The sequence below is a fragment of the Chlorocebus sabaeus genome, chromosome 18 (genome assembly GCF_047675955.1).
Source record: "Chlorocebus sabaeus isolate Y175 chromosome 18, mChlSab1.0.hap1, whole genome shotgun sequence".
In the NCBI taxonomy this organism is placed as follows: Eukaryota; Metazoa; Chordata; class Mammalia; order Primates; family Cercopithecidae; genus Chlorocebus; species Chlorocebus sabaeus.
Window position 1 is genome coordinate 16899792 of NC_132921.1, and position 68523 is coordinate 16968314.

Below are 68523 nucleotides of genomic sequence, written 5' to 3' on the forward strand. Positions count from 1 at the left end.
GAGGGGAGATAGAGATTTGTTAAAAAATACAAAATTACAGTGTTGTATAGCACTGTGGGATGACTTTAGTTAATAATAATATATCATATAGCTTCTAATAACTAGGTATATATTGAATGTTCCCAACACAAAGAAATGATAAATATTTGAGATGGTGGATATGCTAATTACCCTGATCTGATTACTATACGGAATATGTATCAAAACATCGCTCTATAACCCATAAATATATACAATTGCTGTATGTCAATGTAAAAAATTAAAGGAAAAACAATTTTTAAAATAAATAAATGTTTGTAAATTTTTACAACTGTAACTTCTGTTTTTGTAAAATAACAGTGTATTTGGACACAATTATGAATTTTATGAGCCCTACAACCAATTCCAAGTCTATTGCTGATTTATGGGATTTTTTTAATTTAGAAAAGAAAATGTCTTCATTATAACAGTGACATTATTTTCCTTTTGTAGAGAAACAAATGATGAAAAATAAATGCATGTTTTTTAAAAGTTGACAAAAACACTGATATTACCAAAATTTACATTATCACTACAGAAATAAGTATTATCTTCAATTATGAACCTTTAACTAAATTTACAATTAAATTCATAATATTATCAGATGTTTCTCATTTAATAGACAAATATTCCAAAAGTTTTGTGAATCCCACAAAAGAAAATTGGAACCATTATTTAAATTAACATAAATAATTTTCTATTGGCAACAGCTCATGACACTGACATAAAACTGACATCATTTAACTGTTGGGGGCATTCCTTTTCTGATGGACCTCACACATCTATAGCTATTGCTTCACCTGTCCGGTGTAAACTTGGAATTGGAATGAATTAATTAATTTGGACAATAGTCACATGATCTGAATGAACTATCACACTTCCCAGAGGGCTGCATGGAAGCAGCCCTTTGCAGCCAGATGTGCTAAATTGTAACATTTGGAAGAGACCCTGGTGCTTCTCCAGCAGGTTAGCATTTCTGGTTTTCATGTGGTCAGTGATGGCAGTGCAGCCTGTGGTTAACGGGAAATTTTAATCCAAGTTACATCATCAACAGGAAAAAAGCAAATTCAGCATCCCTGGTTTTTCATTAAATATGTTCGCTCTTTTTTTTTTAAGCTCAATGTTGTCAACAGGGTTTACTGCAAAATTAAAAGTTGTTACCAAATAAATAAGTTGCTGCAGATTTACCCCCATGCACTAACTGATAAAACTGCAAGTGCCTTCAGACTATTCTGTATATGCTCACAGAACCCCTCAACCTGCATTACCCAGTATTTCACAAACATGCAAGCTCTAATTTCAGACATTTCCTATTGACTTCACCACCTGGCAGCCCTGGAGCTTTGTGAACCTCAAAGACCAAGGCCTGGGTCTTTGAGGCAGCAGCCTCATGGAGCAACAACAGCCAATATTTCTCCCACACTCAGAGATCCTAAGTCAGTGTTTAGATGTACTTTATTTTACTATCTTACATAGTATCTTGAACGAATGGTATTAGTTTTATTGTATCTGGAAAGGCTCCAAGAAAATAAACAATGAATCAATTGATCAAACAACCAAACAGTGTTCTTTTTTTTTTTTTCAATCATAGGTCATCTTTTAGGTTTGACCCCATGTTTAAATGAAAATTCCGTTTCACACTGTTAGAGAAGACAATGGCAAAGCTAGAAGTACAAGTTGCGAGGGAGGGATTTAGTGAACTCACCCAGGATTGTCTTAAATATTAGGCAAATGTTAAATATACTTCACTTAAAATTATTTTAAATCTGGGATAAATGCTGATAAGACCTTCTGAAAACAGGTGTAACGTGAGTACTGTCTCTATGTTTGTAAAGAGCAATCTCCAATCCCTTCCCAAATTACCTCCACACCGCCATTTGCATGCCAAGAGCTCAAATGAGTCTCAGCTGCAGCAGGGAAGGGCCTGACTGAGCTTTGGACAAGGGGCTCTCCTCCCCTATGGAGGAAGGTTGAAGTGGCCTCGTTCCTCCCCTTCCTTTACAGAGAAGAGGGTTAAGCTATAGGCTACTCGCTAAAGGTTACTTACATAAACTTAAACTAGTAGGAAACTGAGGCGTACAAAGGTAAGAGAAAGCAAATCAAATTTGTCTTGAGTTTCAGAGTGGGCTTCCTTTATGTTGGCATTCTTTAATCTTTGGAGATGACTTTTCACCTCACAGGTGGGTGCCTTGGGTAACTGGTTTGCAGGATTTGTTCCCTTTTTTTGTTCCCTTGTCATAGCTTTACTCGTCAGGAATTTGCAATTGAAATGGGCTGAATTCCTTCTGTGGATAACATTAATATGCTAATAGAGCAAGAAAATCCTGCAGACCTGCCTCCGAAATCATTCTTGCTCAAGTCAGTGAAAATGCAATAGGAACTTTGCAGTCTGTAAGGGAGCTGGGTTTTCTGTAACACTGGGCTCTTGGCTCTCTAAATCACTCCCTTCTTAAACTCGTCCCATCTCTCTGTGGCTCCTCTTCCTTGGCAGGCCACCCATCCTGTCTTCCCTGGGTTCTGCTCTCAACCCCACTCTCTTCTCCTGATGCTCTCTCCCAGCCCTGGTTTTGGGCCCCACCATAAGCTGATTCATCTCTCACCTCTAGAAACATCTAGAAACGTCTAGAAATGCCTTTCCTGTCTCTTGCTGAATGTCCCATTGGCATCTCAAAATCAACATAGCTAAAACTAAAAACTAAAATCATGTTAAAAATGAAAACAAACAAAAAAAAACCCTACTCCCCATCCTGCACTTTTTCTTCTGTTAGAAAAAATCAACCCCACCTTTCTTGGGACAAAAATTTCATAGAAGACAAAAATGGCAACAGACCTCTAGATAAAAGCATTAGCTGAGTTCCAGTCAGAATACTGCATTCCCTTCATGCTCAATTTAAAATGAAACCTAAAGCAACAGAATACGTTGAGTACAATGTTTCTTACGAGAAGTCATTAGCAGATCTATACCATTAAAATATTAGCAAGAAGGTGTGTTTCCATTGAACTACTTAGTATGTTTCTATAGTACAGCCAAAAGAGATGCATATACATCGATGGCTATCATCAAAATGTTAATATGAACAAACCTGCATACTTCTCTCCCTTTATCCTTTCTTCTGCCCTTCTGCTGCCAACCTGGTAAACAAGTTGTAATATACACTGCTCAGAGGTAGTTTAACAATTCCATGTCCAAGATGCATCTTTTCTGTCAATTATAACAAAAAAAATTTACAAACCAGCTAATTCACTAACTCTTTTTATTCTACATTTTCAACTCAGGACACCTATGAAACTTAGATGTTGCAAAATAGTAAACTTTGTCCATAATAAACACAGGCACTTTTCTAAAAATGCTCATAGAGACCTATGGTTATCATCTGAAACCATCCTCTAGATATGGAGATGCCAGCAGAGAGCCCTGCCCTTCAAGACGGAGTCCTGTACATCTTATGCATTAAGCTGCATAAGCCTGGAAACTAAGAACCATCACAATCCCCCTATGGTCCTTCACCCACACATCCCTACCCAATAAATCACCATACCCATCTGCATCTACACTGGTAAATGGTTCTTCAGAGCGCATATCCTGATCTCCCCTCTCCGTCCCCACCACCACTGCTGAATCTGGGGCCTCACACACTCTCACCTGGGCTACTTCAACTCCCTGCTCACCTGTCTCCACTTTTTCAGGCTTCACCAGCCACTGGCCAGGTACACCTTTCAAAAATGCAAATCTGAGCTCTCCTCTGCCCTCCTTTCAACTACTGAGACTCTAAGGAGGCTCCACGTCTGTGTCAGTCTGTGGATTCTGAAACTTGGCTATCGTGAGATAAATATAGAAATGGAGATTATGAATACAGAAACTGTTAGGAAAATTTCACCAAGTAATTTTATGTACTTTGAAACTAATCATGAAAAGCTAGGGCTTCTGTTTTGGGTGTCTTCATTTTTTTATTTTACTTTCCTTGGAACTCATGTTTATTTTGTTTTACTTAACTATTGGTCTATGATAAATTGGTGATATAAAGGGGAGAAACTGTTCCTTCACCATAGGGAGTTTGAGAGGCACGTCTGTGAATTGTCTTCCTCCTCCTGATCCTCCTTGGGATGAATTTCAGCCTCCTAGGGTGTTGAGCGTCATGCACAGCCCTGCCTACACTCACCACCCACCGCAACCCCACAGCCACTTCCTTTCTCCTGAGTCCTTCCTGTGCGTGGGCCGCTACACCCCTGCTTTTCTTTTCCTAATTAATTCCTGCTGGTCCTTTCAGACTCAGCTCAGACTGAGCCGGGAGTCCTCCCTCTTGCTCCAGCGCCCCCCAGTGACCCATCACAGCTCTGCTCACGGCTCACTTTCTCTTACATGGCTATGACCTCTGTGTCTTATTCCTACCTCTTCCCCCACACTTCGGCCAATAAATTTTTATCCAAAGAATGAATGAAAAGATGAGTAATGAGATTGATGAAAATTTCCTGGTTAACCTTGTGGACAAGAGGGAGACAGCAAATGAGGGTCTAGTTAGGTCGTTTCAGACAGCTGTCTATTGGATGCTCAATACAATGTTATTAAATGAAAAAAATAAATTTATGACTGGGAATGATGTGCCTAAAATTATTGAATACAGAGTGCAAATCTTCCTTAATCCTTACTATACCTCCATCATGGGTGCCTGTGATGAATTTTGGTAACAAAGAGAACGACACCCAAATGGTCTCCTGTTTGCCAGCTCAGGCAGGCGACTCTCAGGCCAGCGACATTGCAATGACACCTGCCCAACGATGGGAAAACCTGTTCTCTATGTGGAAAGTCATTGACCTAATTACCCAATCCGCAGAGTTCCTGCTTTCCCCTAAGTCAGCGAGAAGAATTAAGGGCAAGAGAAAACAGCTCATCCTAACTTCCCAGGACCTCCCTCTAGCGGCTGACTAAATTTAGCAATCGACACCAGCTCTTGACAAAAGAAAGAAGACCTGTTTATCTGAGTGCTGTGCACAAGTTCCCATCTCCCCAGTACCCAGGCTTTGGTTCTTAGGCATCCAGCTCCCTTTTTCCAGGCGTCCTCCCTAAGGAAAGATGGAACTAGAGATGGCAATGACTCCTTTTGGACCTCAGGTTGACTCCAGTCAGATCTCAGCATGTCATCACGACTATCAGACTGCTCCTTGCAATAAATCACCTGATACCAGCGCCCCTCACTCGTGCTCTCCCCCAGGGTAGGTCCATCCTCCTAAGCTGGGCCTACTTCTCATCAGCTTATTTGCTCCTAAAATCTATATACTTCTAATTGCCCTAATTTTTACAGAGGATCATTATCTTAGCAAGGTAGTATATTGAATTGATGATGCTGATGTCAGTAATGGTCATGATAGCAGTACTGAAGATGTAATGATGCTCTTTTTCTTCTGCAAATTTTTCTGAGTACTGAACAGGGCCGCTGCTAGCCTATACCATATCTTTTTGTGAATGCAAAAGAGGTGACCCTTTCTCAGGCAGACGCAGCCCCACATCCCGGAGCCCTGCTATGCAAGTGTTCAACAAGCTTGACTTCGGGCCCCTCTCACCATCTCCGTAGGATGTCCTTGTGCAGGGATCAACCTACACACCTGTATGCAATGGTGCTCATATGGAGAACAGCCTGAATAAATAGTAAAAGACTAAGCAGCCTGCAAGAACAAGACAGATCTAGGTCTGTGTTTATATTTGGGCAGGGAAAAAACAGCTATATGGTGTGGAAGAGAAGTTGGTTGTATTGCCTTGACATTTCCTACCTCCCTCAGTAACTTCCTGGGATTGCTGGAAAGAAAAAGTCATTTCGCCACTAATGTGTGGTCCTAGAATTGGTATAACAAATGAGTCTTTGACTCACTTGTTCTCATTTTCCTGCCAAAGTTGGGGGGCCCCATAGCAATCATGCCTCTTCACCTTTGGGAGGCCAATCTTTGTTCCTAGTGTCAGAGAGGAGCATCAGACCCTTGACCATGCTTTTAGGGACGGAAATGGTAGCTGTCTTCACATAGATGGATGAGTGAGGGCTGGCTCAGGAGGGACTATTTGTTTGGGCCCTGTGAACTACTAGCTTCAAGAGGAATCTCAGAAATCACTGAGATAAAGACCCTCCCTCCCCCATATACAGGGAAAACCTGGGACACTGATAGGAGTGGCTTGGTTGCTGGAATCCAGGGCTTCCTCCTACACCAGGGTTCTTTCCACAGCACCCACATGGCAAACGGAAAAATCTTGATTTTTTTTACTAAGTCTATTTCCCAGGTAAGTTGACTTTTCCCAAAACTCACTCTACTAAACAATTGTCCTCCGAGATACAGGGTGACTACCAGGTTTAGAGGTTTAGAGGTCATATAAATTTAAGAAACCAGACACTGCACCCTCCTCCAGAGATTCAGAAAACACGTCAACTTCTTCTTTTTTTTTTTTTTTTTGAGACAGAGTCTTGCTCTGTTGCCCAGGCTGCAGTGCAATGGTGCTATCTCCGCTCACTGCAACCTCTGCCTCCTTGGTTCAATTGATTCTCCTGCCTCAGCCTCCCAGCTAATTTTTTTTTTTATTTTTAGTAGAGAAGGGGTTTCACCATATTGGCCAGGCTGGACTCGAACTCCTGACCTCAGGTGACCCACTTGCCTTGGCTTCCCAAAGTGCTGGGATTACAGGCATGAGCCACTGCACCCAGCCACATCAACTTCTTGAAAGCTTGAAGAGTACTGCAGAACCTGTTTAATTTTGTTCTAAACAGCTTTTTCGAGATTTTTCAACCATGGACTCCAATTTCATAGCAGCTTCTCATACCCTACACAACTACTGTTCCTCCAGACACACTTTCAGAAACATAAGACGATCTTGTTTTACGTCATCAGAGAAGCCCTCATTAGATGCAAGAGGCAACCAACACAAACACATAGATCACCTGCCCATTCAAACTCTATTTTCCATCCGTTGAAAATATGCCTTGGTATTTATTTTACTATGTGATAGACCCTGTCCCAGGAGATGTGAGAAGTGCAAAGCAGCCTGTGATAGAGACAGGGAGGGATGTCATTTCAGGCCACATGGAACTGGCAAAACTCAAATGCGGTCAGAAGTTCCAGGGACACGTCTGTATCTATCTCATCTCTAATGGAGAATAATGCCATTTCCTTTGTCTGTTTCAGGACTTGGGAAAGGAATAGTCATTTGCTGTTAGTGAAACAGTTTGATCTATTTTCTCAAAAAGCTTTCACAAACTCAAGCAGCTGTTATTGTCTGGGCAGAGGATGGTGACAAGGACAAAAGAACAGGGAAACGCCCACCGCCTAAATCTTCCATGACTGTAGGGTGGGGTTGAGGGTAAGAATGTTGTGCTAGTGGTTTCTAGTCCAACAGCTAAAACTTAGAAGGGAAGTCTTTTTTATCTGGTATAAATCACAAATGCCGTACAGTTGACCGAATAGGACTCCTGAGAAAGAAACAGAATTTTCCAAAAATTACATTTAACCAGACATATTTGAAAAGTAAATATTTATGGAATGTTTATTTATTATGTAAACATTTAACTTTTATTTTTATTTACATTCATTTGTCTTCTATTCAACGTAACATTTCATTTTTAACATAGAAGAAAATCTGCCCTTGAAGCTTTTTGTTTTGTTTTTTCCTGAGTCATTAATTTATTGATGCAAAGCAGCCCACAATAAAGAGGCTAAAGGGACTTCAGGTCCCTTTGGTTTTTTTATTTGTAAAAATGTGTGGCCACACATGAAATTTTATTCCATGTGTATAATGTGTAGTGATCAAGTCAGGGTATGTGGATGTCCACCACCCAAGTGCAATATATTTTTGTTAAGTACAGTCACCCTACTCCAAAATCAAACATTGAATCTATTCCTCCTATCTCAGTATATATTTGTACTCTTTAAGCCACTTTTCTTCATCTTCCTTCCTGCCCCCAGCTCATCCCTGCCACTCTCTGTTCTCTATCTTTCCACACTCTACCTCCATGTGATCAAATTTTGTAGCTCTCACATATAAGCGAGAACGTTTGATATTTGTATTTTTATGTGGGTTATTTCACCTAAGATAATTAATCTGTCTTATTTTACTTTAGATAATGACCTTCAGTTCCACCCATGTTGCTGCAAATGACATGATTTAATTCTTTTTTATGGTCAAATACAAGTAAATGTTGTAATATCATCAGATCATAGTGATTGAAAGTATAGACTGTGGAGTCAGAGAGCTGGGGTTTAAGTCCTAACCATACAACTCAGTAGCCATCTGTGCTCAGCAAGTTTTTTTGTGTCACATGTCTGAACTTTAGCACCTTTCACCTCAAATGGTGCCCCCACAGGGTTGCTGTGGAAGCTGAATTATAACGTATGTCATGCCTAGCAAAGTGCCCGGCTCATAATAATTACTCCAAGAATGGCAGTGGTGATGGTGGGAGTTGTAGTTGGAAAAAGTAATCACTCATAATTATTATACAATCATAATGAAAGAGAGAGGCACTGGGAAAACCACTTTGAAAAACTGTTTGACATTCTCTACTAAAGCTAACTATTTGCAAATAAATGTCACCAATCCCATTCCTAGGTAAGTGTGTACATGTACGTACGTATGCTACATATGTAACATCAGGAATGCACACACTTCACCAAAAAACATGTACTAGAATATTCATAATAGTACTATTTGTAACAGCCCAAACCTGGAAATACCTAAATGTCCATCAACAGTAGAATGAATAAATTGTGATATATTCACAACATATCAATCACAAAGATTTTAGAAATCTTAAAGAGATAGTGGCTCATACCTGTAATCCCAGCACTTTGGGAAGCCAAGGCAGGCAGATCACTTGAGGTCAGGAGTTCTAGACCAGCCTGGCCAACATGGTGAAACCCCATCTCTACTAAAAATACAAAAATTAGCCACGCGAGGTGGCACATGCCTGTAGTCCCAGCTACTCTGGAGGCTGAGGCATGAGAATCACTTGAACCCAAGAGGGAGGGAAGTTGTAGTGAGCCAAGGTTGCACCACTGCACTCCAGCCTGGGCAACAGAGAGAGACTTTGCCTCAAAAAAAATAATAATAATAATAATAACAGATGATTAAGTATAGAAATGTCCATGGTAATATTATTTATAACAGAAAAACTAGAAACTAACTGAATATTCATCAGTAAGGAAATAACTAAATATATGGTTTCATAGTAATAATGTTCACAAATCCAAGGCCTGCTATTTACCCATTCGGATGCATTATCCAATTCTTCTGAGCCCATATTTCCTCATAAAATAGACTGGCATAGCCCTTAACTCCAGGGTCACTGTGAGAATAAGCAAAGGCAGTAATTGGGCCCCTTACTGGTGGACTGTCTCTGACTCTAGGGATGTTTTAGTTGACAAGGAAAGGACTGCCAGGATAAGACAAATAAATAGAGAAGGTCTGGAAGAGAGGAATTCTTTCAGGTGCATTCAGTGACCGCCTGTCAGGTATTGCTGTCAGTTGGAAGAGGGCATGGAGCACAGAGGTTAGGAAGTCCAGCTCTGGAGTCAGTCTTCATGAGTTCAAATATAGCCAGCAACATGCATTAGCTCTGTGACCTTGAGTTGGTTGTCTATCCATTCTCTGTCTCAGCGTCCTCATTGATAAGATGGGATCATGGTTTCCTCCTGAAAGGTTTGTGGAAAGGACAAAATGAGATAATATACCTGTGACCAGTTTGCTAGTGAGCTGGGCTGGGCAGGGTGCTTGCAGAATGCACTGAATTCTTCCTTTCCAAACTGACCCTCTTGCATCTTCCTCCTCATCCTGGACAAAAACCCCTAGACTATCCACTAGATGACAGTCCCGCAGTTGTGACAATGAAAATGTCCCCTGGGGGCAGAGTTTCCCCTGGTTGAAAAATCACTGAATTAGACTGTCCCAGGTAAGATGACCAAAATTTTCAGTGTCTTCCAAATTCCAAGAGACGCTTTAAGCTCCCTGCATTCTTGGTTAATCTCTCCCCTCCTCTAAAAACTCACTAACGTTTTTCACAGTCATCTCACATTTTCTCTTTCATAGCCTGGATAAGAGGGATGATGAACTAAGAGGGCAAAATCTGGCTTTGACCACCCCCAGCAATCCTGCACAAATAATCTTTTAAGGATGTCGGGGCATTTGTCAGCTTTTGTACTCATCATTTGTTGGAAGAGGAGACACGTGTAGTTTAAGCACACCACAGGGACAGAAAAGAGGCTATGTCGAATATTAGGTTCAGGGACACCAGAACTTATTCAAATCAAATGTGCATGGCATGGAGAAACACATTCTTCATAAGAAGAAACAATGTTTTAAGCACATACAGCGTACCCAATAAAATGACTTTTGAGGGGGGGTTTAGAGTGAAAAGGGTTGGGAAGATCTCTATGTCCTGCTGCAAGGTCTCTGATTCCATTATAGACATTATGCAGTTGAGAGTCATTCTAGCACTGCCCTGGTCTTTTACTCCCTAGGATGAAAGGAGTGTGGGAGGAAGAAGTGAGAGCTGGTGGCTAGGAAGAAAGGAAAACAAGGGAAAAGAGGAAGTAATTATTCTTATTTCTTTTTAGTCTGCGTCAATCTTCAAAAGAGCGTTTTACATACAGGGATGCTTTTGGGGTTTTGGGGGGTTTGTTTTTTTGTTTTGTTTTTTTGGTTTTTTGTTTGTTTGTTTGTTTTTATGTTTTGGGTTTTTTGATTGCACTGCAACCTCCACGTCCCAGGTTCAAGCGACTCTCCTCCCTCAGCCTCCCGAGTAGCTGGGACTACAGGTGTGTGCCACCATGCCCAGCTAATGTTTGTATTTTTAGTAGAGACAGAGTTTCACCATGTTGGCCAAGATGGTCTCAATCTCTTGACCTTGTGATCTGCCTGCCTCAGGGATGCTTTTGTAAACGGATGGCTTGGTTCTATTTCAAAATAGTCTAACTTAATGGGAAAAAAAAAAAGACATGTAGTTCAATAATATTTTATTGTCAATAGCATAGGAGAAATTCAATATTGAACCTCAGAACAAGAAGAACCTATTTACAATGCATGGCAAGGAAGAGATGGGAGAAGGAATGTCACAAAATCTTTGGTAAATATATATTTTTCATAGAGAAGTAATCCATGAACCTGCAACATAGACAGCTTATCCAACCAACTTTACAAATTACTATTAATATAAGTTACATGCTTGCCATCTAAAGTAACTAAACCCATAGACTGAAAAACTATGTGTCAAGGTAAGGTGAGCATTTTAATCGCTTTACTTATATTTTCTAATGGCAGTAGTTTCCTCTCCTTTTCCCACTATCACATTAGACGAAGAGACAAGTTCCTTCAACACAAATTCTGATATTGGCTATTGTGAGAATCCCTGTGCAAGTCAGTTAGAAGCCCCTGCCACCAGTCTAGTGCCAACCAAATGACCAGGTGGGACAGCTATCAAAAATGAAAGTGAATTTATATTAAAATCTGAACTTCCTCTTGGGGTCTTGCATTTCAGCTACTAGTTGTCTATAATTCCTTATCCAACATTCCACAATCTGAAGAGTTCTGCAAACAAAGTGTTTTTGTAAGTTGGCATATGCATTTGGCAGCAACATTTGACCCCTTATGAGCTAGTCTTTAGGTATCCATTTTGTCTGAATAGTCTACATTTTGTCGCAGCATATTAAGGTGTTGATTCATAGGGTACTGCCCCAGATCTGATCCATGAAGTTCTATATAACATACAGTGTGTGTAAAATATTATCTTTTGAAAATCCCCAAAAATCAGAATTTGAATAAACACCTGCCTGCCGGGGTTTAACATAAGGGCTTCTGGACCTATAGTAACCTGAGCACGAGCCCACGTTTCACTGGAGCCAGGGCAGTTTCGTGGGTCCCATGCACCACACTTTCCTCAGTCTTTCAGGAAAGCGAGAATGTCTGGAACATTCTCTATCCCAAAGAAGGAAGGCATAGTGCTGGGAAGAAGAGCTTTCAAATCTTCCTTAAAGGAATTTTCTTTGTGGAGACTGTATTTCTGCCAACTACCCCAGACAATTTGACAAATAATGAATAAATGTTTTTCCTCTAAGGTGATTCCTTTTCATTAAAAGCATATGTCATTGTCTTGTGGGAAAAAAGGAAACAAAAGATAGAATTGGGATAAAAAGGTCTATCTGTGTGAAGGCTACATGTGACAAGTACTGGTGGCTTCCTGATCCAGCAGTTATATTATATTATATCTAGAAAATGAATCTCTGGATGCAAAGTTTACAGAAATCGGCATCCACAGAAGAGTCAGGGGGGGCTTAACGTGGGCTGTGCCACTTAAGGAGAACAGAATTTGCCAAAGAAAATGATGTTTCGAGTTTTGTTGTGCCTGATGATGTAAATAAAGGGATGGTCGGCATTCAATTCATCCTTGTGCTGCAGGATCCGTGCTCCTGGCACCTCTATGGAATCTCCACCATCTTCAGTTATTTCTAAGCACACTTTGTGGATAACATTTGATAGGGCCACTCCCTTGGTCTCTGACATTCCAGAGAAATCAGATGTGTCTTCACTGAAGATATGTTTCAGCCCTAGATTTTCCAGACTAGCCTTGGGATCAATCATCTTTTCCACCTTAAATTTTGGGATGGAGAGTTTGACCTTGGCATTGGCCATGGTGCTGGGATTAGTCCACTGCAACAGCGACTCTGAGTTGAGTTGTTTTTCAATCTGAAGGACAAAAATGAAAAGAAATTATTTTTACTTATTTCCAATTGTAAAAGACCTGGCTTGATTGAAAACATAAGGTGTTATTATAAGCCCAGTTTCAAAGCAGTCTGGGTGGAACATCAAAGATGGCCCAGAAGTTTTTGGTATGTGACTCAGAAGACCCAGCAGCCACCCAGCTGTGTCCTCCTCCTCCCCAGCCTATAACGGTGTTCCCTGCGCACTGAAATATATGAGGGCAGGGTTCTGTCTTTTCATTTTAAGTTAGAGAGTAGTTTGTTTGTTTGTTTGTTTTTTGTTTGGGATTTTTTAGACAATCTTGCACTGTCACCGAGGCTGGAGTGTAATGGTGTGATCTTGGCTCATTGCAACCTCCACCTGCTGGGTTCAAGCAATTCTCATGCCTCAGCCTCTCAAGTAGCTGGGAGTACAGGCACACTCTACCACGCCCAGCTAAAATTTTTTTTTTATATTTTTAGTAGAGACAGGGTTTCATCATGTTGGCCAAGCTGGTCTCAAACTCCTGGCCTCAAGTGATGTGCCAGCCTCAGCCTCCCAAAGTGCTGGGATTAAAGGTGTGAGCCACCGCACCCAACCTTAAGTTAGAGAATAGATTTATAGAAACAAATGCCTGGATTATGATGTTACATACACAATAGTGAAATGAATATAAAATTAGAAAGCTTTTTATACATATTTCTTGAATGCTTATTGTAATTTCTCTATGAGGAAATCCAGAATATTCATGTACTAAGAATGGCATCAGATTTAATAAATTAAATTAAAGCTGAAGTTACTTTTTTTTAATGGGAACTTGAACTAACTCTGAGCCATTCCCTAAGTCATAGGTAGTGAATGCATCCAGTTTAGCTGGTTTAAAAAATGAGAGAGATGCGGCTGGGTGCGGTGGCTCACGCCTGTAATCCTAGCACTTTGGGAGGCCGAGGCGGGTTGGATGCACTCCAGACTGGGCAACAGAGCAAGACCCTGTCTCTAAAACAATAATAATAATAATAATATATCAGTATTGGCTCATCAATTGTAACAAACCACACTAATGCAAGGTGCTAATAACAGGTGAAACTGTAGGCCTGAGACAGGAAGGGGAGTATATGAGAATTTCTTGTACTTTCCGCTCATTTTTCTGTAAGCATAGAGCTCTAAAAAAAATCTTTTTTTTTTAACATCTACTAAGTTAAAAAAAAGAAAGAGCAGGAGACAGTATGCTTGATATCAGGTCACATGATAGTGGACCTGGCAGTGCATAGCAACGTAGTGCCTTACTGCCTAGGAGATGAGGGAGGCACTCTAGCCTTCAGTTAAGAACCTGGCTCCAAGTACCTGGGCTCAAATCCTGATCTTGCACACACCCTTGGCTAATTATATGACCACAGACCCGTTACCTACCCCTCTGTGCCTCAGTTCCCTCACTGGTAAACAAGAGTGTGGTAACCGTCTCTAATTCATCAGCCTGCTGTAAGAATTAAATGAGATAATGCATGTAGGCAACTTAGCACAGTCCCTAGAACACTGTAAGTGCCAAATAAATGTTGGCTGTTGTTAATATTAAGGAGGAAAGGCCCCAGAAAGAAGCATGGGACCTTGGAGGTGACTGAACCAGTGGCAATAAGGAGGGCTGCCAGCCCAGCTCTCACGGCCCACACAGCCCTGTCTGCACGACTCTTTGCCAAGACAGGGGGTGCCTTTGTGGAGAGCACCTGCCTCCTCCTTACCTTCTCCAAGCCTGTGGACTCGTCCTCCACATCCTTGGGTAGCAGGATGAACATGCTGAGATGCTTATTTTGAAAAGGAAGCTCTATGATCTTACAGTTGATACTGTCAATGTTTCCCATACAGAACGTGGCCTCCATGTTCATCATCTGCACTGGTTTGGTGTCTGTCTGTAAAAGGGAAAATCTGGACTGCTTACTTTTCAACTTACACATGCATAAATATATATATACACACACACATATACCCACATGTATATATACCCACATGTATATATACAGACACAACACATATATACATACACCTATATATACACATTTACACACATATGTATATATGCATACACGCATACATACACACACATATATACACACACATATACTTATACACACACCTGTATATACACACTATATATAACCCCATACATATATACACACATGCACATATATACACACATATATATGCAAACCATAAATATACGTACATATATACATATATATACACACAAATTTGCTCTTGACATAGTGTCAGCTTATTATGGCCTATAATTCATCATCCACCGAGATCCAAACTGTATGGCACCCAAACCAGAGACTGTCCTGTGAAGAGTTTGTGTTCCTTTGAAAAGTTATTCATATACTTTGTAATCTACATGTTACACATTACAGGAACTATATATAATACTGTATTTGCATAGATCAAACCTTAAAAATAAGACTGTATGGCTGAAAATACAGGCAATGTTTGTTATTCATTACAGATGCCTATGAGATCTTTAAACTATTCCTGGTGGAGCTGACTTGAAAGTAAATTCTACTGCAAACCCACATAACCATTCATATGGCCTTTCCTAATAAAATACCTAATTTCAAAAACTGACTGGGCGCGGTGCCTCATGCCTGTAATCCTGCACTTTGGGAGACCACTTGAGGTCAGGAGTTCAAGACCAGCCTGGCCAACATAGTGAAACCTTAACTCTACTAAAAAATACAAAAATCAGCCAGGCATGGTGGCATAAGCCTGTAATCCCAGCTACTTGGGAAACTGAGGGAGGAGAATTGCTTGAACCTGGGAGCCAGAAGTTGGTATGAGCCAAGATCGCACCACTGCACTCACTCCAGCCTGGGCAACAGAGCAAGACTCTGTCTCAAAACAAAACGGAACAATAACAACAAACTTAGCATATAGCAGAACAAAACAGTATTTGTTGTGAACTCTCTGTTTGTCTTTGGTTTGAATTGCCCACTCCCCGCTGTACTGCCACCTACTCAGATCCGAGCTAATGAACAAAGTCTGGATTGAAGATAAGAACCTTGGTTTTCAGTCCCAAATGTGACATAAACAGATTCTGTGGCCTTGAGCAAATCCCTCAATCTCTCTAGGCCTCAGTATTCTTGTCAGCAGAATGAAGAAATTGTAAATTCAGAATAATGGTTACCACTGGGGAGGAAGAAAGAGGAACAGGACAGTGGAGTGAGCAGTGAAGGGATACATACAAAGCAATGCAACTGTTCTTATATTTTTTCTTTAAAATTCTGAAATAATTAAGGCAAAATATTAAGTTCAAAAAGATGATTGATCGGTATATGGGTGTTTGTTTTATTATTCTCTATCATTTTCTGAATGCTTGGAGTATTGCATAATTTTTAAAAAGGAAAACATTCTTTAAAATTATCTCTAAGTCTTTTTAAAATTATATCTAAGTCCCTTTGAGCTCCACTGTATGCACTGCTCTTTTTTTTTTTTTTTTTTCCAGAAACATTGTGTTCAGTGATAAAGCTTAGCAAACCCCAGCACCAGGAATGGTGTGGAGTTGCAGCAGCAGGGACAGGCAGGTGACTCCCACAGAGCCTCACATGGTAAAGAGCATATGGAAGGCGACCACTAAACAGGATAGCCCCACGGCCTTAGACAGGGCAAAGCCCAGAATGGCATAGGAGAAGAGCTGCTGCTTGAGAGATGGGTTCCTGGCATAGCCAATGACCAAGCTGCCAAACACCATTCCAATGCCAGTCCCTGAACCAGCCACACCAACTGTGTCTGCCCCAGCACCAATCAACTTGGCTGCTGTGCCAATGTTCCGGGAGACAACACTGGTCTAGAACTCCTGTTTGGCCACCTAAAGTGGGGAGCTGCTGTAGGAAGGCTGTTTAGATGAATTCTCTGGGCTATTCAAGGAGGAGGCAGATACAGGCCTAATTAGACCTCTAGTAAAACAGCAGATCAGAGCTGGAGAAATAAGTAATGCCCCCATGGTCTGCACTCTCCCAACTTTAGCCCTTGGTCTCGCCCTGTTCTTCTTAAAGGGAGCCCGTGGAAGGGTCTGATCACTCAAGTCTTTATCTCCAAGCACTGTCCAGGCCTTCTCTTCTCTTTGCCCCTATTAACACCTGGCCTCCTGTCTCTGCTCCAGAGATGACTGATTTCCTGAAGGAAAATTAATTCACACTAAGATGTAAAAGACTGACAGTAAGGTAGTATAACCTATTGACGTATACCTCCCATGGGATATTTGCCTGTTAACTAAATCTCTCTGGGGAGTAATTTCAAGCCTCATACCAAGCCTGCAAGGATAATACTCCAGTAAACTTGCATCTGGTATCTTTAAATACTAAGCTGAACCTTCCCCAATCCCTCTCTCAAGCACAGTTAAACCTTATTTATTTTACTTTTGTATATACTTCTATTTTAACACTTGCCACAGTGTTAGAAATATTATCTAGTGATTGTCTTTCCACTTCCAACCCCAACTAGAATACGGTCAAGGCAGAAACTAAGTCTTATTTTCTATCCCAGCTTGTAGTGCGCATGGAATATCTGGCTGATAAATAATGGAAGACTTCAACTCTATGTGTAATCAGAAACAGAATTATAGGAAAACATACTACTTTGGAGGTTAACAGATAATTCTTCCCTTTATTTCTCCTAAAGAGGATATTGTCTTAAAATATATTACTCCTAAAGAAATTTGTCTAAAAATCTCCAACAGGGCCGGGTGTGGTGGCTCATGCTTGTAATCCCAGCCCTTTGGGAGGCTGAGGCAGGTGGATCATGAGGTCAGGAGATCGAGACCACAGTGAAACCCCATCTCTACTAAAAATACAAAAAATTAGCCAGGCGTGGTGGTGGACACCTGTAGTCCCAGCTACTTGGGAGGCTGAGGCAGGAGAATGGCGTGAACCCGGGAGGTGGAGCTTGCAGTGAGCAGAGATTGCACCACTGTGCTCCAGCCTGGGCAACAGAGCGAGACTCCATCTCAAAAAAAAAAAAAAAAATCTCCAAAAAGTTAGACTGCTAATAGTTTCTGAATGTGCACATAGTTGTAGCCTCCAAAAACTGTCAATTTCACTTATCAGCACTGACTATGGGTACTTTATTTTCTGAAACACATGTTGAGACATATCTTCTGAAAAGAGGACCAAATAAAGACTATCTATCCCAGAAAATATAATACAATATGTATATTAATATAGATATATATGGATAGATACATTTATCGGAATAAGTACTAAACTTTTAATAATATAGCTTCACCAATTTAACCCTTACCAAAGACACCACAGGACATGAGAAAAGGTTTAGTAATGTCACTCAAAAAGTTCAAGGGCTAACAAAGCAATTCGAAGAAAACAAAGGAGAAGTAATAGCATCGGCATTCAAAAGAAGGGTGTATGGTTTTCTGTTCTTGTGATAGTTTGCTAAGAATGATGGTTTCCAGCTGCATCCATGTCCCTACAAAGGACACAAACTCATCCTTTTTTATGGCTGCATAGTATTCCATGGTGTATATATGCCATATTTTCTTAATCCAGTCTGTCACTGATGGACATTTGGGTTGATTCCAAGTCTTTGCTATTGTGAATAGTGCCACAATAAACATACAGAGGCGGGAGGGAGGAAGGATTGCATTGGGAGTTATACCTGATGTAAATGACAAGTTGATGGGTGCTGACGAGTTAATGGGTGCAGCACACCAACATGGCACAAGTATACATATGTAACAAACCTGCACGTTATGCACATGTACCCTAGAACTCAAAGTATAATAATAAAAATAAATAAATAAATATAAAAAAATAATAATAAAAATAAATAAAAAAACAAAAACAAAAAAACAAAAGAAGGGTGTAGCCTCATGCAGTCGTGAATAGCATTGTATTGCTTTATCAAGTGAAACACTGAGAGATCAATGAGACATTTCAAACTCTTATTAATTCTGTTCATAAAGGCTGAGTTTCCAGGATCTTATATAACCTAGCTTTATGATTTAACAGCAAGAATAAAGGAATAGCACACATTCTTTCTCCCTTCTCAAAAAACACATATTAATACTTTCTTAATGAAAAAAATTCAACCCTTAGTGTGGTTGACACAAAAGTCCACATTCTACTCATTGACCATTGCAACATTTTCATGGTATTCCTTCCAGGCTGGCTCGGGGTCTTGGTGAGAGGCACCATTGGCAACCTGTTTCAGATTTCACTTAAACAGAGTTAGGAACCCTTTGCCAGTCCTTGCCAGGGAGGAGAGCCAATCACTGATCAAAGGAGTCAGAGGGGTCACTCCATGACAACAAAGGGTGTGTGGATGCCGTCAGGGCCAGTGGGGCCAACACCCCTCCCTAACTCACAGTAGAGGCTGGGTAAAGTCACGTTGCACTTCCACTCCAGATAAAAGACAACACTGAGAAGGTCAAAAAGCCATGTTTAAAACTCAAGGACCTGTGTGTGCAAAACACAAGAGTGTGAAGAGCCCAGAGTGTGTCTCTAGAATCTCAGACAGACCTCTTGTGTGCAGGGTCAATCCTGTCCCTGCAGTCAGTTTTGAGAAGGCCACTGCAGTTGGGAAGCCAAGCTCAGGAAGGTCAGGTTTTGTCTGCTACTGATTGTTTAAACAAACTGACCCTTAGGGACTGATCATTCAACAAATTTGCTGAGCACCTACTGATGTGTTAGGAACTTGGCCAGAAATTGTAGACACTGAGATGAATAAGGCATTGTCCCTACCTTAAAAATCCCATGCACTAGTAGGGGATCTATATAAGCAAACAGATTTCACTGTGCAAAGCATATTCTGGGAGGGGACAGAGGGGAGTATGAATAAAAATTCCATGGGAACAAAGAAAGAAAGAGTAATGGAAGCCATCCAGCTAACCCAGGTGTAGATTGTATCTTGCAGGACTCTTCCTCATGGATGCTAGCATTAAGAAGGTGCTACTATATTTGGCAAAAACAAGATATTGATGCTAGGTACTCTAAGTACTGGAAGAAGCATGAAAACTAGAACTGATGCATAGGAGCTACAAGGTAACTAAGCTACCCTTAAGTATTGTACTAACTGAAGTGCTGCTTCCAGTCTAACACAAGCCAGATCCCACCCAAGGAGACCACATCACATCATCATATAGATCTCTGGGTTTTTCAATAAAATGGGTCAAATTTCCAGTCTCAGTTCCTTGGTCTTGGTCTCATTTACAAAAGAGGTACTTGACCTATTTCTATTTTTTTTTTTTTTTTTTTGAGATGAAATCTTACTCTGTCACCCAGGTTGGAGTGCAGTGGCATGATCTCAGCTCACTGCAACCTCTGCCTCCTAGGTTCAAGCCATTCTCCTGTCTCAGCCCCCTAAGTAGCTGGGATTATAGGCACATGCCACCATGCCCAGCTAATCTTTGTATTTTTAGTAGAGATGGGGTTTCACCATGTTGGTCAGGCTAGTCTCAAACTTCTGACCTTGTGATCTGCCCGCCTCAGCTTCCCAAAGTGCTGGGATTACAGGCATGAGCCACTGTGCCCACCGTCTACTAATTATTTTAACATATTTACTTCAACAGTATCAATGAGACTGGCCTGCAAAACAGGCTCTTAATTCTTCCCATAATGACTTCCAGTGATGCCGATGAGTAAGCTATACTTTGTTTTTTCACAGCCAACAAGTGCCTCAAAGCATCTGGGTTTTTTTGTTTGCTTGTTTGTTTTTCTTGAGATGGAGTTTCACTCTTGTTGCCCAGGCTGGAGTGCAGTGGTGCAGTCTCGGCTGACTGCAACCTCTGCCTCCCAGGGTCAAGTGATTATCCTGCCTCAGCCTCCCATGTAGCTGGGATTACAGGCACCCACGACCATGCCCAGCTAATTTTTGTATTTTTAGTAGAGACAGGGTTTCACCATGTTGGCCAGGCTGGTCTCCAACTCCTGACCTCAGGTGGTCTGCCCGCTTCGGCCTCCCAAAGTCATGGGATTACAGGTGTGAGCCACCACGCCCAGCCATCAAAGCATCTTATAAATTATAAATTAAAATCCCAGAACAATATACTTCACTATCAACAGATAAGAAAATGAGATGTTAGAGAAGTTAATCAGGAACAAGATTCCTAGATGTCAAGGTTTAATGATAATCCAAAGTCCTCTGATAACAGAGTTTGGTCTTTTCCTTTTCTGCTAAAGTTCTCAGATGTTTGTAGCTATTTTTCAGCCAGTGACTTAGCTTTCCTCGCTGGATTATAAATTCTATAAAGTTTCACTCAGCTCAGATCCTTGAAGACATTCTGGAAAAGAGGAGGGAGGGCCTCTGGATTCTGGCTCTTCTTGTACCACTTACCTTCCAGCTGTTCATCTCAGGAAAGGCACTTTGCCGATCGTGCCTTCAGGTTCCTCATTGGAATGGATTTATGCCCCCCTCTGTCCCTATCATTTTTCACATCTATAATTGGGCTCCTTTTACTGCTACACGCTGCCCCACATACCTTGTTGACTCTGAAAGGACATTCTTTTGTTTCTGATTCAGGAAATTTCTTCATCCACTTGCCAACAAAGTAGGCGGCATTAACCACAAGGATTTTGGTCTGGTCGTTCACACTGTTGTCAGCTAAAATGTTCTCAAAGTGGCCTGTAACAATTTTAGGAAAACACAAGTAGCAGAATTATTCTTCCAAACTACATCTGAAATTCATATGCATATTCGCTGAGTATTTACCACTTCATGAAGTCACACCATGTAAGACCTGGTAGTTCCAACCATCACATTTCAGAAGGACTCTTCTCTCCTTCTACCTTGACACAACCAGATCTACCAAAGAGGTTTAGGAGAGGAGAATGAAGGAGGGGGAAGAAATGAAGAAAAATAAGAAGGAAAACACAGCTACCACTCTGAATGCCTACTCTGTGTCGGGCAGTATACAAGCTATTTGATACACATGATATATATTTCTTCCTGCTTTACGAATGAGGAAGCTGAGACTCAGTGATGATAACTCACTTTCCAAGGACAATATATAAACGAGGGTGGATTCAGGATTCAAAGCCAGCTCTTTCTGACTCCAAAGCCTGTGCTCTTTAATGAAAATACGTAATCACTTTCTTAATGCCAGAATTTCACATATATTATCTCACTCTTTTCACAATCATCCTATAAGGCAAAGATCATTATCTCCATTTTACAGTGCAGTAAACAGAGGCTCAGAGAGGCCAAGGAACTGTTCTAGTTTCCTCAGCTGGAAAGCATGTCTGAAGGTTCTCCCCTTCACCCCACAGCTCTCCATCCACTCCCTCAATTGCACTCCTTGCAGACAGGCTGATTGCCTCAAGGTCAACTGTAATCACCATGGGGCTCAATCACAATTGCAATTATTAACAAAGCTAAATCTCAACAGCCAAAACAATTCAAGGGAAGTGATCCCTTAATAAAAAGAACACCTCACATTTGAATAGCCCACAGGTGTTTTTGTTTGTTTGTTTGTTTGTTTGTTTTGAGACAGAGTCTTGCTCTGTCGCCCAGGCTGGAGTGCAGTGGCCAGATCTCAGCTCACTGCAAGCTCTGCCTCCCGGGTTTATGCCATTCTCCTGCCTCAGTCTCCCAAGTAGCTGGGACTACAGGCGCCCGCCACCTCGCCCGGCTAGTTTTTTTGTATTTTTTAGTAGAGATGGGGCTTCACCGCGTTAGCCAGGATGGTCTCGATCTCCTGACCTCATGATCTGCCTGCCTTGGCCTCCCAAAGTGCTGGGGTTACAGGCTTGAGCCACTGCACCCGGCCTCGCCCACAAGTTTTTTATAAAGGGTTTTCATTTACCTAATCTCCAATTTTCAGACCAATGTTCAGGGCCCACTTCACAGGCCTGTGACCCCTGTGTGAAGGGCTCTGCTCTTGGTTTGTTCAGCTGTCACCATCTCAAAATTCTTAATAAATGTTTAAACAAGCGGCCCAGCAATTTTACTTTTGCCCTGGACCACGCAAATTATGTAACTTGTCCTGCCAACGCCATATAATATGTTGAATATATATTGTGTTACTGAAGAAACCTGAAGAACAAAGAAGCATGGGAGCCAGTAAACGACAGAGCTTCAACTTCAGTCCTGAGCCTCCTATTTCAAATTCAGAAGTCTTTTCATGGCTGGATGCGGTGGCTTACACCTGTAATCTCAGCACTTTGGGAGGCTGAGGCAGGCGGATCACCTGAGGTCAGGAGTTTGAGACCAGCCTGGCCAACAGGGTGAAACCCCGTCTCTACTAAAAATACAAAAATTAGCTGGGCATGGTAGCACGCACCTGTAGTCCCAGCTATTCGGGAGGCTGAGACAGGAGAACCCCTTGAACCTGGGAGGTGGAGTTTACAGTAAGCCAAGATCGTGCCACTGCACTTCAGCCTGGGCGACAGAGCAACATTCTATCTCAAAAAAAAAAAAAAAGAAAAAGAAAAGAAAGAAAAAAGAAAGGCCGGGCCCAGTGGCTCACACCTGTAATCCCAGCACTTTGGGAGGCCAAGGTGGGCAGATCACGACGTCAGGAGATCGAGACCATCCTGGCTAACACAGTGAAACCCCGTCTCTACTAAAAATACAAAAAATTAGCCGGGCATGGTGGCAGGCACCTGTAGTCCCAGCTACTCGGGAGACTGAGGCAGGAGAATGGTGTGAACCCAGGAGACAGAGCTTCCAGTGAGCCAAGATGGTGCTACTGCACTCCAATCTGGGCGACAGAGCGAGACAAGGAAGGAAGGGAGGGAGGGAGGGAGGGAAGGAGGAAGGAAAGAAGGAAGGGCATTCACAGCAACCTGGATGGAGTTGAAGACCATTATTCTCTTTGTTTTTTTGTTGTTGTTGCTGTTGCTTTCTGGGAGATGCAGTTTCTCTCTTCTCACCCAGGCTGGAGTGCAATGGCACGATCTCAGCTCATTGCAACCTCTGTCTCCCAGGTGCAAGTGATTACCCTGCCTCAGCCTCCCGAGTAGCTGAGACTACAGGTGCATGCCACCATGCCCAGCTAATTTTTGTATTTTTAGTAGAGATGGGGTTTCACCATGTTGGCCAGACTGGTCCTGAGCTCCTGACCTCAGGTGGATCCACTTGCCTCGGCCTCCCAAAGTGCTGGGATTATGGCATGAGCCACCATGCCTGGCCTGAAGGCCATTATTCTAAGTGAAGTAACTTAGGAATGGAAAACCAAACATTGTATGTTCTCATTTATAAGTGGGAGCTAAGCTATGAGGATGCAAAGGCACAATAATGATATAATGGACTTTGTGGGGTGGGGGAAGAGTGGAAGGAGGTGAGGGATAGAAGACTACACATTGCATACAGTGTACACTGCTTGGGTGATGGGTACACCAAAATCTCAGAAGTAACCACTAAAGAGTTTATCCATGTAACCAAAAATCACCTGTTCCCCAAAACCTATTGAAATAAATTACAATATAATACAATTTTAAAAATTAAATCAGGTAACATGTGCCCCATTTTACAGTTCTGTAAATTGAAGCTTTGTGTCCAAATATCAGTTAGGAAGTACCAGTGTCTGGATTTGAACCTAGGTGCTGAATGACTCCAGAAACCTTGTTCTTTCCACGTTCTCATACTGCAGTTACTGTCCCGTTAGAACTTCCTCAGTCAGTACAGAGAGAGCGCAGCTGGGAGCGCTAGTCATTCTCACAGGAAGTGGGTCTCCCTTACTCCGGAAGTGCATCCCTCCCCAGACAGCAGCGACTGCCTAGGCTTCATTTTTTCATGACTAGATTCGGCCTACCAACGGGTCTCTCCTGATGGAATTATAAATATATTCACTGGAAAGGGGGACAAAGTCACTGACTTGCCCTCAAAATCATCATGACCCTAATTCTTTTCCAGCAGGGAAGACAACTCACCGGGAATTTTAAGGGAGGAACAAGGAGTCCGACGAGGGAGATGCCTAGAAGCAGCACTGAGCCGGAGAAAGAACCGGTTAGGAGCTTCTTGGACCCTGGGGCTATCAGAGGAGCGACCAGCATGGGGAGCTGCGGCACTGCGGACAGGCTGACGCTGCAGTTTGGTTTGGTTTGGTTTTCTTTTTTTTTTTTCTTTTTTTTTTTTTTTTTAAGACGGAGTCTCGCTCTGTCGCCCCTGCGCGATCTCGGCTCACTGCAAGCTCCGCCTCCCGGGTTCACGCCGTTCTCCTGCCTCAGCTTCCCGAATAGCTGGGACTACAGGCGCCCGCCACCACGCCCCGCTAATGTTTTGTATTTTTAGTAGAAACGGGGTTTCACGGATGGTCTCGATCTCCTGACGTCGTGATCCGCCCACCTTGGCCTCCCAGAGGGCTGGGATTACAGGCGTGAGCCACTGCGCCCAGCCGATTGGTTTTTCTTATACATGTTGCCTATGTCCCTTTTCCCTTAACAAATTTGTAAAATTTGTCAGCTGAAAGGGGCCTCGGGGATCATGAAGTTATAATCCAATTCCTCTATTTCCAGACTGAAAAATTGCCTCATGATTGACCCAAAGTCATACTTTGTTAGAGGCACAGCTAGGATTCCACTAGGGCCTGTGACAGCTCGTCAGAGAGCAAGACAAAGTAGACTAACACTGAAGCACCAACAGTTTCTACCAAGTGATGAGATGATACAAGAAATGCCCAGAAATCCAAGTTGTTTACATGTCTGGAAGGGAAAGAATTTAGCTTGTGTAGTAAAAATATCCAGAGAATCCTCCAGATGTTTTTTTATGCCTGGAGCAAGCATTTATGAGATGGAAGGCCCTGTTTACTTGGTGATTGATAGCAGAACAATTAAAGGGTACTTGCCGTCTGTGAGATCCTTAATTGAGTTGTTGATCTGACCTTTCGTTTCTTCCAATTTATCTTTGAAGTCAACAGTTTCCAATTCCTTTGCATAGGGTCTCTTCGTAGAGCTGATGAACTCCTGAAAAACATGCAGTTCATAAAATCAGAGTCTGTAGTCAAGCTATTGCATTGTTATTCTCTTCTAACGAAAGGATTATTAAATATCAACTGCTGTATGTACGCTTTCAAAATTGGTAACACTATATGAATTGAAACCTCATGTAGAAGTCAGTGAAATTCTTTGTATTGAATGTTTCTTTTTTTTCAGTTATAAGACAATTTCAATTATTAAATGCATCTATCAGTTTAATATCAGCTTTGAGGAAAACAAAAGAAACACTATGTTAAATATACGCAATTATCTTACGGGTTCTAATTTCAGAAACATGAAAATGTATGTCTACAGATACATATATATCAGAATATAGGAAATGTATAGAAAAGAGAATTATGAACAGAAAACTCTTGTCCTTGCTGAACTAAATAAATATCCTGTAGACCCTTGCTAGTCAAACTGTGGTCCAAGGTGGTGTACAGCATCACCTGAGACCTGGTTAGAAGTGAAGAATCTCAGACCCCACCCCAGACATACTGAAACAGAATGCATTTTAACAGAACTTCCAGGTATGCCATCTGCAAATTAAGGTTGGAAACACAGTGCTGTAGAGAACATAGCAGGAGTTATTACTCTAATGCTTATTTAAAATGTGCAACCCTAAACCCCATTCCCACTGTGACAATCAGAACTACCTGGGTGTTAAAAGGGCCTTGAGAACTTGCCCTTTTAACACCCGGATAGTTCTGATGCGAGAGATCCTCCACAGACCACACTTGTTTGGACCTTTAGTAAATTTGCAGATGCTGTGCACCTAGCAGGAGCAATGGAAAGCAGTCTTTAAAAATCTTTTGTAATGAGCCAAGATCATGCCACTGCACCCCAGCCTGGGCAACAGAGCAAGACTCCATCTCAAAGGAAAAAAAAAAAAACTTTACAACTCTAAGTCTGGTTAAGATCATTCCAGATGTTGCATGGAAGTTCAACCAAACTAAATATAACTTGATTCAATGTTATGTCAGTTCACTTCCAAGCACAGGGCTTCTTGAATTTCTTCAGAGCAGCTTCAGCCTTAGCCAATTAACTTAGCTTCAGTTAATTGCAAATCAACCTTGGGATTGACTGTCACCATTGACAGAGAGAACCAATCTCACCTGAAAACATTAGAAAGCCTCAGCCAGATGAAGGAGGGCCTCCAGAGTCCTCACTCCCAGCAATAAAAATGTGTTGTCTCCTTAATGATCATTTAGGGAGCTTCTAGAAATGCTGTATGCTCAGGTTTCAACTCACATCTCAGTGTTTTTTTTAATGCTTCTGATTATTGTTGGAATAAAAATGGTTGTGTATATGTATCTTTAAGCACAAAAAATATACTCAAAATATCTAGTAACCCATGTCCTCAGAAGATCTTAACCACAAAAATACCTACTGCAGAAAGTTGCAAAATCATGGTAAAATATTTAAAAGCTGGTAGTCTAGCTTTTAGATTTGGAAAGCTTGAAATTCTGACCATCCGAACAGGAACTAAATCAACTCTATGTTACTGAAGTACAGAGGGAACCTCCATGTAGTCTGGAATACTGTCTGTGTGTTTCAAATACAGATTTTTAAAATATTACAACATTGGGTACCATAGTGTTCTTTGTACGATTCCTTAGAGCAATGGCTAAATTTAAATAACCAGAACTGCCTGTGGAGATCCCCATCTGACCAGCCCAGCACAACAAAACTAATTTGTGACTGATGAAAATTGTGAATTCATAGTTATTATTTTTCTTACTGATTTTGAGAAACATCAGAACTTTGTGCGCATAACAAATGAGGTGGAGAGCTTAAAACATTGTTCCAGGCCATATGCCCTGCTCTTTAAGGAGAAAGAAGTTTAAATCATGAGCTGTCTTACACTCCCTGTCTATGGAACTACATTTATTAGAGAGTTAATTACTCTGTTCTCCATTCTCTCAAAGGAAGCTAAAAGGAGGGTAAGATTTATTTGAAAGGGAAAAGGAAAGCCCATAAGCTTCTCTATATTTTGAGTTAGAAGATGTGACTGCAATTGACTCCCACTGTACTCCTAACCTCTCCACTAGGATTTATTTATTTTAAGCCTCAAATCACAAGTGAACCTCCTAGAAATGAATTTCACTGAAAAAAAGTTATAGGTCTAACAGCATGAAAATACCACTCCTTGTAAAAAGTTAAGTCTTGCTACTTGCTTTAAACAACTTACTGTAGAAAGATTCAGAGATTTGTCTATGTAGAGCCGCTTGATTAGTTTCAGTGAGTAAAAGGAACTAAGTTTGTTGACATCCGATGTTACTGTTTGAAATCCAAAGGGCACGTCTTTGACATTTTCAAAATGAAGAACCTGTTAACAGAAAAATCCATTACCTGAAAAGCATTACCTCTGAATGGTGCTTCACTGAAGTGGACACGTGATAATGACCAACGTCCTTGGGCATACAGAATCCTCCTGCCCAGTTCCCATAAAGCAAGACTCCTCAACCTCAGTGGTACTGACATTCAGGCTGAATGAGTCTTTGTGGGACTATCCTGGGTACTGCAGGAAGCTTAGCAGCATCTCTGACCTACTAGATGCCAGAGGCATCCTTCCCCTATTTGTGACAACCCAAAATGTCTCCAGACATTGCCAGATGTCCCCAGAGTGGGAAGGGAAGGACAAGTTGTCCCCACTGAGAAACAGTACATAAAGGTACTCTTCCAAATCCACTATCGAGAACATTTGTCCTTTCTTCAAAGTGATGCCCTTCATACTCACACAGAAAGATTTCCAAACTTGGAGAATGGTGAAGCTGGGTTATAATTTCTGTCCAATTTAGAGACCAGAAGAGAGAGATTAATACCGAGAGAGACCATCATCAGGCAGGAATCAGATTTCAGGACAAGTGCCTCTAGCCAGAGTCTGTCTAGTGCCTCTGGGTGGTTTAGCAAATGCCAGGTTAAAGGTGTGTCATTTCTTATGGGCAGCTACAATAAATGGTGGGCTGCCCTGGGTAGGCTAGAGTCAGACGGCCCTGCCTGTGAATCCCAGCCTTCAACTCTTCTCCAACTCTTCAGAGAATCTTCTCCAACTCTTCAGAGCCTCCTTTCCTCTCTGTAAAATGGGCTGAGAATACCTGCTTTCTTCAGTTCTTATGAGGATTACTTACATGTAAAACACCTAAAGTATTATATGGATTCAAGCTGTTAATTATTATTCTTGTAATAATATTGTAAGCCATTTAAAACCAGGATACTATCATTTGCAGGGCTTAAATCATTGTATTTTGTTCCTTTGTTGTTGTTGTTGTTGTTCCAACCAATAGTCCAGCATCTTTTCTGCCTTGCAGCACCACAACATGTAATGTCAGCATAAGATGATACCCTCCTCACTCCATAACTCATAATGGTCATGGCCTGATTCCACAACCCAGATAACGAACGCCACCAAACCAGCACATTGCGCCAGTGAATTACATAGCCTCAGCATTGCAGGTTCAAACGGGCTGGTCCCAGACAGTGCGTAACTCTCCTGCCCAAAGACGGATGGAGGAGGCCAGAAAATTAAAGAGCCCAGGTAACTACTGCTGGGGAACCAGTTGCATGTACTGAGAAGATCTTGAGGAACTATTGAGGAACAGACCCACTACCAGGAAGTTCTCTTTCTCTGGCCTTTCTCTAATGCTAGGTGAGAAATGAGGAATGGGAGATTGGGTAGGGATAGTGGAGTTGTGCAGCTCAGAGATGAGGCTCGATGAGAAGATACATCTCCTCTTCATAGTAGTGAAGCTGCTTCAAGTCCCAAGTGTAAATTCTTCATCCTGACCTAAATAACTCTTATGGGCCATACTTTCTGGGCACATATGAATACAATAAGGTGTTCCCTTTTTAAATGCTTATGAGCTAATAGGAAAGAAATTCTGTTGAACCTAGAATGATTAGTATAAGAGTAATAATGAAATATAATTAGGAGAATATTCACTTATTATCTAAAAGTACATGAGGACTTAAAATGGAACAATCAGGAAAATCATCTCATTTGAAGGTCTAAGAACTTTACAAAGCTAGATAATCAACCATAGCCAGAAAGAAACCCTATAATGATACAGATGCTCCTTGATTTATGATGAGGTTACATCTCAACCTATTGTAAATTAAAAATATCATAAGTCAAAATGAAAAAAACTGTGATTACCCAGCAGATCTCCAGGTTCTCCATCACAGCCTGGTGCCTGTCCCAAATGTGAGTTGCATTACCTACAAGTGAGCTTTCACATTTAAAAACAGATTAAGAAGGCTGCAATCCCAGCACTTTGGGAGGCCGAGGCAGGCGGATCACCTGAGGTCAGGAGTTCGAGACCAGCCTGGCCACATGGTGAAACCCCATCTCTACTAAAAATAAAAAAAATTAGCTGGGCATTGTGGCAGGCGCCTGTTGTCCCACCTACTTGGAAGGCTGAGGCACAACAATCACTTGAACCTGGAGGCTGCAGTGAGCCGAGATCGCACCACTGCACTCCAGCCTGGGTGACAGAGTAGTGGGACCCTGTCTCAAAAAAAAAAAAAAAAAAAAAGATTAAGAGAGTCCTGGAATGGCACAACTCTGAATCTTGACCAATTCTGAACACAAAGTCTCCATTCCTTTTTTCCCTAGGCACTGCCTATGGGTTCTAATAACTCTATTCCCACTTAAAGTAGAAACAAGGTTTGGGGCTTACCTGTCCAATTTCATTTGCAGTGTCACCTTTAGCACCCACTTGAGCAAGTGACAGAGAGGTGGAGAGACAGATTGGAGAGAAGAGGACATTGCCTAGTGGCTCCTTTTCACATAGTTGTTTGAACAGATCAACAGCAAAAGCCGAATTTGCTAGTTGCAGGGCATCCATTGTGGGCCTGGAAGCAAGGACAAGGGAGAGGTTAATTTCTAAAGCATCTTTAACGTCTTCTCACCTGCATTCTGCCAACACTAAAAGAATTCTGTTTAAACAAAGTAATGATCTCAGAAGAAACAAGGAACTTTCTGTAAATTCAAAAGTAAGATCAGTTGTGAAGAAACTTCCAGGCAAATGTCCAAAGGCATATGAGGTCCTCTGTGGCAGCTCTGCCTAGACTCTGCAGTCTTGGGTCTGCTTAGCCACTGTGGCCGTTGTCAGGAGCCCAGTGGTCACACTTCTTCTCCAGCATAAGTCAGAAAAGTTGGCAGCACTAATCAACATCAGTTGGTTTTATTTGTCACATGTTGTTTCCATTAGGATTTCAGTTAAACTACAAAGTTAAAATTTTTATAAAACAAAAACAGTCGAATTGCAGCAGTTTTGCATGGTTCAGTTTCATATTTAGTAAGTGTTATGGGTTGACGTGTGTCCCCAAAAAAGATATGTTAAGTCCTAATCCCCATTACCTGTGAATGTGACCTTATGTGGAAACAGGGTATTTCCTATATCTTAATTAATACATCATTAGTTAAGATGAAGTCACACTGGAGTTAGGTGAGCCCTCATCCAATATGACTGGTGTCCTTAAAGGAACAAGAGAAGAGACACAGAGGGCAGATGTGAAGACACAAATGTCTTCACCTGTGTGAAGGACATGCCATATGGCAAAGGAGGCAGAGATTGGAGGGATGCTTCCACAAGCCAAAGAATGCTAAGAAGTGCTGGCAATACCAGAAACCAAGAGAAAGTCATGGAACGTTCTCCCCTGGAGCCTTCAGAGACAGCATGACCCTGCCGACATCTTCATTTCAAACTACTGGCCTCCTAGCCTGGGGGTGAATAAAACTTATGTTGCTTTAAGCTGCCTAGTTTGTGGTGCTTTGTGATAGAAGTGCTAGAAAACCCTCAGAGTAAGTAATGCCTTTGCAGGACCCCCAGCACATGACAATACTTACTAAACAGCAGCAGTTATTGTTTGTGTTCATAATACGCATCTGTGTATAAGACACCACCCAGAGTGTAACAAGGATCAGTGGACCTCCTCCTCCTCTAAGCTCACAGTCTCTTTGGGCAGATATGTAGACCAATAACTAGAATACAGAGCTGCCCAAGACATGTGAGTGGTATAATCAGTAATATGGGAGTTAAAGAAAAGAGACAACAACTTCAAAATATGTAGCCTGGTAAAGTGGATACAGCAGCAACTAGGCATCTTGTCACATCTCAGAGCTCTTTAATTCTAACACAGCAATTTCCAAAGTGTTGTGTCTTGACTCCTGGCACCCTAACACCCTTGACTCCTAACTCCTTGACTCCTAACACCCTTTCAGCAGGTCCATGAGATTAAAACTATTCTCATAATAATACTAAGACATTATCATTCTCAATCTCTAATAGACAGGGGAGTTTTCCAGAGGCTATATGACATCCCTTCTATTAAGCCAAATATTAAGGAGATTTGCAAAAATGAAAAACAATATCACTCTTCTCATATGTCACTCTTCTCATATTTTTTCACTGGACATGGATGCAGCTGGAAACCATCATTCTCAGCAAACTATCACAAGAACAGAAAACCAAACACCGCATGTTCTCACTCATAGGTGGGAACTGAACAATGAGATCACTTGGACACAGAAAGGGGATCGTCACACACCGGGTCCTATTGTGGGGAGGGGGCGGGGAGGGATAGCATTAGGAGATATACCTAATGTAAATGACGAGTTAATGGGTGCAGCACACCAACATGGCACATGTATACGTATGTAACAAACCTGCACATTGTGCACATGTACCCTAGAACTTAAAGTATTAAAAAAAATTGTTGGGTGCCATGTACACTACCTGGGTGATGGATACATTAAAATCCTATACTTCACCACTGTACAATCCATCAGTGTAACCAAAAACCACTTGTACCCCTAAAGCAATTGAAATTTTAAAAATTTAAATAAAAACAAATATATATATATTAAAACATATATATTATTCATATTAGCATTTAATGGTTATTTTAATAGATTAGTAAGTGAACATTTCAAAATGTGTCTGGTTTTTATTTCTAGTTGGTAAATAATAATACATATAATCTACACATTTTTAAAGAAACAGTTATTTGGGGTCCTCGATAATTTTTAAGAGTGTAACGGGGTCCTCAGATTTAAAAAGCTTCACTGTTCTAATAAAGGTCTACCTACCTACTTAGTCTAGTAGTTACTGATAGACCCCAAAGAGAATTAGGTAAATTCAAGCAGTCAGGGCTTCCCTTTCTGGGAGCAGAGCTGAACTACATGGACTCCTGAGGCTCTGCCTAAGCCGTGCACTCAGGCCAGTGTTCCCATTGCAAATATACCATGAGACGCCCTGAAGTCAGGTGGGCCTCTCACTTTTCTTTAAAGCCCACAACCTTACTCCTTCTCCCCTCAGGGCAGGGGCGAGGGCCGACAGGTGACATCACACCCCAGGGAAAGGTGACTGGCATTAGGTGTATACTGAGTCAGCAGAGTATACTGAGGCAAAAATGAAAGCCTGTGGAGTGTTTCACCCAGTGTGCCCACCACTGGGAAAATATAAAGAAACTTCACAAAAGGTTTGGGAAATCTGTGGACAGACTTTCTGAATAGGAAACCTGGCTTCCTTCCGCAGCAGATTTAATATTAATAACGCCAAGTTCATCTACAAGTAAAACTCAACATGTACAAGTAATGAGTTATTTCTTCAGCAAATAGAGAAGCCTAAACCCATATCCCTGCAAGCTTCTTAACACTTCCACAAGTTGAGAGCTAATCACACTGATAATAATATGAAAACACACAAAGTGCTTTAACAGACACAAGTAGTTCCTCCCAGCATGTATTTATTATCCTCCAAGAGAAGCTAGAATAATTTTGCATAGTCAATAACAAACTATATTCTAGTGATTTCCTTTGTATAGAAAAATGGTGTTTAAGATCTTAGATTAATCTGCTGAGGGAGTTTGACTGCAAACACCTACAAACGGATCTTAGAAGTGGATCAAAGGGTGAGGAGATGTTCATTTTACCACTTTATTCAACTAAAGCATTATTCATTCATTCGTCATAACATTCTGAGATATACTTAGTCTAAATAATTGTGGATACAAGATCATTGTGGTTTTTAGCGTAGCTAATTACACAATACAATTAATGCTCTGTTGCAATCCAGGTCCCTGTTGGAGATGTGAATCGATGCACACCTGACATCCTAACATCTCCGGGGCTATCTCTCATCACCGGCAGACCTTCCCCTTGAGTGAGTCCCTTCCTTTGCATGCTAATCCTCAGTGCGTTGAAGATATCAACATATTCGCATGGTTTGTTTAATCGACACAAAACTTCTTCCCTATGGTTTTCCTACTTGAAGAAGCCCTTGGTCCCTTTCTGCTGCTTATGTTGTAAACTCTTGGTATGATGTTGCTTTCATCAGTGCATGAACACAAAGAGATCTGCCTTCCTGTTCCTATGCTGACTGGTTCCTTTTTCAGAAAATTCTCCTTCATTTCTGGGAAGGTCATACAGCCCTTAGTATCTGCGGTCCCAACCACCACAGCGTTGTTTGATGCTGGCCAGAGGCAACAGAAAAGGTCTGAACATGGAAATGGTTGTAGTGGCAAAAAATCACCCACTAAGTAATCAATCAAATATTTCCTGGTAAATCTGATCAGTGGCTCTGTGATTAGTCCCAAGTGACCTAAAAACACTATAAAGTTGTTCTAGTCTGAGGTAGCTCAAAAGATGACTTTGGCCACAATCGCCACACGACTTTTGTTGCAAGACAATCAAAGCATTTAAACAAACCTCAGCAATGTTAGCAATACATGCCCTGGAAAAAATACAAACTTCTACACAGACCATTTTGCATGATCGAATGCTATAAAAATTGTAAGTACCAGAGTAGAGATTAGCAATTCCTGTATGGTAAATTTATGTGCCTAATGACTTTTGTTGAAAGTGCTAAAATTGCTACAAATTTTGCTCCATTTTATTGCCTTGTCACAAGGGTCTTCTTCCATTTCTGTGAAAACCCTGTAACCATTTTAACAAGGAGAACTTTGTTTATAGTTGCAATGTAGAAAACGCTACATCTTTCAGGCACTTAAAAGTTTAAAAAGGAACTTTATTTTAACCACAGAACAGTGAGACGGAAGTTTAAGTAGTAATACAAATGCAGTTTTAAGAACTTATTTCCAAGTAGCTTGCTTTCACAATCTGTGCTAAATTATAAACCTTGAAAGTGGGACAAGATCTTGGAGAGGATCTAGGCTGGCCACACCTCTTCGTTTTACAGATGAGAAAAGTGAGGCAGACAAAGATGAAGTGAGTCTCCCAGGCCACCCACACAGGGAGTGAGAGTGGCAAAACCAGACCTAGAATTCATTGCTTCTAGCTCCCAGCCTGGCACTTCCCCACCACACCTTACCACCTGCTTTCTTGGTAATTGCATCTTTGCTGGCCTTTGTTCTCTCAGAAGTCTCTCAAGTTCCAAAAATCCAACATGTCCTGAAGTCTCTCTTGAAGATATCAACATATCCTGCATGGTTTGTTTAATCATCGCAAAACTTCTTCCCTATGATTTTTCTACTTGAAGAAGCCCTTGTTCCCTTTCTGCCACTTACGTTGTAAACCCTTGGTATGATGTTGCTTTCATCTCGTAAGTATTAACTGAGTACCTAACGTGTGTCAGGGTAGGCATTAAGAAAACAAAGGTGAACACGACATGGCCCCTGCCTCCAAGGAGTTGTCAGTTAGTGCCCTGATGAATGTTGTAAGTGTTTTGATGAGTACACAAGTCACTATGGGATCCTCAGCAGTGACAGCCTCCCCCATACTAGAAATCTCAGTGACACCTTCTCAGAGACAGTGACAACTGAGTAAGTCACACTAAAGTTGAATCCTACAGGATAAGTAGAAGTTAGCCTTGCAAAAATGCACGACAGGGAGAACTGACTCAATTCAGAGACTGCAAGTGGCCCCAATGAATAGAGACATATGTACTGGGCTGGGGGTAGGGGCTGTGCTCACTTCTCTAGACTTATAGCTTGTCACTGGTCTTTGTATCAAGATTTACTAAGATTTTTATGCATCTGAGCTAATGGCCCTCAAATTTTTTATCTTTAGACCATTTGGGTGAAAAAAAAAAAAGTCCTGTGGTTAGGTTTGCTATATATCTCACTTTGCCTGGGACAATCCTGGTTTATGTTTGTTGTCTTGACATTAATAACAGTGCCCCATTTACTCTCAAACATATCCTGATTTGAACAATATATGTTCATTTTACTTATAGACCATCAACAACACTCTTCAACCACACATCACGGGTGTGCATATTTAAATGGAGCTATGAACATAGTTTTTTCATCCCTTAAAAACTAACTTTTGGCTGGGCACAGTGGTTCATGCCTGTAATCCCAGCCCTTTGGGAGGCCAAGGTGGGCGGATCACTTGAGGTCAGCAGTTCGAGGCCAGCCTGGCCAACACAGTGAAACCCTGTGTCTACTAAAAATACAGAAATTAGCCGGGAGTGGCGTGGCAGCAAGTGCCTGTCATCCCAACTACCTGGGAGGCTGAGGCAGAAAAATCACTTGAACATGGAGGCTGAGGTTGCAGTGAGCCAAGATCGTGCCACTGCACTCCAGCCTGGGTGACAGAGCAAGACTCCGTCTCAAAAAAAAAAGAAAAAAAAAAACTACCTTTTTACTGTGTGAGAGTATTGTAGATATCACTTAGCCTAGCCTGCCTCATTTTAAAGATGGAGAGACATGGTGAAAAGCATCACTCGAGTATTTGGTATAACTAGTCCTTAGGGAATGCCATGAGAAACCTTGCCTATTATAATATCAGTCATGGAATGCCAAAAAAACACAACCTCCGTTGTCCACATTCTAAGTCTTTGAGGAGCAGAGGATGTGCAGGATTAAGAAAACAGGATATTTTGTAGTGTCTGCAATGTGAAAGAATATGAGGACTAAACGAAGTGATTAAGTGAATCAATGTATATGAAAAGTGCTTTGTGGGCAAGAAAGTACAACACAGCTATTAGTAATGAGATTAATTGCTTTAATTTCCCATGGCAGGGGGGCGTCTGCTTTGCTCTGAAGCATCATAGCTGCTCCTGTCTCTTTAGAAGCCTGACCTTGACCACTGACCCAGCCCACTGTTGCCAAGCAGTAAACTTACAGCCAGACTCAGCCACACCAGAATGCCCCAAATTGCTGAGACTGCATAGCCCCAAAGTCAGCCCGCAACCTAGAGGGATTGAAGTGGCACAATTCAAGGCGTTAGGAAGCAAAGATATAAACCTGCTGACTCATTTCCTTTGGAGACTCCTTTCCTCAGACAGGCTTCATCCCCACCCCTGAAGGAACTCATCAAACACTTACACTCACTGGCGGGGACTGAGGTTTGGAACCCATTATTGAAAACTTCTCAGGAGATGCAGGGGGTGAAAAAGATGGTAACAGAACTCATGGTGTTGTGGAAACATCCGGAGCTGCAAGCCTGAAGGCCTGATTCGATCTCAGCAGTGCCGCTTACAGGCGGTGTGACTTTGGACACCACGTCACCCCTGTGAGTTCTGCTCCTCATCTACAGAATGAGGGGGCTGGGCTGAAACATGTCTAAGAGCCCCCAGCTCCGAGGATCTGATTATGAGCCTCTGGAATAGCCTGGCATGTTGGTTTTTAGTATGATATGCTTAAATGAAGCCATAAAAAAAAAGCATACAGCGTATGAGTAAGAAACTACAAGCAGCCCAATTTAAGCCCAATTTATAAGTCCAAGCTATGCTGAAACCCAGAAAACTGGAGGGAGAATAATTTCCGCTTAGACGAATATAGTTGCAAGTAGATAAACAGTGATCTGATGTTTTAAAATGCCAAAAAGAAGGGCAGTCCATATGCCTAAATCTCAGCCTTACAATGTCAGCCAGGGAGAAGAGCCAACCAGACACACCAATCCTTCTCAACTTTCCCCAGTTTGCGGGTACCATCCCCTTTCTGAAACTAGCATTGCAAAATTCATTCTGAGTTCCAAGGTAGGCCTGAAAATGTCCTCAGAGGTATTTTCTCCTCCGTGAATCACGGTTGCACCCCTCTACCACCAAAACCTCCGAGCCATGTGACTTCTTCATATTCTTACCTTGTACGGTTAAGTGATTTGACTCCCTATATGGTGTTCCTGGTGCCCAAAGGGTTGGGAGCTGGAACTATTGCCAGTATGGGGGATGAGAGGCGACAGTACTCAACCCGACAGCCCACCTTTGAAAACAGCCCCTTTATGTCCATTTTGTTCACCGTCTCAAATCAGCTCAAATAATGATTTTTATGAATTTTCCTGAAAAAGGAAGTCACCAGCCCTGCTACCCCACCTTGCTTACCTGGAGTCACAGTTATCCTGGAAAATGCGTGGAAAAGTAACAGGCCAGTGAGGAGCACAAAGACCTGGATGTGGAGGCGACCGTGTCTGGGCAGAAGCAGTGGTGGCTCACCTGGGCAGCACCGCCACGCCCACTGTGCCAGCCCAGCGCCACGCCCCGCCCCGCCTCAGCAGCACTCCGCTCTTACTCAAGCCTTTTGGCAGCTTGTCCACAATTGAAAGAAATGATTCAGGCTGAAGTTGCTGTTGTCTGCACAGCTTCCAAAAGGCCTCCAACATGTTCGGGCAGGAAGGGGCTGTGAGCTCTATGCGTACGTACAGACATGCGTACAGCAATCCCCTCAGCCCACGCAGGACCGGAAGGTGAAACATTAAATGAAATAAAAGGAATATGTGATGATAGTGATACTACAAATTTCTCAAACACGTTGGTGGCACAGAAAGTACTCTGATCTCCATTCTTTTTGTGTAAACTGCAGCAGCTCATTCTGCTAGATGCCAAAAGAGGTAGCTGCCCATTAAACCAAAAGGCAATTTAAAAAAGAAGGAATGGATATATGTATAAACACAGTGCCTACTTAAAAATTAGGTACTATTAGCAAAATATTTACTACCAAAGTGATAGGAGATATGGTTAATGGGTGGCGCAGGAAGTTTCTTTTTAAAATCCTGTGATTAGGATTACTCAGGCCTGGTGTGGTGGCTCACACCTGTAATCCCAGCATTCTGGGAGGTTGAGGTGAGCAGATCGCTTGAGCCCAGGAGTTTGAGACCAACCTGGGCAACATGGTGAGATCCCATCTCTACAAAAATTGCAAAACAATAGCCTAGTGTGGTGGCGCATGCCTGTGGTCCCCATTACCTGGGAAGCTGAGATGGGAGGATCGCTTGAGCCTGGGAGGGCAAAGCTGCAGTGAGCCGTGAGCTAACCACTGTACTTCAGCCTGGGTAACAGAGCAAAAGAAACAAAATAAAAAAGGAGTACACAGCTCTGCTCAGAAATCTCTTTGCGGAGCCTGCTTTTGTCCTCCTGTCTTCCCACAGCTCCTTCATTTGGTGGGACCTACTCCCTTCCAGCCGAATCAGTCTCAGGAAAGGACCTGAAACTGATCTGGTTGCTTTTCTGCTGTGCTTATCTAGAATTCCCTGTTGTGTGTTTACTACATTGTTTCATAATAATCTCTTACATTATCCTATATGTGACTACAACAATTTTAAAGGTAAGGGCCAAGCTTCGTTCATTTTTATAACACCAACGCTTGGTACAGTCTTGATGTACAGTCTGCAGTCAATAAGTGCTTGTTGACTAATGAATAAGAGCAACTCGCTATACTAAACGTACTAAACTAAGATTGATCAACAGCTTCCCCTCCCCCATGTCCTGGGTATTTTCATGTTAACCGGCATCAAAGTCATAAACTAAGTGAACTCCAAAAACAGAATTTTAGGCATCAGTGGAGCAAGTGGAGGGAAGGTCATAGGTGAGGAGGTGTGGAAAGATGCTTCTTAAAAATTCTAGTATCCAGCTGTAGGAGGGAAAATGAGAATTTAGGAGCAGAGTCATAAATTTGCAAACTAAATCTAACCACTCATTGCTTGAGAAATCCTGAGCAAATTGCTTAATCTCTTTAGCTTCAGATTCCTCATCTGTAAAATTTGTCTATATATAGTCCTCATTTGTCGTAAAATCTGTAAAATGAGATACAGACAGAGATGGATGAAGAGACAATTCTTACATAGTTTCTGGCACATAGCATGTGCTTCCTAATGATGGCAATTAATACCACTTTGCCCATTCGTTAGGCAGGCCTGGGGAATAGTGGACAAAAGGCTGGAGCATGTTATTGACATTGAATTCACCACATTTATTGAACACCTGCTTCGTGCTTGCTACTGTGGTCTACAGATTTCAAGGGACTTGCACTTAAATGGTAGAGCTTCTCTATTCTCCTTTTTGATGTTTTAATTCCCTCTAAAACACTCCTGTTCAGTGCTTGCTCAGCCTGAGCAGAAACATTTCCAATGACAGGAATTCAACGACACCCAAGGAAGTCCAAACGAAATGCCTTTGGGTGATTCTAACTGTCTGAAAGGTAGAGGCACCATTTGACTGGGGCTATAAGACATGTTCCCTTTCCCCAAAGGGTACAGTAGGATAAGAAACAAAAGAAAATATCTGGAGGCATGTAATAGGGGACATAAGAGAGGTGCAAAAGACAAAAGGAGTTCAGAGATGAGTGTAACCTTTTCAGTCTGGCTATGACTGGGGAAGGATCACGGAGGCAACGTCATTGGACATCGGGAGACCATTTAAGCCTGAGAATGGAGGTCCAGAGCTGGGATGACACAAGGTATATTGGACAGGTATGTTAACAAAAGATTAAACAGAACATTCCCTGTCAAAAGTTTTCACTTGTTGAAGTATCTCTGGAGGTCAGACCCTGTACCCAAATGTTCTCACTCTCTCACTGAACCCAAGTAAGGCAAGGACTCACAAGTCTCAGGTATAACATCATTGACAAAACACATTGCTGATTTAGGCAGAACAGTAGGAAAAAAAAAGTGGTTCCCATTCAGTGGTAAGAGTATTAAAAGTGTGATTCTATTTGACTGAGAAGACCCGTTCCCAGTAATGTTCTTTTCCACGGCAGCCATAATTTTAAGTTCTTTAGAATTCTATCTAAAAAGACACTAGAAAACAGAAAAGTGGGAGAAGATGGAGTTACACAGTAGTTCACGTTTTTTAAATTACACAATTTCAAATTACTTTCTGGAGAACATGCCTGCTGATTAATTTTAGGAAAGAGTGGCCTCAAGAATGCCTTCTGCATTCAACAGGTTTCTACTCTGCTTCCCTATTTTAACTAGACATTTTGATTAGAGTCTGTGATTGACTGAATAAGCATTTGTTGAGTTTGTCAGACCCTGGGCAAGACCCAGAATAAGACCTAACTATGGATCTCAAGCCAACTACAGTTTAGCTTTGCATTTCTGTAAGTCAGATACCTACACTAATTGTTATACTGTCAAAAAAAAAAAAAAAAAATACATCCTGAAGGAAATGCCTGGAAAGAGCAAAGTTGTCATGTCAATCATGTTAACATGTGGACTTAGAAGCATCAGACTTAGAAGAAAAAAGATTCTACTCATAGTAATAACTCAGACAGCAACAATATCAAAATAACAAAGCTATTTTACAGGTGTTATTATCCTGTTACAATCTCCAGTCTCTTGCCTCATGAAAAGCTTTTTATGTGGGCCCATGAATAGTCAACCCTCGAGTATTTTTGATCTCCCTTCTTCCTGATGAAATTTGAACCTATAAGAAGCAGATATAAAGCCAGATTTTAAAGTTTTCTATGTGATATGATATACTAGGCAATTCACTTATTATGTTTACTGTTGATGGCCTCCTTCAGCTAAAATCTAAGCAGGTTTTTTTGGTCTGTTTTATTCACTGATGTAGTCCAAGAACTTAGAATAGTATCTGGCACATAGTGGGTACCTGGCACATAGTGGGCAGAGAATGAATGAGTGGGAAATAACCCTACCTGACAGTAATTCAACTAAGGATGAATTCAGCCCATAAATTTGAAGTCAGTTTGACATTTCCTTAAATACCAGCTACCTTTCCTCCAGTTATCTTTGTATGTACTGAAGACCAGTGCTTCTGATTCATCCCAAACACTTTATATTTGTAAAATAAATGATTTTTTTTTTTTTGAGACTGAGTCTCACTCTGTCGTCCAGGCTGGAGTGCAGTGGCACGATCTCAGCTCACTGCAACCTCCACCTCCCAGGTTCAAGCGATTCTCCTGCCTCAGCCTCCCGAGTAGCTGGGATTACAGGCGCCCGCCACCACGCCCGGTTAATTTTTGTATTTTTAGTAGGGATGGAGTTTCACCATTTTGGCCAGGATGGTCTTGATCTCTTGACCTCTTGATCCGCCCACCTCAGCCTCCCAAAGTGCTAGGATTACAGGCATTAGCCACAGTGCCCCTCCGAATAAATGATTTTTTAAAAAAATATTTAGGGAAAAAGAATACACCTGTTTGTAGGAAAAAGCATTTGCTCTATAATTTCAAAAATAATCCATAATGCTTTCCCCTCTTTTTATTTGCCACAAAAACCATTTTATTGACTATATATTAAAAAGAGCAGGTTCTTTGGAGGGGAGATACATAGCTCAAAGAATGAATTATTCATTCATTCATTGTACAATTTTATGAAGCAATAACTTCCTCTAGTTCAACACAAGTAATCATTGGACCAAATATTTAATAACCTAGGAGACTGTTTTGTTGGGGCTTTTTCTTACCTATAGGTTGAAGCTCTGCAAATATTGTAACTTGATTACTCAGCATCCAGGCTGAGGGATGATTTGACACACCCAGCCACTCCCAGGAACAAATCAAAAGAGCTTTGTTCTAGCATGTGCCTCTCGCTTTCTCTCTCTCTCTCTCTCTGTCTCTCTCTCACTCTCGCTCAATCTCTCTCTCTCTTTTCCTAAGAGAAGTTTCAGCCACGAATTCTGAGCATTCTCCCCAGATTCCTACAAATCATCAAGTGATTTTTTTCTTCACTGATAAAGGTGGTTCCCACTAATTCACATGATACCTCTCCCATACAACAGCGGAATAATATTAGCCTTCCATGTTTCCAGCCATTCACAGTTCACGATCAAGGATCCTAACTAGTCACTGAGGACTATTATGTCCTTTTCCCTTGTGGAGAAACTGAGTCAGGGAAGACAAAGTGACTGCTTTAAAGTTTCTGACTGAGATGGAAAAAAAGCTATTTTAAAAGCCCCAGATTTATAATTCTTTACCCTAACTACTCTATTTTGAGGATTTATTTCATACTTTGTGTCTTTTCAACTTCTGGTGTTTGTCTAGAAGAAATTTTATATTAAATGATAAACTGTTACAGAAAACAAGTTATGTGAAATTTTCTAAGAAGCAAACTTAAGAAAAAAAAAAAAAGACCACAGTGAAAAAAATAGAGTTAAACAGGACCCCAAAGTTAAACGAAAACCAGATAGTAGAAGTGGCACAATTTGCCTCTAAAATGCTTCATTAGCCAGGCGCGGTGGCTCACACCTGTAATTCTAACACTTTGGAAGGCCAATGCAGGAGGATCACTTGTGTTCAGCGTCTGAGACCAGCCTGGGCAACATAGCAACACACAGTACTATTAAAAATATATACGAATAAATAAAATGCTTCATACTATGTGTAAAGGCATATCTGAGCTAAAAATTGAGTGACAAATCCCTTAGGCCACTGCACTCCAGCCTAGGTGACAAGAGCGAAATTCCATCTCAAAAAAAATTTATTTTATATATTTTCTTCAAGTCCTCTAAATATCTAATTTGACAATACAAAATTAAGCAACCCTTAAGTGCTTTATAACAAAAAGCAGAAGCTCCTAATTTCTACTGGCTTACTGCAACCTCTGCCTCCTGGGTTCAAGTGATTCTCCTGCCTCAGCCTCCCATGTAGCTGGGACTATAGGCATGTGCCACCATGCCCTGCTAATTTTTGTATTTTTAGTAGACAGGGTTTTGCCATGTTAGCCAGGCTCGTCTCAAACTCCTGACCTCAGGTGATCCGCCCGGCTGGGGCTCCCAAAGTGCTGTGATTGCAGGTGTGAGCCACTGCTCCTGGCCTAAATAATTTTAATAATAGTTATTTCTGGCTGGCAAAATTAAAGATTATTTTTCCATATCTTTGGTGCGTCTTGCAAATTTTCAACAATCACCGTACATCATTTCTTATGATTAAAAAGTTGCACTTCTTAAGCAGTGGAAATCCCAGAGCATCTCTGTGAGGCATAGGACCTCTCAGCTGCCCAACAGAAGCTGATGTCGTCCTGAGATGAGCAACCAGCCCTTGGCACACCAGCCCTACCGCCACCCACACCCCAAGTGAGCCAGGCTGAGGAGAGCCCAAGCCCAGGACTCTGGGGTGCTCAGGAGCACCTCCGAGAGTATCAGCCACCTCAGGGGAGAGCTGCTCAAATGGGAACACACCTGACCTCTTTCTCCCTCCTCCTCCTCTGTAGCATCAGCCAGTGTGCTGACTCAGTTGCACGCCATGATCTCTGCCTTGATAGGTGATGCAACTGAAATATGCCAAGGAGAAGCGCAGCTCTTCTCTAAAGGAAGCTTGCTTCTACTAAGTCCAAACCCTTGTTTCCAAATGATGAAGAACATACACCGCAGCACCTTGTGTGAGCATTTTTTAAAGTTATGTAAGGAAGACCTTTTATACATGCTTTGCGATAACACTTTATGTAAGGTCTATTTTCATCCCAATTTATAAATGGAAAGAAAAAACATGCAGGTGCCTAGGGCTATTAAGTAACTTTCCCCAGGTCACAGCGTTAGTGAATGGTAGAACCTAATTTAGACCCAGGTAGTATTCTTAACAAACATACTATACCCACGTATTAAATGTTATGTTCTTGACCATAATCTGAGATTAAATATACCTATTCCTGTATTAAATTTTAAAAACACAGCCGGGTGCAGTGGCTTATGCCTGTAATCCCAGCACTTTGGGAGGCCAAGGAGGGCGGATTGCTTGAGGTCAAGAGTTCCAGATCAGCCTGGCCAATATGACGAAACCCTGTCTCTACTAAAAATACAAAACTTAGCCAGGCATAGTGGCAGGCGCCTGTAATCCCAGCTACTTGGGAGGCTGAGGTAGGAGAATCGTTTGAACCTGGGAAGCGGTGAGATTGCAGTGCATCAAGATCGCGCTACTGCACTCCAACCTGAGCAACAGAGTGAGACTCTGTCTCTAAAAAATATATATATACACACACACACACAAAATATATAAATATATAAAACATATAAATATACATATAATATTTATATAATATATAAATATATTATATATAAACATATGTTTATATGTAACAATTATAAATATGTATTTTATAATTGTTACATATAAACATATATAATACATATATAGTATACATACATATTTATATATTATATATTTATATTATATATACTTATATATTTTTATTATATATTTTAAATATATATTTATATTATAAATATGTTTATATAACAATTCAAAACATATTTATAATTGTTATTATATAGAAATATATTGATATGAAATACTTTTTCCTCTAATAAGCACTTAGTTCTATGTGGTGTCAGGACCAATTTAAGAGGAGAGAGAACGCAGGAATTTACAGGCCTCAGAAACATAAAGTCAACTGGCTTTACTTGGAAAGGGAGGCATTTTGTTTTAATTTTTTATTTTTCTGCGTACACTGTAAGTGTACATATTTATGGCATACATGAGATACTTTATTACAGGCATGCAATGTGTAATAATCACATCATGGAAAATGGAGTATCCATCCCCTCAAGCATTTATTCTTTGTGTTACAAATAATCAAATTATACTTTTAGTCATTTTTAAATGTACAATTAAATTATTATTGACTGGGCCGGGCGCGGTGGCTCAAGCCTGTAATCCCAGCACTTTGGGAGGCCGAGACGGGCGGATCACGAGGTCAGGAGATCTGGCTAACACAGTGAAACCCCGTCTCTACTAAAAACACAAAAAACTAGCCGGGCGAGGTGGCGGGCGCCTGTAGTCCCCGCTACTCGGGAGGCTGAGGCAGGAGAATGGCGTAAACCCGGGAGGCGGAGCTTGCAGTGAGCTGAGATCCGGCCACTGCACTCCAGCCCCGGCGACAGAGCAAGACTCCGTCTCAAAAAAAAAAAAATAAAAAATAAAAAAAAATAAATAAATTATTATTGACTATAGTCACCCTGTTGTGCTATCAAATACTAGATCTTATTCATTCTTTCCAGTTATTTTTTGTACCCATTAACCATCCCCACCCCATGGGAAGGGAGGAAATTTTCATGAAGTCTTCGAGGGTCATTTGGCAGGGGTGGGGGAGATGTAGGAATCAGCCTGTACTAGGTATGTAAAGCACTGCACTAGACTCTGTAGATAAGAACTCTGTCCAGGTCTCTGCCTCCTAAAACTGGATTTAAGAGTGACTCCTTCTATCCAGCAGCTTCAATTTCTCCCAGACGTGGAGGACTCTGAGATTCACTTGTAGCTCCAAGACTGCCCCCTGTAGAAACTTGAGAACGGACACTTCTTCATGAGTCCCATTCTGTACTTTTGCCTCTTCACTCACACCCACATATGAGGGGACTTCAAAAATTCATGGAAAATTTGAATCATAACGATAAAAATTAAGAATATAAACTCTACTTCTCAATGTAAGCTGCATCAAGTTCAAGACACTTTTGCAGGTGATGGTATCAGCCATGTAGTCCATCTCTGAAGAAAGGAGACTACTGGGAACTTATGTCAGTGCAGTCTCTTTTTCATTATTGCTGGAAAAAAATGGCTGCCCTTTAAAGATTTTTGTTATTTTTTTACAATTAGGAAACAAAAAGAAGTCAGAAGGAGCCAAATTAGGACTGTAAGGTGGATGCCTAATGATTTCCCATCGAAACTCTCACACACCTGCCCTCATCTGATGAGAGGAACAAACTGGAGCATTGTCATGGTAGAGAGGGGCTCTCTAGTGAAGCTTTCTCCGGTGTTTAAATGATAACATTTTGGTTGATTTTCTCAGAATGCTCTCAGAATAAGCAGATGTTATTGTTCTTTGGCTCTCCAGAAAGTCAACAAGCAAAATGCATTGAGTGTCCCAGAAAACCGTTGTGATAACCTTTGCTCCTGACCAGTCCACTTTCGCTGGTCCACTTCTGCCTCTTGGTAGCCATTGCTGTGATGGTGCTTTGCATTCAGTGTTGTACTGGTAAAGCCGTGTTGCACTTCCTGTAATAGTTCTTCAAAGGATGCTTCAGGATCTTGATCCCACTTGTGTAAAACTTCAATTGAAAGCTCTGCTCTTGTCTACAGCTGATCTGGCTGTAACAGTTTTGGCACCCATCGAGTAGAAAGTTTGCTCAGCTTTAGTTTTTCAATCAGAATTGTGTATGCTGAAGCATCTGAGATGTCAATGGTGTTAGCTATTGTTTGTGCTGTTAATCATTAGGTCTCTTCAATTAGGGCACAAACAGGATGAATTTTTTCTTCACAATCTTCAATATCTTCTCATCCTTACTTAAAATGAGTTATCTATTTGTAAACTGTTGATTTCTTTCAGGCATTGTCTCCATAAACTTTTCACAGAGCATCAGTGATTTCACCATTCTTGCACTCAAGCTTCACCATAAATTCGATGTTTGTTCTTGTTTCAATTTTGGCAGAATTCACATTGCTTTGACAGGGGCTGTTTTCAAACTGATGTCTTATCTTTCTTAGCACCTCAAACTAGATCCTGTTCAGACATGTTGTAACTAGTTAGTATGAGTTTATTTTGATACAAAAACCAACGAAATCCATGTATTGTTTTTTCGTGACTCACATTTTTGATGAACTTTTTGAAGACTCCCTTATATTATTTGCATTCGTGCCTGGTTCCTCTCTAGACCCTGAGCCATGGGGAGGCCAGGGACCACAGTTTATCTGTACATCCCTACTCCCTGTCCTAGAACTCACAAAGTTCTTTTCACACTACACATTAAATAAACTTGTCTTAGTCTAGTAGTAGAAACCAGTCAATTACCTCTCATAATGGCATCATGCAGACGATGATTGTTAGGGCAGGAAGTGGTGTCCATGAAGGATGGTGTTGCTATTTTAATATTCTGAAATAGAAAGAAAGAATTAAACATTATAGCAAGTAAATCAAAGGTTTTTTTTTAATCCACCTCGATAAAGATCCTTATGCTCGTGGTCCTTCAACATCACTGCACATCAGAATCAAGAAGGAATAATGTGTGTGGAGGACAGGTGAAGAAGTTCAATCAACTTTCACATTTCCAGACCCAAATCCTCAGAGACCTGGGATTTAGAGGTCTAGGGTAAGACCCAGGAACGTGAATCCCTTTGGGTGGTTCAGAACTAGTTGTTCACAAACCACACTTTCAGAATCACAAGCTTCTGGCAGGTTCTGCATTGACCACAGGTGATCGATGCAGATCCATGCAATGACCAGCACTGATTCTAGCATAAGACTGGCTGGTTCCCACTTTGCCATTAATGACACCATGGCCTTGAGCGAATGAGTACATTTCACTTTGCCTCAATCCTTTCATCTGTAAAATGGAGGTGACATTAGCAATTCCACATAAGGTTATAACAAAGACAAAATGAGATAATACATGCAAAAGGCTTAGAATATTGCCTGCCACCAGTAAGTGTTCAAGAAATGTTAACTATCATGATTTTTGTACTCTAAAAGCTGTAGTGAAGTTACAAACCTCAGAGAGATTAGTTTTACCTCAATAGTAAGTATAGACAGAAAATTTTTGTCCTTATTTGTATTAATATATTTCAAGATTTTTTAACTGGAAGAAAAACTGATAGTCTTTAAAGCTTGAGAAGAATTAAGAATCATTAACCACATCACATTCACACACACGCACACACACAATTTATGTGAAGTTTTCACTTTCTATCTTTGGGTTATGGTGTCTTATAGCACGAAAAACAAGAATAAAAATGAAATTTACTCATAGTGAGAAAGGAGATTAAGATTTCAAAGAGGGGAGTGTACATGTAATACTTCATATTAAATAAATGTCTATCATTAATATGATCAACAACACATATTATCGTAATTATGGTGCTTTGCAGTTTATTAGTTGTTATTGTATACCCAGTCTTTATATACGTATTAGCTCTTTCAAACCTCACAATAAATCAGTCAGTTATGTATTATGATTTCTCTTTTACAAATGAGAAAAGTGATATTAGAAATTTAAGTAATTACTAGTAAGAAATAAAGTCAAACTCACACTCAGAACTCAGTGAGACTGTACAAATACCATACTGCCTTCCACTGTCTAAAAAAAAAAGGATTGGAGGCCGGGTGTGGTGGCTCACACCTGTAATCCCAGCACTTTGGGAAGCCAAGGCAGGTGAATCACTTGAGGTCCGGAGTTCGAGATGAGCCTGGTCAACATGGTGAAAACCCGTATCTACTAAAAATACAAAACTTAGCTGGGCATGGTGGCATGCACCTGCAATCCCAGCTACTTAGGAGGCTGAGGCAGGAGAATCACTTGAACCTGGGAGGCAGAGGCTGCAGTGAGCTGAGATCACATCACTGCACTCCAGCCTTGGCAACAGAGCAAGACCTTGTCTCAAAAAAAAAAAAAAAAAAAAAAAAAATGGAAGAAAATGAATGAACCAAAGGTAGTTCTCTCAAGATGTATTATCAGTTTCCTTTTCAAAGGAGGTTTTGAAGGGGAAGCCCAAAGACTCAGCACAAAGCCAGACCACCGTGTAGACTCACTTGGTCCACACCATGCTCACCCCCCTGGAGAGCATGACTGGTGTCCACGGCAGATGCCCCCCTTGGGTCCCTCATCACGGAGCATACCCCTAACTGAATTATATGCGTCACTTCCTAGAATGGCAAAGATGGTTCATTTTCTCTTCTTATGTCAAATAATGTGTCCTTGATATTAGTCATAAACCTACTTTTCTCAAGCTCCTGTATTCCAGGAGTTGATGAGCAAACCAGTGTTTCCCTACTGTCATCAGTCATGACAGGAAGGTATCATTAGCCAGGGAAAAAACAGCCGGAGGAAAGTGGGGCACATCTGGGTGGGTTCACAGCAGGAGGAGGCTATGTAAGAGGGACAGGACCTCTCCCCTTCCACCTTCCCTGTCCAAACAATTACAAGAATGCCTCTAAGTAGCTGAGCAACCATAGCATCAATGCTAGCTTGAACTTAAGGAAGGAGAAAAACTAAAAAGAAATGCAATTCCTTTAGATTAAAAAAAAAAGCCAATTAATAGGTTATTGGCACATGAGTTAAGAATTAAATAGAGAGAAGAAACATAAGGTGCAAACTAAACAGAGAGATTTCTCGCCCAGTAATGGGAAATCTGACACCTCATGCCAGAAAATGAGCACAAAGAGTAACGTGGCATTTGAGTCATAAACTAAAAGTCTACAGTACGTGGAAAGTGTTAGCCATTCTTTTCAAAGAGAAGATAAATTGCCAAGTCATCATAAAGCTCACCAAATGGGTTTTAGGCTAGGAGATGTTGTTAGGTAACAAATAAGAAAAATCTAGGCCAGGCACAGTGGCTCACACATTTTGAGAGGCAGAGGCGGGAGAAATACTTTAAACCAGGGGTTCGAGAACAGCCTGAGCAACATACTGAGACCCCATCTTTACAAAAAAAATTAAAAATTATCCGGGTGTGGTGGCACATGCCTGTAATCCTAGCACTTTGGGAGGCCAAGGTGGGAGGATCACTTGAGCCCAGGAGGCTACAGTGAGCCATGATTACGCCTTGCCCTCCAGCCTGAGTGACAGTGCAAGACCTTGTCTCTAAAAACAAAGAAACAAAAATGAATGTCAGAAAGAGGTTTCCAGGTTTCTTCCTTTTGGAAACACCTTCTGTTGATTGACTTTCCCCATGCTGGCACCACTCACAGTGGGTTTGGTGCTGATGATGCAAGCTTACTTGAGGACCAGGTGATTATGGGCTGTTAGGGCAATTGTTCTGGGTGGAAAACACAAGTTTTGTACATTCCAGCTCCAAGATGTTGGAATTATTTTAACTTCAACATCTCTACCGTGGAAAAGTCAAATACCAGCCCAGATGTTCAGAAGACTGAGTCCCAAGAATTATATGATCTCTTGTTTGATTCAGGCTCACAATTACCTGGGGTCTTTCAGCACAGACTATGTTCCAAGCTTAGTATAAATATTAATATTATCTTTGCTGTATATAAGAAGTAATCAGTGTAAACTAAATTGTTCTAACCCGGGGGGGGGGGGGGGGGGGGAAATAACTGTCATCTTCCAACTGCCTGCTGTGCAGTAATTGAGAAGTCTGAATCTAGTGAGGAGTTTCCTGTCCCTGTCACAGGATAGAGATTTACAGTTGCAAATTGTGTATGGTGAGCTAACAAACATCCACTCATCACCTGCCACGGGTCAGGCACTACAGCATCAAATACTTCATTGATAACGCCCGTGCCACAGCGTGTCTTCAAGTCTCCACACACTACACAACTCCTGGCATCAGAACGGAGTCAGAGATCCCCAGTTCCCTTTTCTCTGGCTCTCTCTGGACTTCCCTTCCTCAGGATGAAATTAAAAATCAAGCCACATAAAAATTACAATCTCATCTCTCATGGTGACGCCCTCTTAGCTTGGGGCAGGTGGCTCTCATGCCTTCTTTAAGTCTCCATTTTCTTATCTTTAAAATGAAGTTAATAACACCTATTTCTTTGGGGAGATGGGAGAAATAATTAGCCCTGAAATGCTTTGAAGATGAAAAGTGCCACATTACTCCTTGTGCTCATCTTCTGGCATACGGTGCCTAATTTCCCATTAGCATTGGTATGTTCTCCAGGAAAACCAAGGATGAGACTGTACTAAAAGAGTTTGTATGATTAATTATTGGCAAATGGACCAGCATCATCATATCATATTTGCATTCTTCTACTATCCTGAAGAACATAACTGTCCAGGCACAGTGGCTCATGCCTATAATCCCAGCACTTTGGGAGGCCAAGGTGGATGGATCACTTGAAGTCAGGAGTTCAAGGCCAACCTGGCCAACATGGTGAACCCAGTCTCCACTAAAAATACAAAAATTAGCTGGGCGTGGAGGTGCACACCTGTAATCCCAGCTACTCAGGAGGCTGAGGCAGGAAAATCACTTGAACCTGGGAAGCAGAGATTGCAGCGAGCAGAGATCACGCCACTACACTCCAGCCTGGACGACAGAGCCAGATTGCATCTCAAAAAAAAAAAAAAACAGAACACCATCTCCTAACCAACTTACTGTTTTGAAAACCAGTGCAAAAGAGAACGAGCCCAACATTTGTTTTGTTTTTCCTCTACAAATCTTAAATAACTACATAGTAGATAAGGAGAAGTTTTCTCTCTGTAGATATATTTCAGCTAATATATACAGAAGAAATGATAGGAATACAACTCCTAATGAATTCATATATTTTAGGCTATGATTATCAATGGCTGATACCATCTCAAGAAGAGACACAATCAGATATTGTCTATTTTTGGGGGGAAGCTCACAGCATCATCTTTGAAGTGGTCTAAGCAAAACAAATTGAACCTGAATTTGATCAAGTTTCTGGATCTGACTACAAATTTCAGGAAATATAAAGAACAGAGGAGCACTTTAAACTATACTACAAGATTCGGTCCAAAAAAATTCAGATTATAGGAAACGTTATAAGCATACAACCTGTTTTCTTCAACAATTAAACTTCAAGGACAAAAAAAAGAGTTCAAAGGAGAACCTATAAATTCAAGTAAATTTATGAGACATATCAAATGATCACAAGTATTTGGATCTTGCTTCACACTGGCCATAAAACAAATTAATGAGAAGACCAAGGAGATTTATTGATGATACTAAGAAGCTGATATAATTTTTTTCAAGTGTAATAATGATATCAGAGTTATGATTTCTTAAAATCCTCCTTGATTTAAGATAATTACTAATATTTTTACAGATAAAGTGAGGAGACAAAGTGAGGGTTCACAAAGGATTTTCTCTGTGTTTGAAATGTTTCATAACAAAAGTTTAAAAAAGAAAAAAGAGGCCAGGCATGGTGGTTCATGCCTGTCATTCCAGCAGTTTGGGAGGCTGAGGCAGGCAGATCTCCTGAGCCCAGGAGTTCGAGACCAGCCTGGGCAGCATGGCGAAATCCTGTCTCTACAAAAAACACAAAAGTTAGCCGGGTGTGGTGGCATCTGCCTGTAGTCCCGATTACTCGGGAGACTGAGATGGGAGAGTCACTTGAGCCCAGAGACTGAGGCTGCAGTGAGCCATAATCATGCCACTGCATTTCAGGCTAAGCAGCAGAGCAAGATCCTGTCTCAAAAAGAGAGAGAGAGAGAGAGAGAGAAAAGAAATTGCAATTTTTTAAAGAAAAAAAGAAGATGTAAACAGTCTCTGGATACAAGAAAGGGAGGAAATTGCTAGATAAAATGGATTATTTTTTTCTAGGCAGGTCATTTTACTAATTAAGGAAAGGCTTCAGGATGAGGGCACCAGCAAGACCAGAACAAGACAGAGGGCAAAGGGGAAGAAGAAAACCAATCTGCAAGAGAAACAGTTTGAAGCAGTCAAGAAAGAGTGTTAGGTTTTTATTAGACACCACTCATATGTCAAGTGTTAGATAGCAGTTGAGAGTACAGGTTCTGGACTCAGGTTTAATACTTGGCTTCACACTTACTAGCTGTCTGAACCTGGACCAATTGCTTTCTTTCCTGTGCCTTACATTCTTCATTTTTAATACAGGAATGATAGTAGTACCTACCTCATAGGGTAGTTATGAGAGTGAAATAATACAAATAAAGTGCTCAAACTTAGTTTAGCATATTGTAGGTGCATGGTAGAAGTTATTATTGTCTGTAAATTTAAAATCTTATCAGCTGATATTCAACATCATTGATTATCAGGGAACTATAAATTGAAATCATAATGAGATATTACTGTACAATCTTAATTGCTAAAGTTAAAACAACTGGGCAACACATAAACTATTGGCGAGAATGTGGAGGAACTGGAACTCTTATACATTGCCAATGGGAATGCAAAATGGTATAGTTACTTTAGAAAGTAATTTGGCAGTTTCTCGTAAATAAAAATATACCCTAGCATAAAATCCAGCAGTTTTGCCCAAGAGACATGAAAACATATGTTCACACAAAGACATGTACAAACATACTCATAACAGCTTTATTTTTAATACCAAAAAAAAGAAAAAGAAAGAAAACAACACAAATGTCTATCAACAGATAAACAAATCTTAGATGTCCATACAGTAGAATGGTACTCTAATTTTTTAATGAACAATGAAACAAAAAACAAAACATAGAATAATATGTTTATATATTATATATAGTAATATACATGAATTTCAAAATGCTATGCTGACTTAAAGAAGTTGGACACAAAAGAGTACAGACTGTATCATTTCACTTGCACAAAACTGTAAACAAGATAAATCTCATCTAAAATAACAGAAAGAGATCAGAGGTTGCCTAAGACCAGGAATGAGATTGACTGGGAAGGAGCAAAGAGAATCTTTTAGGGTGATGGAAATGTTCCATATCTTCATTGAAGTGGTGGACATACGGAAGCATAGATTGGTCAAAATTCACTGGACTGCACACCTAAAGTGGTGCATTTTATTATGTGTACATTCTACCTCAAAAAAGTTGATTTTTAGAAAATACAGTCCAGGCATGCTGGCTCACACCTGTAATCCCAGCACTTTGGGAGGCCAAGGCAGGTGAATCACTTGAGGTCAAGAGTTCAAGACCAGCCTGGCCAAGATGGTGAAACCCTGTCTCTACTAAAAATACAAAAATTAGCCAGTTGAGGTGGAACACCTGTAATCTCAGCTACAAGGGAGGCTGAACTAGGAGAATTGCTTGAACCAAGGAGGTGGAGGTTGCAGCGAGCCAAGATTCCACCACTGCACTCCAGCCTGGGTGACAGAGTGAGACTCCGTCTCAAAGTTAATTAATTAATTAATTAAAATTAAAAATCCATCCAGGTAAACTAAATGAATGTTTGCATCTGTATTGGACCCTGAACCAGAAAAAGGGAAGAAAAAAGGAAGAGAAAAAAATAGTTTTTCTTTAGTTATATAGGACATTATTGGAACAACAGTTTGAGCAACCTTAGAGTAAGTGAGATTTTAAACTTTGATGGTGACTTGACTTCACTTAAACAGCAATGAAGTTGAATTAAGAACATGAAATCAAATGTTTTGAACCTTAGATCAAATATTCAAATAAGCAGAGCCCCAGAACTGGCCTGGAAAGAATCATAGGGTCCCACTGAGACAAGAAACTGGGTGGTCTACTGGTCAGGGTCTGAAGAACTGCCTGGTCCAATAAGCACATTCAGGGGTCAGTCATTTTCATTCAAAGCCCAGCTCAGGAGATCAAGCTTTCTCCTCCATCCTCCTACCCCCATGCCTGCTTCACTTGCCTCACAGAAGTGGCAAGAGGAAGCTCTGGAACTGGCAGATGAGTAATCAAAGCAATGGACTTTTAGAAAAGCTGATATGGTTTGGCTGTGTCCCCACCCAAATCTCACCTTGAATTGTAGTTCCCATAATCCCCACGTGTTGTGGGGAGGGACCCAGTGGGAGGTAATTGAATCATGGAGGCAGTTACCTCTATGCTGTTTTCATGATAGTGAGTGAGTTCTCACAAGATCCAATAGTTTTACAAGGGGCTTTTTCCCCTCTTCACTTATACTTCTCCTTGCTGCCACCATGTGAAGAAGGACATGTTTGCTTCACCTTCTGCCATGATTGTTAAGTTTCCTGAGGTCTCCCCAGCCATGCTGAACTGTGAATCAATTAAACCTCTTTCCTTTATAAATTACCCAGTCTCAGGTATGTCTTTATTAGCATGTGAAAACAGACTAATACAAGAACCAAGAATATCCATTGCTTGTAGAATATTTCTAATTTTCTCTGTTTTCTTATATTTCCAAATGTGCTTCAACTAACATACAGAGATTTTGTGACTTTTTTTTAAATGCCAACAGCACATATGACAAGAAGAGAAACCAATACTTTTACCTTTCAAGAAGAGAGTCTAGATAAAAACGTATGTATTATAATTATTAACTATGATTTAATATTAATTTTATTTTAACCAAAAACACCTACAGGTGTTATAAAAATGGGGGGGGTGGGGGAAAATCATGTAAACTAGGAGACAAACCTACAGGAATTCTTTGTGCATATGAAAATAAGTTTTCTCAGACTCCTCTGAGACAAATACACATTATTATATATTGGGTTGAACACATTAGGGAATGAATTTTTTTTTTTTTTTTTTAGATGGAGTCTCACTCTGTCACACAGGCTGGAGTGCAGTGACACGATCTCGACTTACTGCAACCTCTGTCTCCTGGATTCAAGCGATTCTCCTGCCTCAGCCTCCCAAGTAGATGGGATTACAGGCACGAGCCACCAGGCCTGGCTAATTTTTATATTTTTAGTAGAGACAGAGTTTCACCATGTTGGCCAGGCTGGTCATGAACTCCTGACCTCAAGTGACCCACCTGCCTCGGCCTCCCAAAGTGCTGGGATTACAGGCATGAGCCACCACGCCCGGCTGTAAGCCTCATCTTTTATGATGTTATGGTTAGAATGATTAAATGATTGCCAGTTATGAAAGGTCTGCGGAGGTGATAAATCAATGGTATTGTAAGCCTAGATAAGGAAAGGAGTGGAAGCCACTGTGACTACTCATGGATTCTCAGTATCTCCTCTGATCTAGAATGTGTTTGTCAACACCTAAAATAGCATTTTACTTTTGTGGAAGCTGTGACTTTCACCCAAGACATGTTGGATAATCTTATCTATAGCCAAAGTGTATAGCAATTCACAATACTAATAAATGTTCAAGTGTGAAAGAAAGTTCTGGAATGCTGAAAAGTATTTTGAAAATATGTATCAGAATTGTCTGTCACACACAGAACAGCACTTGAGTTAACCAGTATAATACAAAAATATAAAATTACAGCTGAAGGAACCTCTTAGGGATATGGTAGTTAATATACAACATGGAAGATGGCTGCATACCCATGAAATCTATCAAAAAAGTGTCCATCGTCTCATCTTTCCTATATAAAATATAGGGAGCTAATTTATTTCACAGTCAAAACCTAAGAATTGATAGAGTTTTATGAGAAAATGTTTTCATATCCACATCCCGATAATCTTTAAACATTTTTTATGAAGAAGAAATATTTTTTCACAACAGTAGGAACAAGAAAAAATATTCTTGCCTTAGAAGATCTCCCACAATGTCTAATATGTCAAACATTTGATCTGTAGTACCAATAATTAAATTATAAAAATTGTTTTAGGGTAAATTCTGAAGACTTTTCCAAGCAGTTCTATATTTTCAAATGTGTCATCGAATTTTCTTACGTATTTAATGCTCACCATTATAAGTTTGCCAGCTATTTGTAGGTTCGGGTTTATTTAATGCTAATTATCAGAAGTACTCTTATGCCAAATACAAACAAGTCAGTCATTCAAAACCTCTAGGACCTGAATAGGGTGCAGTAGCGCACACCTGTAATACCAGCACTTTGGAAAGCCGAGGCAGGAAGATCGCTTGAGCCCAGGAGTTTGAGACCATACTGGGCAACATAGTAAGACTCCATTTCCACCAAAAATTTAAAAAGTTAGCTGGTCATGGTGGTACATGCCTTTAGTCCCAGCAACTCAGGTGGCTGAGGTGGGAGGATTGCTTGAGCCCAGGAGTTCATGGCTTCAGTGAGCTAGGATCATGCCACTGCACTCTAGCCTAGGCAACAGAGTGGGATTCTGTCTCTAAAAAATAAAAAAATAGGCTGGCGCAGTGGCTCACACCTGTAATCACTTTAGGAGGCCGAGATGAGCAGATCACGAGGTCAGGAGATCGAGACCATCCTGGCCAACATGGTGAAACCCTATCTCTACTAAAAATACAAAAATGAACTTGGCTTTGTGGCATGCGCCTGTAATCCCAGCTACTCAGGAGGCTGAGGCAGGAGAACCACTTAAACCCGGGAGTCAGAGGTTGCAGTCAGCCAAGATCGTACCACTGCACTCCAGCAAGGCTGTCGCAAGACTCTGTCTCAAAAAACATAAATAAAATAAAACATAATAAAATAAAAATAAAAATAAACAATCGGAGGTGAATTAACACTAGCATGTAAGAGCTCTCTTTTAAAGTGACTTGACACTTCAGTTGGTCCTTTAAATAGAGATCACACAGAATATCAGGTAGACCAATCACTGTCAAAATAGTGATATGATGTATCTATACCTTTTCAGTGTCAAATGAAGTAATCCCCTAACAGGAGGTCTTCTCGTGGGAAACAGTTATCTAGATCTTGTTACTCAAAGTGAAGTCATTAGAGAAACAGGATCCACATCACCTGAGAGCTGACCATGAAATGCAGAACCTTGGACCCACCCCAGGCCTACTGAACAGGAACCTGCATTTTAACAAGATCCCCAGGTGATTCATTACACAGTCAAGTTTGAGAAGCTCTGATCTAAACTTGTCATCTGGATCATATATGAACAAAAAGAAAAATAAACTCTTTACATAGAGTTACCATATGACCCAGCCATTTTGCCCATCTATACATGTCCCCAAAACTGAAGAATATGTCCACTTGGGCATGAATGCCCATAGCAGCATTATCCATAGTAACTAAAAATAGAAACAGGCCAAATGTACTTCAACTGATCAGTGGGTGAATAAAATGTGGCACATTCATACAATGGAGTATTACTCAGCCACAAAAACAAATGAAGTGCCAACAGGTACCACAGCATGGATGAAACTTGAAAACATCAGGCTAAGTGAAAGAAGCCAGACACAAGGCCACATGATATATGATTCCAGTTATACCAGATGCCCAGAATAAGCAAATCTATGGAGACAGAAAGTAGATTAGTGATAGCCAAGGACTAGGGGATAGGGGTGGGGTTGGAGTGAAATGAGAAGTGACTGTTAATGGGTATGGGGCTTTCTTTTTTTTTTTTTTTTTTTTTTTGATGGAGTCTTTCTCTGTCGCCCAGGCTGGAGTGCAGTGGCACAATCTCGGCTCACTGAAAGCTCCGCCTCCTGGGTTCACACCATTCTCCTGTCTCAGCCTCCCGAGTAGCTGGGACTACAGGCACCTGCCACCACATCTGGCTAATTTTTTGTATTTTTAGTAGAGATGGGGTTTCACCGGGTTAGCCAGGATGGTCTCAATCTCCTGACCTCGTGATCTGCCCGCCTTGGCCTCCCAAAGTGCTGGGATTACAGGCGTGAGCCACCGCGCCCGGCCAGTATGGGGTTTCTTTTAGGAGTAATAAAAATGTCTGGAATTAGGTAGTGTGGTGATGGTTGCACACTCTGTGAAAAAACTTAAAAAAAAATTAATTAGGCCAGGCGCCGTGGCTCATGCCTGTAATCCCAGCACTTTGGGAGACCAAGGAGGTTGGATCACGAGGTCAGGAGTTCAAGACCAGCCTGGCCAACATAGTGAAACCCCGTCTCTACTAAAAATACAAAAAAAAAAAAGAAAAATTAGCTCGGCACAGTGGCATGTGCCTGTAATCCCAGCTACTCAGGAAGCTGAGGCAGGAAAATCACTTGAACCAGGGAGGTGGAAGTTGCAGTGAGCCGAGATTGCGCCACTGCACTCCAGCTTGGGCAACAGAGTGAGACTTCGTCTCAAAAAACAAAACAAAACGAAACAAAAAAAACCTTAATTATATACTTTAATGGGATAAACTTTGTGGTATGTAAGTTACATCTCAATAAAGCTGGTATTTTTAAAATACATGCTTTAGGGAAAGTCAGAGTGATACATAAACACCAGTAGTGTGTCAACTGCAGGTTGGAGGAAAACCGAGCTTTGCCAGACGGTCCTTGATAGAATGAATTGTGGGCTGTTTTAGAGGCTCTAGAAAAGATAATGATACAAGGTGATGCTGGAGACCATTAACGGAAGATGGAATGGGGGAGCCAGCAGCCATTCAGCCATCTTGTTGAAGCTGTCACTGCAGACCCTGTGAAGGAGGAAAGAAGAAATTACACTGGGCATAGACACATCAGGGAGTGGCTGGTTGTGCAAATATATATCACACAAACATAAGGCTTCTTCTCAGTAGCATTCTAGCTATCATTCTGGAATACTACTGAAAAATCTAAAACCTAGAATATTAGTCCCTTTTTCAAAATCAGAGTCTACCTTCAAAATCAAAGTTTTTGCGTCTTGACCTACTGAGAAAATTGTACCCTATTAAACCTTCTGTGAATGCAGGAAATAGATAAGATTCCTCTATTTAATTGAAAAGAGCCCTTCCTTCATCCATGGGTAAAGGGAGCCATGGGTGGGGCAGATAATGGCGGTGTCTAAACAGCCCCAGGCCCTGGGCGCTCTGTGAGTAAGCCTGAGTCAAGGCCATGGCCTCTCCCAAGTCGTCTGGCAGCCGGTGATGTGGAAGGGGAGAAAAAAAAAGATCATTTCTTTTTTGAACCCTCCTAAGTTTGTTGCTGGGACAGATTCCTGTTAACAAAACACAGATGAACGAGAGAAAACCAAGCATTTATATTTATGCATGCCATGCCCATCACGCAGGAGAAAGCAACTGTCCCAAATCAGTGGCTTAGAGGCCTTGCTTAAACAGTATCTTATCAAAGAGCACTAAATCTTAGAGCAGTGATGAGATATAATATTTCCAGTCTCTCAAGGTGGGAAAACTGTGGGAAGGGAGTTAAGTGCTCCTAGATTCCCCTAGCCCTGCTGGCGCCAGTTTCTGAGCTGATAAGAGCCAGAGCCATCTCCAGTGAAGACAGAATTTACTTCTGTCTTTAGATGGGAAAAGAAGGGAAATGAGAGACAGATTTAGATGGGTCCTGGTGAATCACCGTCTTCCCATCAGGCCAGCATAAGGAGCCTCGATATCCACCCTCTGCATTTTAACCTTCTTTAGCTCAACAACCTTCAATATTTTATAGAGAAATATTTTTGTTTTCTTCAATGTCACAAAGTAAAGGAAAGACGATGGGGCCATTGTCAATATCCCTCTACAGAGATTGTGTCAGATATGAAACACTGCAAAGGAGCTGCTGAGGGAAAAGATTTGGGATTAAATATTTCTTTCCATTTTGGCACATGAATTGATGTTCCACTGAGATTCAGAACAATGATTGAGAATCAACTTGAAGAAACAAGAGGCCAGGTGTTCTAGGGAGCACCTGTCTGAGAGGAACTGAATGGTTTTCCTGGAAGGAGTCTCCATCCCTGCAGCAAGTGGAGGTCGCTGGTATGTATGGGGGAGAATACATGGCAATAGGTAGCTAGATCCCTGGGAAAGGTCTTTCCCAGGCAGTCTCCCAACAGATAGAAGAAAAAAATCACACTGGTAATCAGCAACTTCCCAATAAGATCTCAGCAGTTGGGCCAGCGGGCTCAAGCACGCACATGAAGAGGCAAAATGGCGGAGTTTAACTAGTATATGACCTTCCTCTCGGAATGCTAGACTGGTAAGGGAAGAACGCTTGATTGGCGAGGGAAAAACACCTCAAGCAAGCATGTGCATAACTCCAGTAAATACGCTGCACGTGTGGCCCCTCCCAAGTGCTGACAGGCCACTGCACATGTGGACAGCTCATGCCAAGGGAAGAATCACAGGGAAAGGGATGTAAGACCCCAGAAGTATGCCAACATGTAAAACTGAAGGAAATAATGTATACAATGACCCATTTCCAAGACAAAGTGCCTTGCATCGACCTGTTGTGGGATTCAGGAGGACGAGAGAGACCTCAGGTTGAAACAGGAGAATCTTTATTGAGTGCATTCAGGCCCAGCTGACTGACATCCAAAAGACTGGGCCCAGAACAAAGACAGTACTTGACTTTTATACACACTTCATAGAAGGGGGTGGGCTAGCTTGAAGCAAGCTTACAGTGGCGTGAAAGCAGGGATACAGAGGCAGGACAAAGACAGGATTGCACATGACCATTGCCAAGCAACCCAGTTGTCCATTATCTAGGTTTGCCTGGGCACACACAGGTTTATCTTACAATGTTCACTATGGTGCCTAGGCAGCTGTAGTTCAGGCCTGCTTAGGCTTCTCATGACCTTTGCTGTACTTCTTAGATAAGACAATATTCAAAGTCACTAGTTACAGAGAACAGGAATCTATAAACTCATACCATAAAACAAAGGAAAATTGTTTTTCTTTTCCCTGTGTTGAGGGAGTGCTGGGAGAGTCTCCAGAGCACATTAGATAATATTATCAAAACTTTTCCTGGGTCTGGGCTGTGCCTGTTGCTGCCTCTGGGAAAAGTTAGCTTAAAACTTATTTCTCTTTCTTTTTAATTTTGTTTTTCTTTTAATTCCCCCCTCAGGCTTAGGTCAGCAAACTGCAAAACAAACAGAATATACTAGGCCCCTGCTTGGATAGCCAATGCCTGCTTGTCTGCCTCTCCCTCCCTCACTTCTCCACCCCTTAGTTGCCCTCATCCAAACCAAAGAAGTGTAGTCTAAGATGAAAGTTTACTAGCCTGCAAAATAGTTCGTTTTGTCTGTTCTTATCAGCCTGCCCAGTTACTTATGTCATAAATCAAATACTTGAAAAGCCCCAGAGCTGACTAGGATTGCAATGCATTGTGGGCTGCAACAAAACACAGCAAGACGACCTTAAAAAAAAAACCACCTAAAGTCCCTACCCAACAATCAATAGGAGATGTCTGGGAAGATTGTGATCCCATGCCTATGTGTTCCCAGCCTGTGAGGCTGCAATCTTTTGGACATAAGTCAGCTGGGCCTGAGTGCACTCAATAAAGATTCTCCTGTTTCAACCCAAGGTCTCTCTCATCCTCCTGAATCCCACAACAAGCCGATTCAAGGCACTTTGTCTTGGAAATGGGTCACTGTATACATTATTTCCTTCAGTGTTACATATTGGCATGCTTCCAGGGTCTCGCATCCCTTCCCCTGTGATTCTTCCCTTGGCATGAGCTGTCCATATGTGCAGTGGCCTGTCAGCACTGTGTTCCCAGCCTATGAGGAACCAGGGGAGGGACCTGCACACTGGGAGATAAATTGCTTGTTGAAACTGCACTGGGTGTGCCTGTCCATCAAACACCCAATCTTGCAAGACCATCATTAAAAGTCTCACTTTTGCTGTTCTGCGGGTCTCTGAGACCATTCTTTGGGTTTGGACAGGTGAGTTTGTTTCTCATAACACCCTAAGTCAAAAGTCAAGCTGCATACTTGATCTATGAAGTCACTTGCTTGGCCCTCTTCCAAATGTATTTTCCTTCCTTTCATTCCTGCTCTAAAGCTTTTAATAAACTTTCTCTCCTGCTCTAAAACTTGCCTCAGTCTCTCCTTCTGCCTTATGCCCCTCAGTCAAATTATTTATTCTGAGGAGGCAAGAATTGAGGTTGCTGCAGACCCTTATGGATTTGCCACCAGCAACAAATAGATTTCACTTTCTATTTTTTCGAGATGGAGTCTCACTTTGTCACCGGGGCTGGAGTGCAGCAGTGGGATCTCAGCTCACCACAACCTCTGCCTCCCAGGTTCAAGCAATTCATGCCTCAGCCTCCCAAGTAGATGGGATTACAGGCACGTGACACCATGCCCAGCTAATTTTTGTATTTTTAGTAGAGATGACGTATTGCCATGTTGGCCAGGCTGGTCTTGAACTCCTGGTATCAACTGATCTGCCCACCTCGGCTTCCCAAATTTCTGGGATTACAGGTGTGAGCCACTGCTCCCGACCTGACTTCACTTTCTTTCCACACAACCAAAATTCCATATAAATCAGCAACACTGTTTTTACCCATTGACAAAGTTGTGTCCAGTTCATTGATCATTCCTCAGGTTACACACACGTGACCTACCTAAGTTTATAACACAATGCTTAAAAACAGATTTCAATGGGGGCAATTTCTTATTAAGGCATGTTGATAATCAGTTGATTTCAATTCTAAAACTAAATTAAATTTGTTTTTCTCTTAGGGGAAGAAGGTAGCAAGATATATGGAAAAGGCCTTTAACTCCAGGATCCAGTGATGGTTTCAGGGCTCAAATTAATAATGCAACTTTTCTAAGCCTTGGGTTTTTTAAATCAAAACGTAGAGACAATCACACCAATGTCATAGAATTGTTGTAAGGTTTAAATAACTATCTTAAATCATGAGTAAACACCACTCTTTCCATGCATGCAACTGAATGCCAATATCACCCTAGACATTTGGTCGTCTACCTAGGATCCTCCCTGCTCTGGCTTCATGTTAGAATCAACAGGGAGTATTTAACAAATACAGTTTCCAAGCTCTACCCCCAGAAATTCTGGTGTAATTGATCTGGGGTGGGGTCCAGGCATCATTATTTTTTTAAAGTTCCCAGGCAATTATAAATCACAGCCAGGTTTCGGAATCAATGGACAGAAGAATTCTCAAATTGAAATCTAGAAATCAATTTCAACAGAATCACCAGGGTTGATTATAGAATGAGGATTCCAGAGGATTCCAGGGCAGGGCCTCACCCTATGCTGACTGAGTCAGAATTTCTGGGAGGAGCCTTAAAATCTTTTTTTTTTTTTTTTCCCTTGGGTTTTTTTTGAGATGGGGTCTTGCTCTGTCGCCAGGCTGGAGGGCAGTGGCACAATCTCGGATCACTGCAGCCTCTGCCTCCTGTGTTCAAGCGATTCTCATGCCTCAGCCTCCCAAGTAACTGGGATTACAGCTACATGCCACCACACCCAGCTAATTTTTGTATTTTTAGTAGAGATGGGGTTTCACCATGTTGGCCAGGATGGTCTCAATATCCTGACCTCATGACCCTCCCAGCTCGACCTCCCAAAGTGCCGAAATTACAGGCATGAGCCACCGTGCCCTGCCAAAATCTTCATTTTTAACAACGTCCCCAGGCAATTAGAATGTATACTAATTGCCTAATTTATTTATTTATTCATTTATTTATTTAGTTGAGACAGGGTCCTGCTCTGTCACACAGGCTGGAGCGCAGTGGCACTATCTTGACTCACTGCAGCCTTGATCTCCCCAGACTCAGGTGATCCTCCCACCTCAGCCTCCCGAGTAGCTGGGACCACAGGTGCACACCACTATGCCCGGCTAATTTTTGTATTTTTTTGTAGAGGTGAGGTTTTGCCATGTTGCTCAGGCTGGTCTCGAACTCCTGGGCTCAAGCACTTCATCCACCTCAGCCTCCCAAAGTGCTGGGATTACAGGTGTAAGCCCCTTCACCCAGCCACTACTTTTATTTTTCTTTAATATGTGGAAGTACGGATTTATAACACTATGAAGCTAAACATTGTTATGATATTTTTACAGATGAGAAAACTGGAATTCAGAGGAGTCCAGTAACCTTCTCCAGGTTAAGTGGTCCCCATCACTAAGAAGTGGTCCTCTTTAACTCGTTTGTGCCATGGCTGCTCTCTCAAGTGATTCCTTACTGAATCATGAAATCCATCTCCCACTCCCTCCTCCTCTCTCACTACCTCATTTAAGGAATTGTTTCTAGCCAAGTGCGGTGGCTCATGCCTGTAATCCCAGCACTTTGGGAAGCCGAGGTGGGTGGATCACCTGAGGTCAGGAGTTCAATACCAGCCTGGCCAACATGGTGAAACCCCATCTCAACTATAAACACAAAAATTAGCCAGGTGTGGTGGCGGGCACCTGTAATCTCAGCTACTCGGGAGGCTGAGGCAGGGGAATCACTTGAACCTCAGAGGCAGAGGTTGCAGTGAGCTGATATTGTGCCACTGTACTCCAGCCTGGGCTACAGAGTGAGACTCCATCTCCAATAAATAAATAAATAAGACGTAACCAGTGGGAGAACCTGAGTGAATGGAGGCCCTCCATACTATCTTTGCAATTTCCTGTGAACCTTTAATTATCTCAAAATTTAGAAGTTAAGAAGAAATACAGTGAAGCAACTCCAATAAGCAGTATGTCCAGTTTGTTTAGAGCATGCCCAGGAGAAGTGCACATTCTAGAATATATTTGAACGTAAAGGTAAAGGAGATGCCCCCAGTCCCCACATCGTGATGCTAAAAGTGCATAATCTTTTTTTTTTTTTTTTTTTTTGAGACAGAGTCTCACTCTCTCACCCAGGCTGGAGTGCAGTGGTGTGATCTCGGCTCACTGCAAGCTCCGCCTCCCGGGTTCTCGCCGTTCTCCTACCTCAGCCTCCCGAGTAGCTGGGACTACAGGTGCCCGCCACCACACCCCGCTAATTTTTTGTATTTTTAGTAGAGACAGGGTTTCACCGTGTTAGCCAGGATGGCCTCGATCTCCTGACCTTGTGATCTGCCCGCCTCTGCCTCTCAAAGTGCTGGGATTACAGGTGTGAGCCACCACACCTGGCCAAAAAGGGCATAATCTTAACACCTGTTCTGCAGTGAGAAGCTCTATGAAACCTACCCCCAAAAACCAAGGAAGCTGAGAGGCCGCAGAAAGAGGCTAATAAACCCAGTTTCTCAGAAAGAAACATGTCACAGGGGCTTAGGAACAGAAGCCATGCTCCATGCGGCCATGAGATGGTGGCTCCCACCCTGATACCCTCCAGATCCAGGGTTTATATACCATAGGGCATTTGCCTAGGGGAAGGATTTATGGTAAGTATGTGTTTATGATAACATAAAGGTTGTTTTGACCTAAGGGCAGGGTTTACAGTAACCATGTGAGATTAGTAATCTTAGAGGTATTCCCAGAACTGGGGTTAATCAGAAGTCAACTTTTGAGATTAGCATCCAAGATGCAGTTGCTTTAGCCTCCATTACCCTGCTCGCAAATACAAGTTTCTGGGAGCAGATCAACATACGTATTGAGCGCCTGCCATTGGGCCACGCACATGCTAGGTTCAAAGATCGTTGAACTTGGACTCTACAGCAAAAGCTAATGCAACATTTAGAGAACTGAGGTCTGGGCCAAGTATCTCCAGTAGAAAGCAGAATGGGAGAAGTGCCAGGAGTGTGAAAAAGGAACATTCAACCTTTACTGGGTGCCTTTTATAGGACAGAATTCTGCTGGGTCTTCAGGATATGAATATGACAAGTAGCAGATCCCTGCTGTTAAGGAGTTCACAATCTAATCCAGGAACCAGGCACACACGCAAACAATGGGATGTACTTTCCAGCTATGTAAAGCAAGCCTCCAATTGGTGCAACTTTGTTTAACAATATATCAAACAATATATACCATTCCCATCAGCAGTGCTTTAATCATAAGTAAACACAGAGAAACATCTAAAGGGGTACCCATGAAGCTACAGATGCGACGTAAACATGACCACAAACTTCACACTGGTGCCTTAGTGTCAAGTTTCCTTGCAAATTCAAGGAAATAATACCAACGAGTAATGGATCAGGTAGATCCTTTTGCTTGCAAGTAACAGAAACACAAGCTTGCCCACAGTGAAAGGGGACAATATACGTCCATTCAACCAAGTAGGGTAGGCAAAGACCAGGGATTTAGCCCAGGCAGGACTTTATCTCACTTCCTTTCATCTCTGCTTCTCTAAGCATGTTGGCCTCAGTCTACTGGCGCAGGTGGGCTTTCCCCAGGCAACAGGAGACTCACAGCTTCATCAATACCTACCCGACGGCCAGAGAGCACAAAGCTCTATCCTGCCAACTCCAGGCAGACAGACCTGAAGGCAGCATGCTGATTGGCCAGACTCTGGTCACATGTCCATCTCCAGACCAATTAGTATTGTCCAAGTCTGTTATCAATGAAGTAAGTCCCATGGGTCCTTGAATTCAAATTGTTCCATTGCAAAGAGTGTCACCTCTCAGATGCCCTTTCAGAAACCTTAGAGCAGTTATTATTGCAATGATTAAGCGACAATTACTTTAATAATAACAAGCCAAAGATCTTCCTTGATTTTAACTTCACGAATTTAAAATGTATTCTTATGTATGGGTAGCACTGATTTGTATTTGCTTAAAAGTTCAAAATCACTTTTTAATGTTTTTGATACATTAATGTGTAATGTAGGACTAAGAAAAATTATACTTTTTTAGGCCAGATGCAGTGGCTCACACCTGTAATCCCAGCACTTTGAGAGGCCCAGGTGGGCGGATCACTAGAGAAGGAGTTCGAGACCAGCCTGGCCAACATGGCAAAACCCTGTCTCTACTAAAGATACAAAAATTAGCTGGGCGTAGTGATGCATGCTTTTAATCCCAGCTACTCAGGAGACCGAGGCAGGAGAATTGCTTGAACCCGGGAGGCAAAGATTGCAGTGAGCTGAGATCAAGCCACTGCACTGCAGCCTGGGCCACAGAGGGAGACTGTCTCAAAAAAAAAAAAAAAAAAAAAAAAGGAAGTAAAAGAAAAAGAAAGAAAAAAGAAAAATTATACCTTTTCATTTAGTTAACTAATAACCATAGGTATTTCTGTTTATTATATGTTTACTTTCAAATATTAAATTATATTTCTTTTGAAATATACTCCATAATTTAGAATTTTCCTTTATCTAAACTCACATTTTCCCAATAACTCCAAGCCAGTGAGGCTTGGCTCCTCTCTCCGGGTCTTCCTTTTTCTCTCTCACCTCAGTCAAACCCACCCTCTCTGCTGCTCCCATAAAACGTCTGGGAGAACTGGTTAATTTCCTCATAAGACAAGATATTTGGCTTTAGGATACAAATGTGACTGGGCGGGCTCTCTGCCCAGGGACTGGGCCCAGCTCCGAGTGGGGTTTGTTCCAACAGAGCATCACCCTAACAGGCCCCAACAAGAGGATCACGGGTTCCAGCTTCTAGGAATGAGGGCTTCTCTGCTGCGGGGTGCCCGGCGCCTTGTCTTCTGTGAATCTTGGCTCAAGAGAATGAATTCACACTTTGAGGAAGAATGGGGAAGAATTTTTGGGTGCGGTTTTTGGTTGTTCTGTCGGGGGTTTTGGGCATTAAAGAAAAAAGTTCCCATTTCAGGCGCATATTCACCCCAGGAGTGG

General features: G+C 41.5%; 1 protein-coding gene and 1 pseudogene across 1 annotated transcript; both read right to left on the reverse strand.

Moving 5' to 3' along the window:
• Positions 1 to 10981: 10981 nt before the first annotated feature.
• On the reverse strand, positions 10982 to 38010 carry SERPINB5 (serpin family B member 5). Its single transcript, XM_008013863.3, has 7 exons — positions 37923 to 38010; positions 30312 to 30486; positions 27824 to 27961; positions 25500 to 25617; positions 21195 to 21337; positions 14455 to 14622; positions 10982 to 12724 (listed from the first exon to the last, which is right to left on the reverse strand). Exons 2-7 carry the CDS (start codon positions 30477 to 30479, stop codon positions 12332 to 12334), a joined length of 1128 nt encoding a protein of 375 aa, XP_008012054.3. The 5' UTR covers positions 30480 to 30486; positions 37923 to 38010; the 3' UTR covers positions 10982 to 12331.
• LOC119620529 (uncharacterized) lies at positions 16305 to 19449 on the reverse strand (annotated as a pseudogene).
• Positions 38011 to 68523: the final 30513 nt, after the last annotated feature.

What these genes read in the sequence shown, in the direction of transcription:
- SERPINB5 (XM_008013863.3), bottom strand. Translation starts at nt 30,479, where the DNA reads ATGGATGCCCTGCAACTAGCAAATTCGGCTTTTGCTGTTGATCTGTTC. An exon ending in CTGCAAATGAAATTGGACAG is followed by an intron (nt 27,962 to 30,311) that starts GTAAGCCCCAAA and finishes TTCTGTTAACAG; the next exon opens with GTTCTTCATTTTGAAAATGT. An exon ending in AATTAAGGATCTCACAGACG is followed by an intron (nt 21,338 to 25,499) that starts GCAAGTACCCTT and finishes AAATTGTTACAG; the next exon opens with GCCACTTTGAGAACATTTTA.